The sequence below is a fragment of the Primulina tabacum genome, chromosome 17 (assembly GCF_025594145.1).
Source record: "Primulina tabacum isolate GXHZ01 chromosome 17, ASM2559414v2, whole genome shotgun sequence".
In the NCBI taxonomy this organism is placed as follows: Eukaryota; Viridiplantae; Streptophyta; class Magnoliopsida; order Lamiales; family Gesneriaceae; genus Primulina; species Primulina tabacum.
The window spans coordinates 29,575,341-29,646,836 of NC_134566.1; the positions used below are offsets into that span (position 1 = coordinate 29,575,341).

The following is a 71,496-nucleotide window of genomic DNA, read 5'->3' on the forward strand; positions in this document are numbered from 1 at the left end:
TTCCATGTGATGTGAAATATGCCCCTTTCAGGTTTCAATCATCCAATATATCATTAAACCTTTTTTATAATATGCTTTCATCGTTGTACACAGACAAGATTCTTAGTAGCCAACTGGCGCTTAGATCACATCATTACATCTTTTTTATATCTTTAAAAGTCAATGATTTATTTAGAAATCTACTGATTTAAATTCCACCAAGTACAATAGCATTAGCTCCTCCCTAAACCTCAATCTCCTTCCTTCTCTACTCAGTTCCCTTCAAACTGTATAGCTGAACAAAAAATGGTTCGTCTTTTAACCATAATATCGCTCTTTATATGTATTATTTTGTGCTCGAGCTCGACTTCTGCACAGCTGAGAAGAAATTACTACGCAAACATATGTCCTAATGTCGAAAAGATTGTTCTAGAAGCCGTCACCCTAAAATTCCAACAAACTTTTGTTACCGTCCCTTCTGTCATTCGTCTCTTCCTCCACGATTGCTTCGTTCAAGTACGTACATTTTTCATCAATGTATATATGTTTTATTTCTTCTTTTTAAATTTATTTTTAAAAAAATATATATAATTGTGAAATGAAATAATTTAGGGTTGCGATGCGTCGGTGATAGTGGCGTCGACGTCCCGGAACAAAGCTGAAAAGGATCATCCAGACAATTTGTCATTGGCCGGAGATGGATTTGATACTGTGATCAAAGCCAAAGCAGCAGTGGATAAGATTCCAAGTTGCAGAAATAGGGTTTCTTGTGCTGATATTCTCGCTATGGCAACTCGAGATGTCATTGCTCTGGTTTGTATATTATGAAAATCTTCGAAATTAACATATTGTATTTTATAAGTATAATTTGTAATAAAAAAAATGGTGGGTTCAGGCTGGTGGGCCTCCGTATACAGTGGAATTGGGTAGATTTGATGGGCTAAGGTCCAATGCTGCCGATGTAAATGGGAACCTACCGCAGCCCACTTTCAACTTGAACCAACTTAATGCCATGTTTGGTCGTAATAATCTCACTCAGGATGACATGATTGCTCTCTCAGGTACATTTATTTATTACTAGTTACTCTGCACACGTGATGCGTATGTGTACAATTTTTTTTATCATTATCGATGGACTAAAGTGAAATTTGACAAATTATGGAGGTACTAAATTGATATTTGAATTGTTGAAATAAAAAAAATAAAAGTGTACGTTGAAATTTAAAAAAAAAAACAAAAAACAAAAGTGTAATATTAGTATCATATAAGGGTAAAATTGAAAAAAAAAAGTTGGTGTCCTCTTTAGATAGTTATTATCATGTCCTCAAACTTAATGATATAGTATAGAAGTATATATTTAGTTTTTTTTGGGGGTGGAAATAAGCATTTCATTAACTTTGAAACAAGTCAATTATTTAAAAAAAATTCAAAAACATTGGAAAAATATTCGATAATTAACAAAAAATTTCCTATGATGGATTCCCTTCTTGGAATCGGGAAAATTATGTTTAGTACCCATATGAAAATTCAAAATATATATAAAATTTTATACTTTTAAAAATCAAGTGCAAAACCTTTCGCAAATAGAGCAAACACGTCTTATTTTTCAATAACATCGATTTTTTAAAAAAGATTATTAATTTTCTATAAGGGGTTATATGTTTTTTTAATTTATTTTCACAAGGGTATTAAGTGTCAATTTTCCTCTCTTAATCATTAGTTTTTATTAAAATAGATTCATTAGTTTAATGAGCTTAAATTTATATAGTTTTAGAAATCTCCCATATAATATTTAAATATTTTTTCTATTTGAAAACAACACTGAGTTACTCAGGAAAAACATTATTATAATTTAACATTTTATAATAATATTGAATTAAATACCATCTTATAAATTTAAAAATAAAATCATAAGCTGAAAAGTTCTTAATCCCATTTTCTTGATCGCCTGCAGCATGCCACACCGTAGGCTTCTCCCACTGCAGCAAATTTTCGAACAGGATATACAGTTTCAGCCGTCAAAATCCAGTGGACCCAACTCTCGATAAAGAATATGTGGCCCAATTACAGTCTATGTGCCCAAAAAAAGTGGACCCAACCATCGCCATTGATATGGACCCAACCACACCAAGAATTTTTGACAATGCCTACTTCAAAAACCTTAAAAATGGAAAGGGCCTCTTCACATCGGACCAGGTTTTGTTCACGGATAGAAGGTCTAGGCCCACTGTTAATACTTGGGCCAAAAAGCCACTCACTTTCAACAACGCTTTCATTCAGGCTATAACTAAATTGGGTCGGGTCGGAGTGAAGACCGCGAAGAACGGAAATATCCGCTTCGATTGTGGAAGATTTAATTAACCATAATAGAATACTTGTATTCTTAGTATTCTGTTTGAAATAAAATTACAAATTGGTTTAAGATAAGTTTGTAATTCATCTACATAAGTACAAGAACTAAAATATTATTCGAATTTTTATCTCTGAGACGGGTCAACCCTACCGATATTAACAATAAAAAGTAATACTCTTAGCATAAAGAGTAATACTTTTTCATGGATGACTCAAATAAGATATCTGTCTTACAAAATACGATCATTGAGACCCTATCACACAAGTTTTTGTCAATAATTTGTCATCATATTTATTTATATAATTCAAAATCTAATAAGTACAAATGAATACGAATCACATTATTTTTTTTATGTTTTATTTTATTTATTTGATCATTTTATAGCATCATATTGCAATAAATATGACATTTTAATTGTAAAAAATTTGTTGTATGATTTTAATTATTGGACTACAACTTGAAAAAATACAAATGGAAAATGACCAAGTAACATACAAAAATAGTAATTTTTCCTAGAAATGCTATTTATTATTTTAAAGAAGATGTTAAAATATGTAATTTATGAAAAGTGGAAGATATAAATTGTAACGTATATATTATTCAATATATTAAGTAAATGAAATCAGAACTCAACCAACAAGTAATCAAGCTTAAGTTGAAGCTTACTTGTAGTTCAATCACCATAACTCCAAAGCCATGTTACTCAAATGATTTTCTATCCATTACTAAGAATGAAAATCAAGCATATCGAGAAGATCTAGGAAGAAAATATTGTAATAAAATTCTTCAAACAATATATTGGAGACCGTCAAACAGGCAACCAAGCAGTAGCAAAAACCACATTGTGTCCTTTCCATGTAAGCACAACATCTTCTTCTTCTTTCTTTAGTCCCCAACCAGCTGTATGCTCGTCCAACATACTCTTCACCTCTAAAATCGCATCGTCGCTGAATCCAACACCTCGAAAACACGCCTCTCGCATTCTTTGTACCCATTTGCTCTTCGGTTCGAGCCTCTCAACTCTCTGAGGCCCCTCGTTTGAAATTACGTTCTCTATCTTCCAACAAATGTCCGCTTCATACCATTGTCTCTGCTTGCTTCCCCGTGGAAGAAAAGTGTCCATTGTATCATAGGGTATCCATAGATAATTGTAAGCTGATCTTAATCTGTTCACTAGGCTGCTTGATGTGAAATCTGCATCTTCGTCGACTAATATGACGATTGTCGGATCCAAACCTCTTATGGACTCGAGAAACATGGTTCGAAGAGACGGCATGGACGAGGTTCGGATCGAAATTTGAGGTGTATTTGGAATATTTGACGAGGTTTCTTCTGGGATGTAATGGAGCATCATGTGACAATTTATTACTAGTGCCTCGCCATTTTCGGCACGTACGAAATGTTGCAGTTTGAGTTCCTCGATCAAAGAAGAGAATCCATCTTTAGAACTCGAAGGAATGACTCTAAAATCCATTATAATATCGCGGGATCTTGCGAAATTAACTAATTTCAGGCCTAGTTCCTCGTAAGAGAGATCTAACATCGGTGGGAAATCTTCCATGGTGCCGGCTACCGTTAGCTTGATCAGTGGCGGTGGGTCGAGCCGAGTGGACATGGCATCAATAAGGGTCGGAATTTGCATGCAGTGTGTTAAACTCAAGTCAACTATATGAACCACCGAGTACCCTTCGACAGCTTCCAGAACCGCTGCATTAGAGGCCGTAAAACCGAACCTGTGCCACGGAGTCAAGTCCACGAAGCCCGCCAGCTCGAGAATAGAGAATTTATGATTGTTCATGGCTAGATCATTTGCTTGGACATCAGCCATGGCGGTGAGCAATTTGCAGGTTCCAATCTTGGCGGCGCGTGCTATGAGCGCTCGGAGGAAGCCGCAAGTCAGCCGCTGATTCGAGTCCCCGTCCGGAGGAGCAATATTGTTGAGAACCCACAAGATTTGTTGAGCAAGAGTCGCGTCATTGTTTTCCAGGGCGTTTGCGCAGTGAATCAGCAACTGTTCCATGCAATTCGAGTCCCCGAAATTCCCCACAGATTTCGGCGTCGGGAATCCCGGCCATGGCCGGGCCCGGAAAAGCTGGTTCTTGTTCATTGGCGGAGATGGAAATGGAGGGATTTGATTCAACAGGGGTAATGTTTCAGTGAATTGCACCATTGGGGATAGATTAAAACCAGTAAATAATTATTATGACAGGAAAAGAAAGGTTTATATACGCTGAAAAAGAATTCGGAGAAACAAAAAAGAGAATTCAGAAAACCGAAAGGGGGACAGAACGAGAGAAAGGGACTAGACTGGAAGTGGTACCTGACAGTTGGGTATTGCGAAACGATCCATTATCTCTTATTTTGAAGGGAAAAATTCTGTGAATGAATCAAAGGGAAATCGACTGTTCAACTTTTCCAAAAAGGGGTTAAAATTATTACCTTTTTGTGGGTACAAGGGATCTAATGAAGGGAAATTGAAGATCTCTCGTGTCCAAGAAATCTTGGTTTAGAGTAAATTTAGGGAAAATCACCATATATGTAATTAAGTGACAGATTCAAGAAAACAAAGAAAAAAAGAGGGGACTTTCTTTCAAAGCTGGTACGTGCAAAACAGAGTAAAGGGGGAGATTGAACTTAGAAAAGGGTGTAATATAGAGGAGAAAAGCTGGCCTGGTGGGTGCACGACGGAGAAAGGAGGAGGAGCGGCCAAGAAAATGCGACTTTTTTAAAATATAAATTTTGTTTTTTTTTCTAATTATTAGAATTAAATACTTTCATTTATGGTTTAATCAAGTCATTATCAATTTACACAAATGTTGTTATAAGGAGAGTTTTGTTTCTTTGCAACATTTTTAAATCCTATAATGAATGAATGGGAAGATAAGTACTAAATGTATTTTGAAAATGTATGTTTAGTAATTTTTTTATTTGGGCGATGATTGGTACAATTAAGGATGCACAATTATTTCACCCCGCAACTCAAAGAACACAGTAGCATGAAAATTACACATATCAGGTAAAATCATATTGGACAAGTCATGCGTAACAGAAGCAAAGTTGAGATGACAAAAACAACGATAGATCGAATATATGACGTCTTGATAAAAATCCACCATATCTTACCATCCCAACTATACCCCTTGAGCCACTAGACATGGGTTTTTGGGAACACGTGAGGTGGCCGGCCAGGCATGAGTTTTTGTCAACATATGGGACTTGTAATTTGTCACGTAACAGTAAAGCTGAACGCTGTAAAGCTTTGGCTTACTCACGGGCTATACACACAGACTCATCATACACAAATCATTTCTATCAAATTATATAAGAAAATTCCCATTTATGCTGCTGACTTCACCCACTTCAAGAATTCCTACTCTTCTCCTCTATATTTGTGTCATATATTCTTCGGGTGAAGTGGGGACAAATGGTTAATAAACACTTAAATATACATTATTTATACTCTTTTGATGTGGCTATGATTTTTAAGTAATTGGACTTGTTTATTTGATCTCATACAACCTTTTTTGTGTGTGTAATATTTATTCATTCACTACATGAAAAAAACACAATCAACAACGCACATACAACAACGGTTTTTTTTCATTAAAACCGTTGTCGTATGCCGTTTTTGTTGTAGTGATTATTTGACCTGTTTGTTTCACTCATGCATCCTGTGTATAGTGTTAGATTCTAATTATGGACTGGTTGGCCACATTAATATAAATCATATGTCAGAAATATTCAAACATAGATGGTGTTATCAAGGGGTGGACACAATTTTTTCCTTTTTTAGTGTGAGAATAGAGATTATGTGTTGAACTGTCCATAGTTGGATCACCCGTTAATGTCTCAACGCTCCAGTTGTTCATTCCAAAGCGTGAGGGGTGTGTGTTAAAATGTCTCACATCGGTTTGATAAAGTTCGACATGTGAGTTGCATATATAAACTTGGACAAAATCACTCCTTTTGAACTAGTTTTTGGGATTGAGTTAGGTTCAAGTCTCAATCTTAACATGATCTAAGTACAAATATACAAAAATGTGAATAAAAAACTTATCCCAGTGATATCCACCAGACAGGGGGAAGAAATTCCTGGCATGCAAGCGACGGAAGAGAATTTCAAATGTGGAGTAACATGTGAAGATCACACTGTATATATGCAATATATCAAACGGGTCCATCCACATCCTTTTTTATCATTCTCTGTTTGGATCTTAATGCACCTCCACATGTGACACTATCGCCTTTCTCTTTATAATTTTTTTTCTATATTTATTTTGTTCCATCTACTGATACCTAAGTTTTATATTAAAAATGTGGTTTCCCCCTCACCCCCACTTCCGAAATAGACAACTCGATCGATCGATCGGTCAAATATCGGAGTAGCTCAAAACCCTAAGTTAGTATCTAACAAAATGATATATATATGTCGTAACGATTATATATATTTATTTTTTTCGAATCAGAAGTTTGAGATATTATGTGAAGTCGTGATAAATTAGCTTATTTTATGTTTAAGTTCTTTAAATAGTCAAAATTTGGTGTAATTGCAAAATATAATTTGTGGTTTCTTTAAATATATTTTTAGTTTTCACAGGAATCCTTACACGACGCTGAATATATCAGTAATGTCTAGTATCATGTTATTAATACATGCATGCGGCCACTTCAACATTATGACGAAAACAATGCAAATAGATAAATTAACTTATTGTATTAAGACCACGATTTGAATACGTTAAAAATCTAAAATAGACCAACTTGTGGGACGATTTTAAAATTTTACATAAAAATATGCAAGCACTTGGGGTTACCTTTACCGGGCCAACTTAATTGGGTACCAAATTCACTTCAAGTTGCGAAAAAAGAACAAGTATTTAAGATAGTGAAAATTTTGCCATAAATTTCACGTCAGTAAAACTCAACTCTATATCAATAATGCGATGTCCAGCATATAAATTTAAAATTTAAAAAGAATGAGATATAGAAGTAGCTCTAGGGATATATTTATAGAATTTTTTTTAATTAAAAATAAGGAATTTTTTTAAAGGTAAATCCATATTTCGAGTAAAGATTACATTAAAAATTATAGTAATTTATTTTATGACTCCAAATTACTGGAGTCTATCAGCTTCCTTAGAAAAAAGTCCTGACACATCTTGTCCTTAATGTAAATGGTCCAAATTTATAAAGTATTAGAATCTAATTATTAAATTCTTGGGTATGTAATGAATATTTATTAGAAGAATCTTGAAGTAAGCATATAAGGTGAATCAAGTGAAGACAGGAGAGTGAAATTTTAATTTAGTATTCTAAAGCGATGATTATGAGGAATTCAAATGAAAGAGGACACATTTTTTTGGAATAAACAAAAACAAATGGGTAGATCTCTTGTGAGACGGTCTCAATAATCTTTATCTGTGAAACGGTTCAATCGTACTGATATTTACAATAAAAAATAATATTCTTAGCATAAAAAATAATATTTTTTCATGGATGACCCAAATAAGATATATGTCTCACAAAAATACGACCCGTTAGACCGTCTCACACAAATTTTTGCCAAAACATGACATTCTTGATTATTTTGGAATTTGGAATTTTTTGTTTAGGGAAATTTTCGACCATATCCAATAATATTCGGGCATATGGCAAAATTATTTAGTTTGTGATAATTTGATTCCTCAAAATACACAAAAACGAAGAGTATCAACAACGGACATGAACAGGTAATCACGTGCTTAAGATACTAAATTTTAGAGAGCAATATTTTATTTTAATTCTTTGATGCAAAGAGTGAGTCTGCCACTCTATTTAATCATGTCCCAATACCGAGGACTATTTAATTAAAAAATTTAAAACTAAAATTGTTATTTTTTGTCTAAAATTATTTGTTTATAATAAACAATGAATTAGTTTCGATGAAATTATCTTTTCTAACTAATAATAATAAATCCTTTTTTAAGAGAAAATAATTAATATATCTCTACAAAACGAAAAACGAAAGTTTTGTTAAACTCGCTTGAAATTATGTGTCGTCAGCATGTTTGACAAAATTTGCCAACTTTTATGAAACTTCTAAAGGTAGGAGGATGGGATTCGGGGCTCTTCAAATTTCAATCTTATTTACATCAATTTTTGTTACTCACACTATATTTTAGGTACAAAATAAAAATATCTACTTTTATTGAGTAATGGTAGATGTATACCTTAGGGCGTGTTTGGTAGGTGAGATTCATTAGGACTGTGGTCATTTTTTCATGTTAATCTATTGTTTGGTGTATTTTTTAATAAACCCATGTAATTTCTCCATTGGACTAGGCTGTACTAAATAGGTTAAAATAAACCCACGCCTGAGTCCAACATTATTAATCCTTGTGTCTATCAAGGCAGCATTTTCCTCAATTACCCTCAACAAGCCCAACAATAAATCTTCCTCCATCTTCACGACAACGTACGAAGAGAGGCGATGTCGTAGGTTTTCGTTGTGTGCGCCGAAAGCTACAGAAATCAGGTCAACAGTCTTCGAGCGACTTGTTTCAAGCGATTTCTTTTCGTAAGCCGTTGTCGAACTTAAGTTTTGGTAGGGTAAAGTTTTATGCTGTCACCTGCGAAAGATTGAGGATTGTGAGGAGGCTATCACAGTGTCGTTAAATGACCTTTCTTTACTTATCATTCTTCCTGAAATATGTTGTTTGTTCTATTTTCTTGGGTTGCCATCGTTGAATTGAATTTTTTGTTCTTCTCTTTGTGTAGTGTGTTTATTTGCAGCAACACTCCTTTTTTTGTTTTGTAAGGTTAATCTTCTGCCGATCATTTTCTCCATGTCATTTTCGTAACTTCATCACAATTGAAGCCCATATGAGACTAAACATCTGTCAATTTGTTAGTTCATACAATGTCGAAGTGCAAAAGTATTGGCATTGTTTTTAATATTGTGATGATTTTGTTGTAGACATTAAACTACTGCATTTTGTATTTCAATTTACACACTATATTACAAGAATGTGTTTACGTATTTTTAACCAACCATTGGTAAACAATGTCATGCCTACATTAGTATCTTCATTTCCAGTAATTTTAATTCTTTTGTGTTTGGCAAATGTCATTATTAACCCCATTTTCAATTTTATTCATTTCTGAAGTATCTTCGCTGCCCATTATGCATAGACACATTACTCTTTTTGTGTTGCTGCACCAAATCATGTGTCGATCATTGTTGGTTATGTTATTCTTGATACATGTACTGAAGTTACGTGCAAAACGACGTTGCAACAAGTGTAAAAGAACAATGTCCTATAGCATGACCGAAAGAATAAATGTGCAAATGAACCATTTGCACAGGATTATTGACATAGGAGACGTTCAATGTGTGGTGAACTTGCGAATGAATAGGAATACATTTGTACGCTTGTGTTACTTGTTAACTCATGTTGGAGGACTAGTCGAGTCTAGATATGTCTGTATTGAAGAGAAGGTGAGCATGTTTCTGTCTGTATTGGCTCATCACAAGAAGAATAGAGTTGTTGGACATGACTATGTACGTAGTGGCCATACAATCAGCACCCATTTCCATCAAGTGCTCCAATCAATTCTCATGTTACATCCTTTACTACTGGTTAAACCAACTCCTGTCGATGATTCTTGCACCAACGAAACTTGGAAATGGTTCAAGGTAATGTGAAATCATTGTCAACAAAATGTACAAAATAAACATTTTAACTATGCACGGTCGTTTTTTTAATACATACATTGATTTGAAGTTATTAATTGTAAATTGAACAGGGATGTCTTGGTGCATTAGACGGAACGTATGTAAATGTACATGTACCTACCATGGACAAGGCACGATATAGAACAAGAAAAGGTACTATCGCAGTCAATGTTCTTGGGGTTTGCGACCGTGAAATGAAGTTCATATATGCACTTACGGGGTGAGAGAGATCTGCAGCAGATGCCAGGGTTCTTAAAGATACAGTGACTCGTGACGACACACTGAAAATTCCGCGAGGTTTTGATATTCTTATTATTAATTATTAATTGTGAATTGATGAGCCTTGTTTTAAAAATATTAACAACAAAACTTTGTTCCTTCTTTTCCTCAAGAATTTAGTGCGTACATAATGTTAATTCTTTCATCAAGACTAATAACTATTTTCTTATTTTTAGGCTGTTATTACCTATGTGACAATGGATATGGCAATGTAGAGGGATTCTTGACTCCTTACAGGCGAGTACGTTATCATAGGGATGCTTGGGGAAAACGTGCAAATGGGCCACAGAATTATAAGGAGTTATTTAACTGGAGACACTCTCAAGCCCGAAACATAATCGAAATAGCATTCGGTTTGTTGAAAAAAATATAGGGACATACTTCGAAGTCCGTTGTTCTATCCACTAAAAACACAAAACAGAATCATAATGGCATGTATGTTGCTGCATAACTTCATCAGGTCTGAGATGCCCGACGATCCAATTGAGGAAGTGATCGATGATGTAGTCAGTCCGGACAATGAGATGCAAGATGATTTCATCACTAGCTTGGAAGCGTCGGATGATTGGGATACTTGGAGGGAGAACCTTGCTATGTCTATGTGGATGAATCTAACTTAAATCATTATTTTTTTTAAATCTGGCGTTACAACTTTGTCATTCATGTACTTGTGACATTTGATGTTATTTATATTTTAAATCTATGTAACTTGATTGCATTTGATGTTATGTTGTTTGAATTTAGTCCACTCAATTATATCTTTCTTGTGTAATACACAATGTGATGTTAAGTAATTGAACTAATTTCACATGGCTAACTAGTGTGCTGTATTACTACCAGGAAAAGGACACGACAGTGGCAACATCGTAATTATGGATAGTTTTGCAACTTCCGAGTGTTTTGTTGACAAAGCCAAAAAAGGTGATAAGACAAGACATAGTTGGAGTGAACGTGAAGAAGAGATTCTCATACAAGCACTGAAAGAGGCGTCCGTAGAAGGTTGGAAAAGCGGCAATGGATTTCGGCCAGGCTATTTAGCTTTTCTTGAAAATCGAATGAAAGTTGCATTCCCTGACACAAACATACGTGGTAATCCACATATTAACTCTAAAGTTCATGTGTGGAAGAAATTGTACGGATCTTTGGTGATTTTACTAAGTAAAAGTGGAGTAGGATGGAACGACACAGAGAAGACCATTGAAGCTTCAAACGACATATGGGATGCACTAATCAAGGTATTCTTTTGTTTGACAACTGCCTGTCTTTTCTTATCGAAGAAAATTGATGATTTAAACTCGTAGGTAGACAACAGCGCACGGTCAATGAGACACAAAAGGTGGACCTATTACCATGATTGGTGTGAAATCTTTGGTAATGATCGGGCAACCGGAGACAAAGCTGAACATTTCACTGCCGCTGTTCAAGAGGTTCTTACCATGACACCTGAATTGCCTAACAATATAGGTATGAACCTGGACGCATTGTTTTCTGTTCATGAGGGAGCTGATGAGTCAATCTCTGTATCTGTCACACCATCCTCGCGACCGACAGCTGCTGCGAATGCAAAGGGTAAGAAACGAAAACATGTAGACGATGCTGACGATGCGATAGTAGAAGCCATAAATAATTTCGCCACCATCACAAAACACACAATGAATGACCTTATCAAACAACTAGCAACACAAAAAGAAGCAGCTGATGAGAAGATGCGCAATGCCCAAGACAATGTGTTAAAGGTCATGGAAACAATTACTGAGTTGACCGAAGACGAGAAAGTTATGGTTATTGAAGAATTGGTGGAGAACCATGCGAAATTGTCATTGTTCTTGCGCTTGGGTCATGGCGGAAGATTGAGCTTAGCGAGACGGTTGCTTAGAGGAGGTTGATGTTATGCCTTCTCATGCCGCACTTTAGGGATAATGGTAAGTTTTGTTGTAATTATTTTGACAAAATGTTGCATTTGTGTGTATCTCAAACTTTGAAGCGACCTTTGCTGCATCAAACTCGTGTGTTTGATTTGATTTGTGGGAATTTCATGTTTTTGGAAAGGTTTGGTTTTGCAGACCAAAGGTGTAACAATTGTTTTGACATTTGATTGATATTTTGCTTCAACGGCTTCTTGTCGAAGAAGTCTTGGTTATGGAGAACAAAGCTTCATGCTGTAATTGATTCTACACCACATGTGAATTCACCTTTCTTAAACAACAAGAAGAATATTATCTTGCTGTACTACACAACCATTTTCTTGGCTAAGAACAAAGATGCATACACATCCACATATTCACCACCAGAGATTTGTCCTTAGCAGATTTCAAGAAACTGTGGAGCTATGCATTGGCCCTCTCCCCTTCTAAGCCATTCGTGAAATCTTTAAGCCAACCATTTAAGAAAGTAAACTACAGCATTGGAACAAGTTTTTAAGGAACCTTTCTTAAATGAACGCACCATTCATCTAATACCAATAATATCTCCTTCATTTCAAAATCACTTCCGAACGCATTGTTGGGCATGCATATAAAATGGCTAGCTAAATGCTGAAAGCCTTCAAAGTAAGATCACCAGCAGAAGGCATGAATGAGGGTATAAGCACTGATGAAGATTTGCAAACATTGCAGCTGGGATGGATATTCGGAATCTGGTATCTATTAAACATATACTTCAACATCTACAACTACGAAGCCCATTTTATTTCTTGTGTTTGTATGTTTACGGAAATTAAATTTCTAATATTAGTGTTGGATCATACAAAACATGAAATGGGTTAAACACAATAATATATTTATATGTACAGCTACATAGCATCATTTCATTACAGTGCCTTATCAAAGTAGCAAAGTAGTCTTGACCACCAAACCGTCGACAACATATACGACTATACTACACTGCAAAAGAAACAAAAGGGTGGTTTGAAGACCAAATCACTTGCTGAAGGAAGTAACTAGATTACCCACTAGAGTCGCTTGACGTATTGATGATAACAACCGGTACACAATTATCTTCTGCAGCACGCTTCTTCATCGCACCAGCCTCGGCAATTAATCCACGCTTCTTCGTTGTTAAATGCTTCATTAGTTCTTTGTAGTACATGTGTGCCACATGGTCAAAAGGCTTTTTGGTTGCTGCTATTTCCTTCAACGAAGGTGAAGGAGACAAACCCACAATTTTTTGTGCCTTCGATGGTGCTGGAGGTTGATCAAGACCATCGCCTTCTTCCTCTGATAACAGTGATATCAGCGGTACTACATACTTGCTGGTTACAGATTCTTGAGACCGAGTAGGGAAAGACACAGACATCTTCGTAACTGAGAACAAAAAAGGTCTCTGTTTAGTGAAACAAATTGCACAAATAAATTCAGAGTCAACAATGGCCTTAAGTAGAAGATAAAACGTTTTAAATGCTCCCACATCTACCAACATTAATGCCATATCCTGTAAGATACAGATAATTAAGTGATTTGCTATAGTAGGCAGTGTAGGTCAACCACTAGACATAGACATGAATTTTTATTCAATATATTGCACAAAAAAATTAGTAAATATATGACTGTGACCGAAAATAACACTTATTAGTCAGAGATGAGATTAAAGCCAATCCCACCAAGCTAACCACTTGTTCTCAATTACCAGGGACAAATGCGCAGACAACAAATTAAAGTGTTTGTACATGTTCATATCTCCATAACCGAACATAATAAGTAAAAGATGTTCAAGAATATTAACCTAAATCCCCTTCGGATGCAACAATAAAGATTGTTCACTTAACTTTGCATCCCAAGAAAGAAGCAGTTCTGAAAAAGCTTGATGCACCTTAAACCCTCGGCATTATTTTTCTTCTTCCCTATGGACATTCCATTTCAAACAAAGTTGTTCAACTCACTGTACAATGCATATTAAAACAAAATATATACATCTGTAAATGTGAGAACGGGGTTCTTACTCTGATCTCGGCATTGCTTCACTGCATCGTGTCTCATGGGGTTACAAATGAAATTACATTGACTTATGCAGCTATGTACATAAATTTAATGCTTAAAATACATTCTAAATTATATTGAACATTAACATCTACAATAACAAAAGAGTAAAGTACAATAACAAAAGAGTAAAGTACTACAACTACTAGAAGAAGCCAATCATTACAATTCCAAGTCTTTTTCTAGCTTGTCACAAAATAAAAACAAAGAGTCAACCACATATACGATATCAAGCACCATCGTCGACAACATTTCGCACGACAATATTACTACATAACGAACATACACACAACATTTTACTTACTTCAAAATTAAAATAACAAGGATGAAAAACAACATTAAACACAATATTGAGCAAATGCAACCAAAGCAACAACAAACTTGTTCGATAGATAGAGGTGTTTGCTCCATTGGATCATTTGGTGGAGCTGATGTGGTGGATGCCGTAACTGACTTGGTTTGAACGTGTTGTTGACGACTGTCCCCATTAGACAAAAAATCTCTTTTTAGCGTGTTTATGTCCTCACATATACCCTGAGAAACTTCGTAGAGTGTGTCACTCATCCAGAGTTGCCTCACATCAAGCACATTTAACTCTGAAGTTTCTAAATGACGAGTTTCCGAAAAGAAGATGCATCTTGATTATACGAGTAATACCTATCAAACCTTTGTCAACTGCATAGTCTCATACTTGAACAGTTTTAGAAACCCTCTCATTCCCGTGTGAAATTGATTCATTAATGTTTCTTTCGCTTAGAAGCCTGGCATGAGAAGCTTATTGTCTGTGCAATCTCATGCCGGCGATCACCCCCACCCTCTTCGACATTGGGTGTCACATGCCCACTAGCTTCCACTTGATTCATCCTCAAACCACACCGTACTAGTAGAAGTCGGCTTTGATACCATTCTGTAACACTCCTGATTTGACGAGTGACCTCATTGTACCAATGATTGTTTTTTTTAGCGAGCTTATGTCTTCATTCACACACACCATGAGAAATTTTCTAGTCACTATCCAAAAATTGTCTTTTGTCAAACACGCTTAACTTAAAGTTATTAAGTGACGAGCTTCCGAAAAGAAAATGCACCTTAATGATATGAGTATTACATATAAAATCTTTTAAGCTCATATCTGATTAGTTTTGAAATCCCTCTCATTCCGATGTGAGATCGATTCATTAATGTTTCCTTCGCCTAGCAGCCTGTCAGGAGCTATTCATTGTCTATGCAACCTCATGGAACCAGCGATCACCCCCACCCTATTAGGCATCACAATGTCTCTTTTTTACGGCCCATCTAGCCAACCAGATCAAGCGGCATAACATCAGCAGCTTGGTACACGAGAACTTCTCAAGAAGTCACTCTCTCATACAACTCTCACTCATGTACACTTAAATTTAAAAAATCTATATCTTAAACTTACAAATATCCTTATCATTTATACACCAAAAAGTTTAATTTACCATAAAGTGGGATCGATAATTTATTGATATACTAGATGAAATATAGTAACAATTAAGAAAGAGCTTGCCCCTAAATCAAATGAAAGTCAAAGATAAAGACACATTTTATTCAATCTTGAGCTACACAAATAGTGGGGCATTTGTCTTTTGGTTTATAATTCGTGTAATTTTGACTAATGTGTTCTACTTAATATATATATATATATATCTATATATATATATATATGTATATATATATATATATATATATATGTATGTGTGTGTGTGTGTCCATTTGTGGGTTGATCATATTTCGTAAGCACGAGTTTTATATCAAATAATTGCTATTTAATTAATACCAGCGGTCTACTTTACGTTCTTGATAAGCAGCCATCATTAAATAATTATAGTTAGGTAATAAATTACAACCAAGTTTGTGGAAAGCTTTCAATCAACTATTTTTTGTTTCTTGCGCTCTAAATTCCTTTTAATCCAAAACACGTCTCATTCCATAATATTTGTATGCTAATAAATAAGCAACTCCAACTAAGGGTGGGCGTTTGTGATCGTGTATCGGGTACCCGACCTTACCCGATCGGGTCGATTATTTATCACAAAATTATGATCGAGTAGAAACCCAAAACCGAGATATAATTTTTCGGTTAGTCTCGGGAAGTATTTTACTACCCGAAAAAAATATTGGATACCCGTTTTCTATATATTTCTATATATATATATTATAAATATACATATATAAATAATGTTTTGTATCAACTTATTATTATTTAAAATTGATGGATTTTTTGTTGTGCTGAATTACTGCTGTTTTGATTGTCATATGTTTTATTTAGATTGATGGTTTTCTTATAATTTTTTATTGTTGTTGTGTTATTTTGTACAGAATATGTATTTATAATATATATTGAGAGATAAAGAAGACATAATTTTTGACATAAGTTTTGGGTACCCGAAGCATCGGGTAGCACCGATTAAAGTTCGGTTTCGGATAGTAAATGTGCTACCCGAAAATTTCGGGTTTCCGACCTGAACTACCTGAGTTGACTCCCACCCTCAAGTCCAACCTGTTGAAAGGAGTTTATATATATATATATATGTATATGCTTGGATGCAAACTTGATTCGAGCTCGGTTTAACCATAATTTGAATTGAATTAGAATACTGATCGGTATGATCTTGTAATCACATCGGAATCGAAGAGGTGCGATAGGCTTTGGAGCAAGAAATCGAACGTTAGGGTCCGGGTGGAGATGAGTTCCATCGCACCTCATTACATTTATAATAATATTAATAGACATAAAATTATTATTATTATTTGTTTTAGATGGAGATTATTATAGCAACATGATTGATGTGTATCAAGTTTATGTTCTCCCGCCGTTTTCTTTTTTGAATTAAAAAAGAAAAAATATCTTAGAAAAGCCTCCATGCCAATTGGACAGAGGACCCAATAAATAAATGACAAAAACTACTGTGAGACGATCTTACGGGTCATATTTTATGAGACGTATATTTTATTTGGGTCATCCATGAAAAATAATTTTTTTTATGCTAATAGTGTTACTTTTTATTGTGAATATCTGTAGGGTTGACTCGTTTCACGGATAAAGATCCGTAAGACCATCTCACAAGATACCTACTCTAATTAAATAAAGAATAAGTGGAAAGACCATGCTTTCCCGAGGAATATGATCTCCCAAATTGAGGACTTTCCTGAGCTTTCCAAAGGGACAATGAGATTTATCGAGATTTGTAGCTCATTTGGATTTTAAACATGAGACGAGATCATTATAATATTAGCTTCTTTCGGCCCAAAAAAATGGGATTCCCTTTTATATTTTTGAGTAAATCTCTTGTGAGACGATCTCACGAATCTTTATCTGTGAGACGGGTCAACCATACCGATATTCACAATAAAAAGTAATATTTTTTCATGGATGACCCAAATAAGAGATTTGTCTCACAAAATACGATAAGTAAGATAGTCTCATACAAGTTTTTGTCTATATTTTTTTTGTTAAAGAAGGACACATTTAATATTTTTTTTGAAAGGTTTGGATATAACTTATAAGACTAGTGTGTAAGTACATGTATAAACAATTGTTACTTTGTTAAATATAATTTGTCAAATGACCCATTGAATAAGCCCAGTCACAATGGGCCCAAACCTTATCAACTCGAAATACGTCGCCGCATCGCTCTCTCTGATTTTGGGGGAAGGAAAGAGGGTTCCAACTTCCAATTGGGAGGGGTCCCTATAGGAAACAGCTAAAGAATATATTTATAGGAACCCTTGTTTCATTTCATGGCCGTAAGGCCTTTGCAATTCATCGCCTCTCGTCACCACCATTACCGCTGCTCCTCCCTCTTAGCTCATCCGGCCGCTCTCTTCCGCCGCATCGCTTTCCAATCCACCTCAATTTCTCAGATACAACGGCAGCAACAAGAAAAGCCATCGCCGCCGCCGCCGCAGAACCAAAAGCAGCAGCTCTCCTCTATCAGTCGACGCTCCGGGGTGTCCGTTCCTGAGACCATGGCTCAAAAGATAGGAAAATCTATTCGCCGGCCTGGAGCCCCATCCAAGGCGCGGGTTTACCCCGACGTCAATGTCATCCGCCCTAAGGAGTATTGGGATTACGAGTCCCTCGCTGTTCAATGGGGGTAACGGATTCTATTACGTGTTATTGGTTCTTGGAATTGACATTTTTTGTTATCTGCGATGTTTTAGGGTTTTGATTGGGCTTGACAGGGAACAGGATGATTATGAGGTGGTGAGGAAGGTGGGGAGGGGGAAATATAGTGAGGTTTTTGAGGGTGTGCATGCCACCAACAATGAGAAATGCGTCATTAAAATCCTTAAACCTGTCAAGAAGAAGAAGGTTTTTTTACCTTCTGCGCATTTGTCTAATTTCAATTAATTCTTGTCAAGTTATTTTCTGTTGATTTTTTTATGCTGATAATTGAGGTCCAAATTTAATGAACGGATACATTGAAATTTATGGCAGATTTTTTGATGCGGATCGGTTATTGAGTTTTCACTATATAGAGCTTTAATGTTGCAGAATCACCCTTATTTTACCATAAATATGAAAAGCTTCTTTTTAAATCAAAGAGTGTAATACCTTCATCCCTAGCATAGGCACTGATATATGAAATAGTCGTGAATATCATATATTTTTCCTAGAAACTGTAGTATTTATCAAGTGAATAGATTGCATGAAGATCTAAACAGGTGACCAAATTTTATCTGGAAGGGGTTGGTGATCATCAATTGAGAAATTAGTATTCTGAAGACCATTTGTTTTAGCGGGTGTGGCAGAAATATGCACCCGTTCTCTCTTTTCTTACTTTTTGGTCTGTATGTGTGCTGGACCCTATCTTTGAGGCTTTTAGATCCTAGAAAGCTAAGCATATCTTGCCAGGTTAGTTTATGTCATATCTTGCCAAGTTAGTTTAAGTCTCTTTGAAAGTGTGAGCCATTTCGATGTAAAATGAGTTGCCCTTGTCTTAACCTCTCCAACTGTTTTTTAGCTGTCAGTTATTAGTTTCTCAGACCTGCTGCACTTAATTATGGTTATGTTTGATTTTTATGGATGTAAGTTCACCAAGATTGTGGCATTCTGCTTCAACTTAGAAAAGTGTTGGTTGCTAGCCTTATGAATGAGATTTTGTGAATTATTCTACGCAAGCCATAGTTATTTGTAAAAATTGCAGGTTATAATGTTTTCAACTTTCAACCCATATGTTCATTTTGGTTTTAGATTTGTTACTTCATTCTTTTCTTGTTTTTTTTTTGGGAAAGGGATTGATGCTGCTTTTGGACCATGAAGATGAATATATTGGAGGACTTACAATCATATTTACATGTGCAGATCAAGAGGGAGATAAAAATATTACAGAATCTTTGTGGAGGGCCTAATATTGTAAAGTTGCTTGATATTGTAAGAGACCAGCAATCAAAGACACCAAGTCTTATATTTGAATACGTGAACAACACAGACTTTAAAATGCTGTACCCCACACTTTCAGACATCGATGTTAGATACTACATATATGAGCTATTAAAGGTCAGTTTTTTCCTTTCTCGTGGTTTGAACCCATGGACACTCATGTGTCTGTCTCAATTTCCATCTTTACTGTCATAATGAGTGAATCGTAGATGGAACAATCATTTGTTTTTCTGAGCTGTTTCAAGTTACTTTACTGTGTCAGCATATTCTCAGGTGTCCATGTTATTACTAGAATGGATGAAAGCTCATTTAGTTTAGTAATTTGCTCTTCTGGAATTCTGTTGGATTCATTTTTATATTGCTAATAGTGTAAAAAAATTATTGGATCAGCTCACACTGTTTGCTTAGAAAAGAAATTAAACGCCCACAGCATCTCAGTTATGGGTAACAATTGTAAATTAGCTGTAGTTGGCATTTCTTGTCGTAAAACCAGCTGATAGGTAGTGTGGCTCTGGAGTCATGATTCTGGGTTCTCAAAGAGTCACATAACAAGTCACTTGCTAGATTTGGCTTCAACTTCAGTAACCTGTTCAATAACATCTTGTGTTTTTCTAGTCTTGCTCGTAGTTATTAAATGTTGCTGTTAATACCAAAATTTAATACCATTGTGGTATTATCATACTTTCTTTAATTTTTCATGATGAATCACTGCCCTACCCCCTTCCCCTCAAAAGAATGGCATTCTATTACTCTTCCATAATATGATATGTTATTGTTTCATTTTGATTACAGAGATTTATTTATCCAGTACTGTATGTAGGCTTTAGATTACTGCCATTCTCAAGGTATCATGCATCGTGATGTCAAGCCTCATAATGTCATGATAGATCACGAGCAGCACAAACTTCGTCTTATAGATTGGGGACTAGCAGAGTTCTATCATCCTGGGAAAGAGTATAATGTTCGTGTAGCTTCAAGGTTTACCATCTCATGATCTTAACCTCCATCTTAATGTTAACAACATCCCTTATGGCTTCTGTGTCTGAGACACTGAGTGGCTGTAGTTACTTTTGACTTACTGGATTTTTATATCGAAAATTGGTTCTATATATTAAGCAGTACATTTTAATTTATTACAGAAGTTGATAGTGATGCTTACAAATATTAATATTGTTGTAGCCTTATCTTGCCCATGTTGTTTGTATTTCTCTTATTGGGCTGATATACACCTATTTTATTTCATGGGCTGCATTTTCTAGATATTTTAAGGGGCCAGAACTCCTTGTTGATTTGCAAGACTATGACTACTCCTTGGACTTATGGAGTCTTGGCTGTATGTTTGCAGGAATGGTATGCATTTATTTTGACTCCCTTCCCTGGAACAAAACTTTGTGCTTAACATGCCAGAACTTTTACAAGTCTTGTTATATTTTAGGGACATATGATTATAAATTGACCTGACATATCATTTGATGAGACTCCTCTCTGATGAAGCAGCACTTCAAGTGTCATTCTGTTGGATGATTTTGAAATCCTAAACATTGGCATACAAAAGATTACTGGTTGTGATTGTATAGGCATTTCACTTTATGAATTATCTGATACATGATTGACGTATCATGTGTTGGGCCTCCGCTCAAATCAAGTTGCACTTAAAGTGTCATTTGGTTGGATGAATTTAAAATTCTGAAGTTTGGCTTCATTTTGAGTACAAAAGAATTTAGTGCAATCGTGTAAGCTTTTCAGTTTATGAATTTTTCCCAAAATGCCCTAAATGAGTGATTTTTATCTGCTTGCATGTCATCCATGGGTGGCAGTGATGAGGAGGTTGAACAATTGATTTTCCAAGATATTCCTAAGTTTACCCTGAAAATGAGACTGATATTGATAGCATCTGTGTACAGATATTTCGCAAGGAACCTTTCTTTTATGGGCACGACAATTATGATCAACTTGTCAAGATTGCGAAGGTATCTTGATTTTTGTACCGGGAATGCCTCTGTCTAATATCTGTTGTATGGTGCACACACTCAGGTGCTTCTTCATGAATAATTTTGCCCAGTTATGTTGGAGTTTTTGTGTGCTAGGAAGATAAGGTGTCAGACTACTTCTCTCTTTCTTGCTTTTTGTGGCTAAATAATATATTCGAAGTATATGCAGATCTTCTTTTTCTTCCTATCGATGATTGCATGTCTGCATAAACTGAGTCAAAAACGTGATATCGGGCATGGCAAAAATTATTCAGTTTTTATATCATGACAGGTGTTGGGGACAGATGAGTTGAATGCATATTTGAGTAAGTACCGGTTGGAATTGGACCCAACTCTTGCTGCCCTTGTTGGAAGGTAGCTATATAACTGAAATTTATTCACTTCATAGGCATGGTTATTGCAAGTTGAGAATCTCTATGCTTTGTCAATCTAGACATAGCAGAAAGCCGTGGACTAAGTTCATCAACTCTGATAATCAACACTTGGCTGTTCCCGATGTAAGCATTATATTCTATTTATAATCTGATACTTCCACTATTTCACTTTTCAGTGATTCTTAACATTATTTTTTTCTTTTATTCCTCTTTCCTTTTTTAAGGCTATCGATTTTGTTGACAAACTGTTAAGATATGATCATCAAGAAAGGCTAACCGCAAAGGAAGCAATGGTAAAAGTCTCCAGCTATCACCACTCGCTCCACATGGAAATAGTTTTTCTTGGCTTCTGAAATGTGATAGATGCTATTTAATACCATTTGATTATGGAATCAATGGGTTGGGTTACTGACTTGTGGTGTCATCTTTTGACAAAGTTTATTGAAAAAAATATTTATTTTTTATTTATAGATAAAGCTTACCTGTTGGCTTATATAGTTGGTACCTATTCCACACTAAATTAGACAATCATTCCTCTCCAAATTTCATTTATTAATGATTGTAGTTTTTTTGCAGGCCCATCCTTATTTCTATCCTATAAGGAATGCAGAAAGCAGCCGGAGTCGTGCTCAATGAGACCAAGTGCCAGATACAGGGTTTATGATCATTCTTGCACCTGTTATTTGATTGTACGGATCATTTAGACGTTTGATTGTGTTTCACAAGTTGAGTGTGATGCCATTGGCTGATCCATTCACAAGCATTTGCTTTTAGACTTCAATATGAACACTCAAGTAGTCAAGTGCTTCATCATTCTCCGATTGTGTGGTGAGGCGAGAGGAGGGAACGAGTTCGTCTTTCCTCGTCATAAATCTTGGTCTTTTATTGTGTTGATTTCCCCCCTTTGATATCTAAGATTTGATTAATTTGTACTGTACAATCTTGAGATGCAAGAACGAAATTTTCAATTATGATTGACAGAATCGTTGAAAGACGAACCAAACTCCAAGAGAATGATGGAAGTTGAAATTTTGACATTATAGGATATCGAGAAAGCTTGTTAGAAAAGCATCGAAAATTGATGCAACTCAGTGATCGATTAAGAGGTTTGAAATGAATGGAACAAAGTGATGAGCTTTGCCTATGACTTTATCAACGGACGACCGGAACCACATACTCAACCCTGAGGATATCCTACTCTTGAAGAGAATGGCCACTGCCAGCCAAGATAGTTCACCTCTTTGCGATAAAACGTTCGATTCGTCGTGAAAGTTCCCCTTAGTCGTAGGCCGGGCTGACTGCCTAATATCTCCACAGGTGGGATTACGCAATTATGCATGGTGCTCTCGAACCGAAGGAAGAAAAAAATGATAGATTTCAAATAAATATAGCAATTCCATTATAGAGAACAAGTAATCAAACACGATAAATTCAAGAGAGCACAAATAAACACAGAAATAGATTGAATATATTATCAACGATTCAAAATATAGTTTTCATCAAGCTACGTCTTCCTCTAGATAATTAAGAAAGCATTTTTTTCAACATCAAATTAATCGAATAAGAAACTAAGAAGGAAGAATGATTGAATCCGAATGAGCGATTCCGTCCCCGGAAGATGCGTTCTTCATCTTCGATCTTTGTGTTCTTCGCTCTCTATATATCTTTACTTCTCTCTCTCTTTTTTTCTGCGGGCTGCGGTACTCCTCCCTCAAAAGACTAGGGTTCAACCACCTACCTCTTGGACATCGGCTCATCGTTTCCATTCCATTTCACTCTCTTTAGGTCGCAAGTTTTGTTTTAAGACTTGATTCCTGCAAATGACATAAAAAGACTACCAAAACGCATAAATTCTCTCAACAACTAGCATAATTTATAATGTTAATTCCAAGGATAATTTAAGCGCAATACTTGCACTTATCATTACCCAAATGCTTCCTCATGCACTTCTATTGGTTGTATTCCCTCGAGCATGTCTTGAAGGCGGTTTCTACACAACATCACGTAGTAAATTCTAACCAAAAACTGGATTGTTTAATAAAGTGGAAATTCAGAAGTCATTATAAAAAATTTAATCATGTGACGATGAGGCAATTTATCATCAACTGGAGCACCCACCTCTCCTTTCCTTCTGCTCCGTCGACTCGATTTTTGTATTTCAACACGAGTCGGTTTTCTACCATTCTCTTGAAACTAATAGGGTAACAAATACCTCAAATAACTCACGCATGATAACTTCCATTGCTAATCTACAAGTTCCAATACTGTAAAAAGAAATATATAAATGTATATATAATGACATCAATTTTCCAATTAATATTATTAAAAGCTATCTATATTATTATATACACTACGTATCAATGGCAAGAAATATTTGAAAGGCCGTAAAAATGTGGTACTTCATTATACTACTACAGCATTAAAGTGCAAATACAATAAATAGTTAATCAGGAAAAAAAATTGATGCTTACAAATTTATCAACTAAAGATGGAATGTTCCACGAGCTCTTCTAGTGGAGTGTTGGGATCATAAGATGTAGCCTAGTGATATTTAGATATAAAATGAATATTCAATCCTCTGGCGGGTATGAGGAGAATGATGAAATTGAATACTCGATGAAGATGGTGATGAATATAATAAATGATGATGGAGACATGATGCATACTATATGATTAAGGGCCGGTCTAATTACATGATTTTATGAAAACTGTAGATTTTACCCGAATATTCGATAATAGGAGGGGAAAAGAGACCGAAGACGACTAAGATAAAATAAATATTTTTCAATAAATATTTTCAAGACTTATTAATATGATTAATTTTTTCTAAAAATGGTAGATTTCAAATTATTATACGAGACGAGGCTTGATTTTATCCGGGAAGCCGGTTTTGGGCAAACAATGAAATTTTAAAAGATCAAAATTATTATTTTTTAAACTACTTTTTATAAAATTTTATTTCAAAATTAAATAGATATTATTGGGCCTAATTTAACTAAGATTAGAAAGCCCAATTATCCCTAAATAAAAATCCCAAAAAACCTTAAACCATTATGCATGCAATTTTTTAAAATAATAAAAAGGAAATACTAGGGTTCTAGCACTCCATAGCAGCCGAAATTTCACACATTTCACACGCAAAAGTCGAAAATTTAAAGAGCAAAGATCCAAGGTCGTTCATCGCCCGTTCGTTTTCCTTCGCAACTCACGCAACAATCAAATATTCGAGCGTTTTAAATACAAAGACACATTTCTAAATTTCTTTGACGCATCAAAGGATTTACATGACTAGAATAGAGAGATATATGTTAAATGTACTTATAATGGTGTTCTATTATCAGAAACATAATTATGATATTATGCTTGTTTTATTTATTTTTGCATAAAAATATTCATGAACGATTCGTTTAACGATAAAACAAATATTTTCAAAGTTTCGATGATTTTACTCTTATTGGAAAAATGTTTTGATTTCTAATGACACATTGTCAATAGGAGATGTTTAAGAGACTGGAAAAGAGTCGTTAGGGTATAAAATACATGCTGGAACCGAGCTTGGCAAGGGAGACAACCAACCTAGGGCTTCTTAGGGAGGGAGGCCATGAGTTGGTGCATGGATGCGTGCGGCTGGGCCGGGGCTTGGGCAAGGGCTTGTGCTAGACGTGGTTCAGAGTTGGGAAAAGTCCTAGCATGGGTAGGACTCAAGAGCAGCCGGTAGACAAGAGTCCTTTCGGTGAAGGACTCTTCCCATGCACGCATAGATGCGATTCAAAGGGAACGGTTCGTGGCTTGGTTGGGGTGGTCTAGGCTGGTCCAGTAGGGTCTATGGAGGATGGCCTGGGGTCAGGGCTTGGGCTGGGGCAGCTTGGTCCATGATGGCTCGATGATAGTAGGAGAGAACTCGCGCGGCTAGGGAGTTGATCGCGCATGGGCTCTTGCGTGCATGGGCTGAGGCTGGGGCTGGTGCTGGGTGTGCTCGTCCAAGAGGGTTTGACGAGGGTCTAGGAGGGCTAGGGCAAGGTCTGGTCATGGGTGGCTCGGTGGTGGCTCGTGGTTTGGGTGAGGCCGAGAGTCTTAGAGAGTATTGGGGTTCGGTTTTAGGCTAGGAAGGAAAAAGTGGTTCAAACCATGGTCCATGGGGGGTCGGTTCATGGTTCACGATGGTAGTTTAGGCATAAAAATTTGATGTTTAAAGTTTGGGAAGAAAATATTAAAGTTGATTAATTCGGGATTTAAACACTTCACAGTTTAGAAATTAAGTACTTAAATCAAAAAGCTCGAGTTTACGTTAAATAAAAATATTAGAGTCAAATTTAAGCTTAAATAAATATTTGAGATAATCTCAAGTCAATAAAAATGAGAAAAAATAAAAATCGCAAATTTCATGGTCCAAGGACAAAACGATCATTTTACACATGTGTAGTACAAAAAAGGTTGGCATTGTCCCGAAGAATCATAACGCATGATTTATGATAAAATTGTGCAATATTTACTGTTAAAATGCTATTTTTCGAATGTGGAAATGACACAATATTTTATGATCAAAAAGAAAAATATTTTGAAGGATGTGAATTGACTGTGATATAAAGGATATGATATATGATTTTTGAGATCGTGATGGAGAAGGCACCAGAGGGATCCCGTTTACGAGAGAAGGCCCCAGAGAGAGCTCAACGATCGTATTTTCATTTTACGTTGATGTCTAGTGCCTGTCCCCATGCGCAATGGAGAGCTAAGACTGATCAGTCGACCAGAAGATACATCTAGTCACTTTCAAGGATCAAACTTCACCTAAAATGATAAATGATTGAAAGTTTTACGATTTATGAGTAAATTATGCTTATTAATTTATGCTAGTTTATTTTGAATAAAAGTATGATTTTAATGCATGTGCTTGTATATGTATTATTTGTTACTCATGTTTAGAACATGATGAGTCATTAGACTCACTAGGTTTGAATGTTGTAGGTGCGGATGGGGTTGAGGGAGGTGCTGACACTTGAGTGGATTGAGGCCGACAGTAGACTCACGAGGGACACTTATTTTCCGAATTAGCTTGATAATCGAACTTTTGAAATAAAGATTTTGATAATGATTTATTAAAGATTTTTATGCTTTATTTTGAAGTTAGTTTTGATTATGTTAAAAGGTGGAAGTTGGATTTTTGTTAATTGACGATTTAGGGATTTATGCACTTAATATTTTAAATGTTAAATTAAGTTTTTGGTTATGAAAATGTTGAGTTAATTTAAATGTGAAGTTCAAATTTATGCTTTGAAAAAATCAGTAGGATTTTAAAGTTAAAAAATAGTTTACGTTTCACAAATTGAAACCAAAAAACATGCAAGATTTCTCAACAAGTCAAGCATGTATGAGGCAAACACAACAAAACCAAAAACCATGCAAGATTTCTACCATAAACATGCACATGTACATATGATAAAATGTGAAAATTTATAGTTGTAATCTTGTATTTTTTCCTTCAAAAATATACTCCATTTATATTTAAAAACAAGAACACCTTCCAAATATAGATACCTTCCAAATAAAGACGCCTAGAATAATATCAATTACCATGTAAGATTGGACGTACATTCCAAATTCAAATTGTATTATTTAAGGATGCAATATTTTAAAAAGTTCGAAACTTCTTGCATAGATTTCACTTTATTTCTGGAATATATAGTTTCCCAGAATCGAGAACAGTGCAATCTTTGTAACATGAATCACTAGAAAAAACTTCGAGAATCAAGTTTCGTCTTGCAGTAGTAAACTCGAATCAATGGGTAAAGTTGGAGAAGAGCCGCCGGTGATAAAGGGAGGCGTAACAGCTGCAGTTTTGGTTAGAGAATACGATGAGAAAAGGGACAAACGGGAAGTGGAGCAAGTGGAGAATCGGTGTGAAGTTGGGCCCAGCGGCAAACTATCTTTATACACAGATCTTTTAGGAGATCCCATTTGCAGAGTCCGTCATTCTCCTGCTTATCGCATGCTGGTTAGTTTTATGGCCCTTAAATTTAGTTTTCTAATGAACGCGTTGATCATTAATTGGCATGTAACTTTAATTTGGTAACATTATCAAGTTGGTGTCATTCATCAGTACTCACTTCGTTCTCTATATATGGTTCTTGTTTCGATATCAGGTGGCGGAGATTGCGGCGGTGGGCGCCGGCGGAGTAGATGAAGAAAGAAGAGAGATAGTGGGGATGATAAGGGGTTGCATCAAAACAGTCACTTGCGGAAACAGAGAATCCAGAAATGACAAAAACATATATTTCAGAATTTTCAGTAAACCTCCTCAACTTTTCCCTGTGTACACAAAGCTCGCATACATTTCAGGACTCCGTGTGTCGCCTTTGCATCGGTATTTTCACGTGCCTCCCGTATCGTATTTTCATGGCTGTGATTCTTGTAATCTTTCACTGAATTGTTAGTTTGAAATATTGTCTACATATGATAAAAGATTGTTAATTTCGAAAAAAATCAGTATGAATAAGAAGATTTTTTATTGAAGCAAGATAACTTTCTTGTAATTTTATTAACTTTGTTTAAGGTTTGTCTTTATAGGAGAATGGGCATTGGGTTGAAGCTAGTGAACAAAATGGAAGAATGGTTTGCCGAAAATGGAGCCGAATATTCATACATGGCTACTGAAAACGACAACCAAGCTTCTGTTAACCTTTTCACCAACAAATGTGGGTATTCCAAGTTCCGGACTCCATCTATATTAGTGCAACCCGTCTTCGCTCAACCGGCCACATTGGGGAAGCGGGTCACAATCTTACGAATAGACGTCTCCGATGCCGAGTACCTCTACCGCCGCCGCTTCTCCACCATGGAGTTCTTCCCCCGTGACATCGATTCGGTGTTGAATAATAAGCTCAATCTGGGCACTTTCCTGGCTGTTCCATACGGTTGTTGCACCGCTGAGCGTTGGCCGGGTGTGCAGGGGTTCCTGGAGGCGCCGCCGCATTCGTGGGCGGTGCTGAGTCTCTGGAACTGTAACGACGTTTTCAGGCTTGAGGTACGTGGCGCGTCTCGGTTGAGGAAAGCGTTTGCGAAGACTACTCGTTTAGTGGATCGGGCCTTGCCATGGCTGAAACTGCCATCAGTTCCAGATATTTTTGGGCCTTTTGGATTTTATTTCGCATATGGACTAGGAGGAGAAGGCCCAAATTCAGTTAAATTGCTCAAATCTTTATGTGGACTGGCCCATAATCTGGCAAAGGAGAAGGGGTGTAGGGTGGTTGCTACGGAAGTAGCAAGTCACGAGCCACTTAGGTCAGGAATTCCCCACTGGAAGAGCCTATCGTGCACTGAGGATTTGTGGTGCATTAAGCGAATGGGGGAAGACTACAGCGACGGGTGCGTGGGGGACTGGACTAAGTCACCACCGGGCACATCTATATTCGTTGATCCTCGAGAACTCTGAATTAACATGTAATCCTAAAAATTGATATTATTCAGACATTGTTTATCTCGTAAATTCAAAAATTTACACATTATTTTCTATTGTTTCACAAATTAATATATGTATTTTTAAAATTCACTCATTATCTACTCCAAACTAAATATTAATTTAATATATGTGATCTAAATAATAATTAAGATATAATAAAATAATCAAAAATCTCATATAAAACAACAATTATACAAGCGCGTGACGCGTATACATAGACAATAATCTTTGTAAATTATAAACAAAAACAAACTTTATTGAAGAAAAATAACGAATTTGAAATATCTATCTAAAATTTTGATATCAAGAGAGAAATTTATAAAATAGTATTGATTAACTATTTTTTTTAAAGAAAATAATCAATATAAAAAATATATATATACCCAATAATGCCAGTAGAGAAAGGTTAGGAGTCAAATGTAAATAAAGGTATAATTGAGGGGTGACATGCAACTATCCACTACGCTGCCATTGCCCCCGTTTTCCAAGCCACCCCGCATTTCATATATCTGCAACTGTAACCAACGAAAAAAATCCCCCAAAATCCCCACTATCTTTCAATCTCGAGCTCTGGTGCTCTGAATTCGACAAAGCAAATACAAAATTAGGCCGGAACGATGAGCAAAGGACCCGGTCTATTCTCGGATTTCGGCAAGAAAGCGAAAGGTTTGATTTATCCTTTTCAACTTTATTTTTTCTATTTTTTCCTCTCTTTGGTAGATTTAACGTTGTATTTACTCGTTTTGTATAGATCTGCTTACCAAGGACTATATTACGGATCATAAATTATCTGTTTCCACGTACAGCGAATCCGGAGTGGTATGAATTATTAGAATCAACGAATATAATATGTTTGTGTATGCGTATGAGCGTGTTTCTTTTTAATGCTTCGTGTTTGTTAAAATTTCGTGATCATTTCTTTCTCAGATTTTTATGGATTTAAACGGTTTTCGATAAGCACATTTATCGTTGTATTTTCATTTACTATGGTGTCCTGCCATTTTGATTTGGATGTCACTGATTTTTTTTTTTTACATTGACAATACTTGCTTTTCATCAGCTTGTTATTGCACTTCATTGGTAATGGAATTTGTATGCAAAGAAAAAGTTGTATGGCGTGAATTTATTCTTAACTTATTATGGATGACCTCGCCGGATTCTTAATTCTTATGGAATGTGTTTCTGCATTTGTTAGCTCCTTTTTCTGTCTGGTTGTTATTGGTAGTTGTTGTTGGTAGTTGTACGTTTGTTAAGGTGAATAACAAAAAAGGCTTTTTTTGTATTTCAGCAATGGGGCCAACTTATTTTCAAATCTACTTTGGTCACAAACTCTGATCATCAATTTTTGGCTCTCTTGTTTAACGAATAATTGAACATCTTGTGGTCATTTTCTGTCATCAAATGCTAGGATTTTTCAAATTGTATATTCCGTTGGCCTGTTACAATTCTCTCCATGGCATTTATGCCTTTCCATTAACTCCCCTTCCTTTCCATTTTCTCTATTCTTATTTTTGTTTGGTAGGTAGGGAGTAGGAAGGGGAGTTAGATGGTTTTCCTTTTATTTATTTCTTTATATATTTTGTTGATAGGTATGTTTTGTTTATTTTACTTGGATTACTTGGTACCTACTCGGTGCTAAGTCTATTTATTAGAAAGACTGAAGACACTAATCGAAAATGTTCATTTGAAAATGAAATGGTACGGAAATTACTCCTGCATTAAGGGATCTTTCTCTTGCTTTTAGTGTTATTTTTGCTATTCTATGCAGTTATCTCAAACGTCGATCAGCTGGGGCTTTCATGCTTCATGTTGCATTGTATTCTCTTCTGTCATTTGATGTGTATTGCTAAATGAAATGAACACTTACTTTCTACTTTTCCATTCCCAATGTAGGCCCTTACAACATCCACTGTGAAAAAAGGAGGCTACTCATTCGGTGATGTCGCAGCCCAGTACATATACAAGAATACCTCTGCAGATGTCAAAATTGATACAGAATCGAATGTGAGAGTACCCACTAATTCTCAATTAATCCGTACTTGTTCCACCATCATTTCTGATCCCAATTTTCCGTTTGGTAGATCTCAGTAAATTTAATCGTCGCTGATATCATCACCTCATCAAAGACTATTGCCAATCTGAAATATCCGAATTATGATTCTGGCAAGGTGTTTGCTTGCTGCACTCTTTTTTCAACTTCACGCGAGTTTAAGTATCCTTGTTTGTTCTCTAACTTGCTACTGCATTTGCTAGTGCAGCTGGAGTTTCAGTACTTCCACCCTCATGCATCTATTGCTGCTGCTGTGGGTCTTAACCAAGCCCCTCCAATTGACTTTTCAGTTACCCTTGGTACTCCCACTTTTGCTTTGGGGATAGAAGCTGGCTATGAGACCTCGTCTAGAAAACTGGTGAAGTATACTGCTGGCATTACTGTGACACAACCTGATTCCTGTTCGTCGATAATTTTGTAAGTCCTTAATGCTCTTACTGAATATGATTATTGTAAATTTCTAAAAAATACGAATGAAGTTCCATCCTATTCTCTTTGATGTCTTATTAAAAGAAAATTTTAGTTTCTTAATTCTTGCGGCGTAGGGGTGACAAAGGGGACACCATAAAGACCTCATACATACGCTACTTAGATCAGTTGAAGAAGGGTGCTGCTGTGGCCGAGTTCACCCGAAAGTTGTCTACGAATGAGAACACTTTTACCGTGGGAGGATCTTACGCTCTTGACCACCTGACACTCGTAAAAGTGAAGCTTAACAATCATGGCACTCTAGGTACTGTTTTGCAGCACGAGGTTATGCGGAAATCAGTGGTGACTATATCCAGCGAGTTCGATACCAAAGCCTTGGATAACATTCCCAGATTTGGAGTGTCCCTTGCTCTAGGCCTTGAGAACATCTTTTCAAAACATTTTGCAGTTTGATACATTAATATATCATTCTTTTAGGTGGCCTTGGAATGGAAGCCACATCGGCTTAATAAGATGTAAGAAATACACTTTGTTTTTCGCCTTTTGATCGTCGGAGATTAAGCCAGATTAAGCAGGCTTATAGTTCTTCCAGCCTTTTTTCTTTATTTTGAAGGGTGTTTGCTCGAATTTTAGAACTCTTGTTTTGCAGTTTCATTCAAATTGTTGGAGAATACCAAATGTTTTGATGCCATGACGTTTTCCATGCATAGAAAGGTCTGTTCTCATATAAATAATATCATATGACCGTATGCTCAGTAGGGAAATAAGGATATTAATTTATCGTTAAGGTAGAACAAGTCCGTAACTAACTTTGAAAGGGAAGATGCTTATTGTTGCAACCACCAACTTTTGGTATGTAATGTGATACGTTATTAATGACCTCGAGTTCTTCATAATTATATTTATTAATCATCGTATTATAAATCATTTGTCATCATATCGACGTTTCTATTACATTACACGATGATTTGAAAATACGCCTGCATACTACTATTAGAGATGCAGTTGGACATGTACTCGCTCTTATCCACGTTTCTATTACATTACACGATGATTTGGTGCAGCCATGTTGCTTGCTGATACCACTCAGAGTCATTCCATTACTGGTTCTAGGAAACATGATAGATAAGCCTCATTGCCTCAAGCTCTCCTATCAAAACAAAACTCAAGAAATCAAATGTTAAGATTTTAAAATCTATTTCCGATATGGAAATTTGCTGCTTTATGATCTCGAAAATGAAATCTATCGACTACCATTATTGATTCTGGAGTAAGAATTCATCAGGTGTGTGGTTCTGGCAGAGGAGCTAGACCAAAAACAATTTAGGTCCAAAAGCTGAGGTAAACAACTTGGTAGTCTGTTTTATGACTTATTTCGAGAGGTGAGTTTATATTACATTATACATGCTATATTTTATATCATAAAAGGAAGAATCAAGAAATCCTGCAAGATGAAAATTTTAAAAATGATCTTAACTGGACAATGAAAATTACCTGAAATCATGTGAAAGAATTATTGAGAGGAATGCCACTTGTATCAGGGTGAATATTCTTCATGTAATACTTGGATCGACGAGATATATTGATCTTGTTTCTCCTCTGCTCCGGTAATGATTCAATGGAACATTCGAAGAACCCACGTCTAACAAACCTAATACAAATAAATACAAATAAAACTTTCAAGTCCTAGAATTTTTACTTATTCATTATTTATGATTTTGGTTTCATTCAAGAACTAAAATTCTTGACAGTACTTTTTTTTTTTAATATATTCATGAGTCACATACCAATCTGCTGTTCGTGTTGTTAGCAGGAAAAGCATTTGCAACCCCCGAGAGTATGCCTTTTTCTCAATATAATCTGTGGAACAACAAAATCATTGAAACGTGTGACACAACTCTAAATAGATAGGAAATAAATGGCGCGCCACTTTCCCGAATTGGGGTTAGCCTGAGACTGATGCATGAACAAAAAGCATGACAATGAGAGTCTTACATATCTAATCATAATTTCCAAAAAATAAAAAAAAAAGACTCAAGAAATTGAATAAAAAATGTTTATATCATATACCGAGCAATTTGTCTCCTTGTCCTTGGCCGCGACATTCAGGAGAAACAGCTATAGCGGCTACCTCTCCGCACTTGTCTTCAGAGAAAGGGAAAAGAGCTGCACATGCTATAATATGGCCTTCTCTTTCCACAACAGTAAATGAATTCAATGCTTCGAGTAGCTAAAGTTGAAGGAAATGATAAGCAGATAGACTGATGATCATAAACATAATTCAGGCCAAACGAACGTGCGAGTCAAAGTTATTAACCTCTTCCCGAGTTCTCTTTATCAATGTGCCAGACTCCTCTAACGGTAGCAAAAGCTGTTTGATTCCTTCGAGGTCCGTAATCCTAGCCGTTCTCATCCCTTCATACAGATCGCTGATAAATAAATGCAACAGTAATAATATGTTAGTAGAAAAATCTTAGTTTAACAATACCAAATAGTCATTATTTGTGAGAAAACCCCAGCAAATATGTAGTTATGCGCCACTTCAAGCTCAAGTTCAAGCCATAAGACGAACCCCTTAAGCCAGAATTTGCAACCCTACACGCACTTAAGGGGTAAATTGCATAGAGGATCTCTGTGTGGTGCTGAACAGGCTTAAAATTTTACATACACAGCTCATCGAATTGGGAATCTGGTTTCCAGCTTTGATGTGTGAAAAATGAGCATTTGGTAAAGCACAAACATAGCACATGAGAATGATTTGCATTCATCTGCTAAAGACACATACATACCTAGCCACCATTGTACCCACTCCATCTCTTTGAAACAGTTCTTTTAGTAAAACACCACCAATAGTACCATCCAGTAGATGAACCCTCTGGACACCACCCTAATAATATATAGAAGCACAGATATAGAATAATATTATTAGAGATGAGTAAAAGAAGATTGTCATAAAATCATGAAGTCTTGATAATTACTCTGCAAACAAAAGCTGCAGCAGCTAATTCTGAAAGGTAACCATTTAATCGACTCAGTCTTTCTTGACCTCCAATAGCGAAACCTTGTTCACTTGACCAAAAACCACTCCCGTTGTCGAAGCCAACACCATTTTGAAATTTGGGAGTAGGACTAAAAGCCTTCCCTTTCGGAAAAAGGAATGAGTAATTTGAATTCTCATATGTAACAGAAGGAAGATCTTCTTGAGCAACAGCTTTTACATATTTAGCAGCTATCTCACTTTGTTTAGCTCTTTCCCGAATCAATACATCCGCATCTTCAAGAGATAAAAACCGAACAAGTCTTCCAGACTCGTCCAAGATTGGCCCATCAATGACGCAAATGAGTTTCTCCGCAACAAGAGCCAAGGCACATGCTGTAGCAACCTCGTAAGTGCTGCATTATAGGGAAAACAGAATATATGTATTTGCAGGGAAAACAGAATATATTTATTTGCACATGTAGTTCCAGAAGAGATGGGTAAAAACAAATTAAGTTAGAACTACTTTTCTCGAAAATTCTAGCTCGTTTGAGATGGTAGAACAATAGTCATGTACTTTAAAACACATCCTGACATATTGGGGACCAGGTTATATATGCCTTGAATTAATATCCAAGGTATAAACATACGGTCGGAGATACATCGGAAAATAAAGATCTAGAAATTAATCACCTGAGATCAACTTGAATTTTAAATCCTTGCTTTGATTTCCTAGCTTTTATTCCATATAAGAAACAATGTCTCGCAAAAGCTCAAACACTCATGAAGTGGCTAAGCAAAAGCCTTACTTTAACGTTTCACGAGCAACAATAACTCATTCATGCATTATGGTGAAAAGAACTTGATGAAGATATATATATAGTTCATCTTCCATGAAGATAAAATTCATAAATTTCATAACCAAAAATATTTCGAGATTGGAACCATAATATCATGTTCATCGATATTTGCTTTAATTTTTGAAAAACTCATACAAAGAATGTTAGGGAGTATACACATCCTGCAAGTAGTAACAAAAATACCTATCAAAATCCATATACCATACTTGCAATTTAATACTTCACCAGAACTCGAATAACCGAGATTACTTAAAATTACAATACAATCCTGATCAAGCCTCTCCTGTATGCGAGCAACGTCTATTTTCTTAACTTCTCCAGTCGACATGTAATCAATACCCTCAACCACTCCCCTTCTCTGCAAAATGAAGAATGATTACTTAAGAAGCTAAACAACAAATGTGTCCATTAAAATAAGATATTCAATCATATGCATTCGGAAGAAAATATAAGCGATACTTCGGAATGCCAGAATTCTAACCTTAGCTGCAAGAAAATTACCACTGGCAACGCAGAAACCATTGTGCCACCGACGATTATCTCCATGCCGTCGAACGTCACTTAATGAAGGTCCACGAGACAGCTTCACTTCAATCAGAATACGAATCCTCCCTGCGGCATCCATTGCTGCTCTAAGAGAATCAGGATCGGTAACTCTATAGCTACCAACGTACTTTGGTTCAGACCCTGGCACAAAGTGCACGGCGATTAACACTATACGAAAGAATAAAAAAACCATAGAGGCAAATTAAAACACATCTGATGACAAATGGAATCACCAAGATTCTCATATATAAAGGTATATCAAGACACAGCAGCTCACAAATACAGAATTCCAATTATCTGCACGTAAAGCGAAGCATGACAAAAATGTGATAACTTTGATACCTCTTTCGGCCAGAAGCCTGTCGATTTGAACATGCGTCCCTGGAACAAGAACAAATTTGATTCCAAGCCCATGAAGGAGTGAGATATCCTACATAACACCGAGCAACTCATAATTTGTAAGCATAGCTGCAATTCCGGAATCATTAAAACAAACAAAAAACGCCACAAAAAAAACAAAATCAATTTCTTGATTCAATCTGCTGCTGATAGACAAAAATAAACAAAGCACGAATATCTGTTCAAAGCAAGTGATCTAATCGAAGAAAGACATAAAAAAACGCACCATGAGAATATGATCCAAATGAGGGCTATCGACAATTTCAGCAGAAACCAAAACGACGAAAGTGCTGCCTCTATGAGCCAAAAAATACGGCCACGCCTCGCGAAAGAACCCAACAAAAAGTTCATCTTTAACAGAGCTACTTTTATCTGCTTCTTCCAACACATTGTTCTTCTTCCCACAATCAATACCCTGCAATGAACGTGTATTTACCGATTGAATCCCAAAATACTTTCTTGTTAGCTGATTTTTGTCGCCTCTTTGCCACCCAATCGAGGTTGTAGAGAAATTTGATTCCTGGCCGTGGCGTTGGTTCTGGATCGGAGTCCAAGATGTTGGAGATGAAGCAGCCATTAATTTAAAGAACCCTTTGGAGGTTAGCAACTTACTAGCGGCGGTGGACGCGGAGGCGGAGACTCGTTGAGGTCTGTTAAGCCATTTGTATCAATCACCAACTCCTACACAGCCACAGGGATTACTCTCATACAAAATACAAATTTATTACATTCAGCATCTACTATCTTATTTTGTATCGCGTACTTTACTATTAATAGAAAGAAAGCTCAGATTTTTAAATTATTTTGTTTAAAAATTTGACAAATTTACAAAAGTTAGTTACGTGTCTCAAATTTAATAATATATATATATATATATATATATACTAGTGCATCGTCACTTGCCTTTCGTACTTATACAATATTTTTTATAATTCATTTGGTTTATATTTAAATGATGATCAAAATATAATTATAAAAAATAACAATGGAATATGAATTAATAACTAAATAGAAAAAAAAAGAAAAATACAAAAATAGAAATCTAATGTACAACTTGATGTATATGAAACATCATACTCATTCTGCTGAGCTACGTATTATTTGCATTAAATTGTTAATATTTTATTAATATATATCATTATTAAAAAAGATAATGACATCAAAAACTAGCTAGATCTCAAACTTAGGAGGATAGTATATATTATAGATTTAAAGTTCATGATTTTGTTTTTTTAAAACGACCAAAATAAATTTAAAATCAATAGATTTAAAATCTACCGATCCAAGATCAACCTTATCGATTGGTCGGATTTCAAATACACCATTACTAATATACTAATTATTATGAATTTGACTCGATATAAATATCATTTCAAATTCATATTTCAAATATTGCGTCAAATCTAAATCAAAATATTTTGGACATTTACAATAATTTATCAAAAACGAAGAAAACGTTAAAATAAGGCGTCATAACGACAACAATTTTGGTCCTTCGCGACTCTTTAAACCACACATTTAAAATACATTTTTTTAATACTTTCCCAGTGTCATATGACCTTTTTGGTCTCAATCACTCCCGAACTGTTTCATTCTTGCTCTAAATTGTTTTTTCCTGTCCCTCTCTCTTACGTTAGAATACTGCAATTCCTAACCTCACGATCAAGCCTCTGTGCGAGGGGCTCTGGTACCAATTTGTAAAACTAAAATTTCAACCATCGAGACAATAGAGTAGTGCTTTGTAATACCAGATTACGTTAAATAATTGAATATCTGGAGCAGTGATTGGATAAAGATTTAAACTTCCATGAAGCACTTGGAAAAAGTTGCAATCTTGCATTAATTTTTTTGAATATGACGGTGAATCGTGTCCAAAGGTGAAAATTTGAGATTATATATATGCATATTGATTTTAATGAACTGGGTTTAGTTGCAATTTGGAGTCTGGAAAGGGTACCGTTCCTTTCGGTTTCAGCTTTCATTTCGAGGCATCTTCTTTTCTCTCTCTGCTTCTTTTTTTTTTCATCGGCAGCTTTTTATTAATTTTTCTATTCACTGAAGAAAATTAGAAACAGATGGAGCTGAAAATTTGTAATGCATCTATTGTTCATCCAGTATTTTTAACGGCTTGATTTTGTCCCCAGTTACTTTCCTATTGTTTACAATATTATTGATTGCTATTTAATGCTTTTATTGTGTTTGGATTGTTGGGTTTATTCAAGAAATGGGCAAGAATCAAGCAAATTTTGAAGAGGTAAAATCTTGTGGTGAATTAAATGAAAATCAAAGGGTTATTTCTTCTCACCCGAGGAAGGTAAAGGAACTAGATTGTGGAAGAAAGTGGAGTATCATTTGGTGGAGTACCATGCACTGCCTGGATATTTGAAGGACAATTATATAATTAATGAAGTGTTAAAAACTTTAATACAGGTCTGAATGGCCTTTGAGGCAGTTCTTGCTCAGTGTTTTTACTATTCGCAATGAGGGCCCTTAATGTTTGGACGTAAGTAGAACACTAGCTTCTGTTCTTACCTCTGGTATTAGATTACTCTGAAAGTATGGCTTTGTTGTGTTGATACTTCTGTATCTGTGGTTATGCTAGTTTGCTACTTTTTAAAGATGTTCTTAAAATTTATCAAGAACTTTCTAGGATATGGATCAGTTTCTTGTTCAATTTTTACGTTCTTTTATTGCTTCATGTTTGATTGTTCGCTTATTAGTTTATTCGTGTTTCTAATGGCGGCTTTAATATCATAATAAGTGAAAAGGGGTAGAGAAAAGTGAGTGTGGGTCATTGAGGTGGTCTAGAAAGCACTTTCTTTCTGAATCTTGAATTTGTAGCACTTTGCTCATTTTGACATTAGCACTTCCCCAGAAAATGATGCAAGAGATCCTCATTTGATGCATTGGGTGCAGATGCTTTTTTTGAGATCTGAGGATTGGCCTTTTAGCATCATGTTGTTCGTAGATTTTGAGGTTGATGATAGTAAACAAGGGTCCTGAAGAGATTTCTTGCTAAAATGTGCTATTTTTCTGTTGTAGCTGTTTTTGCAATTTTTTGGCATATTGAGCTGATCCATGATGCCGTTTCTTCAAATTTTAGACCACAAACCCATGGCTTGAAGTTATGAATGATTTGTATGCCACAGACTATGGCTCAAGGCGATAAGCAATCTTAGGATTTGGACCATCTTTCAAGTGACGTGTTTGAGAGACAGGCACAATCATATAACAATATGGCATCATAATTATATTGATCCATATTGTGTGTGTTGTTTCTTGACTATGTTATACCATGGGATCATTACATCGTTACAAGGTTTCTTTTTGTGAATCACCCGTATCTTCTTTTCTCCAGATGCTTGTATTGTGTTGTCCTTGTATCATATCATATAATATGGAATGGCATTTGATAGGGCTTCTTCTTGTTCCTTCCTCTGACCATTTATACAGCTATGAAGGTTCTCGCTGTGGTAGACATTCTCGTGCTGCAAAATTTGCCGAGCGTGCTGCGAAAAGCAGATTTCCAAAAATTGGGAACAGAACTTACAACTTGTCTTCCGTCTTTGAGACACATGTGTGATTGGCATATTATGGAAGTACTCTCCAACTGTTTACCTGACCCTTTTTCACTCATCAACCATACCAATGTTTGTGTTTGGGTAGTTTTCGTTTCTTTCATTTGGATTGAAGTATTTATTATGCATTTAACTTTGATTACAATGCGAAGTTTCTTGAGAAGACGAAAACAAAGGATTCTCGTGATAATATGAGGTTTTAAAACTCTTGCTTTTGGTTCCATAAAGCAAATATGTGCGATAAAAATTGGTGATTACAAACTATCTAATTTTCTCCTTATTTTGTGTCATGGTATACAGCAGTGCATGTACCTGTAGATTATCATTTACCAAAAAGTTTCAAATGCCGTTAATTTTCATTTTGGCAACAGATCATTTCTGTCATTTGTTATGCGTTTTTCCCTGGTTTGACTTTTTTGCAGGTGTAGCATGAAGGAAGAGGTGGCGAACATAATAGCTCCATTGATGGTCCGGCCAATCACACGTTGGCCGTTTTTTGCTTTCTTGGGTGGAGCCATGTTTTGCTTGTTAGCTAGCAGCACTTGCCACTTACTTTCTTGCCACTCAAAGCGCATATCCTACATTATGCTCAGACTCGATTATGCAGTAATCGCTACCCTCATTTTACCCCCCTGTCTACTACTCTTTTATGTGTTATCCACTCTTCTGCAATCTCTATATGGGATTCATTACCTGCTAGGAATCGGTATTATCTTAGTATCTTTCCTGCCAGTGTTCCAAATTCCCGAAAACCGTATCTTCCGAGCCTTGTTATTCCTTTTTTAACGAATTGAACATTCATTAAAAGAAGGGGTAAAAAGTGTGAATACAAATGTAATGCCCGAGATTTTGATTCTGTTAATCTAAGATTATTGATTTTGAACTGATATGATTATAGACAGATCATTCCGAGACCAGATTGGGCCAAGCATATGAATGACACAATTTTTGGGGCAGAACTATTGGCGCCTGAGCGGTAGTTTTTGACCGTCCGAGCACCAATGTTCAATAGGAACATGTTTCGGGCAGAAGATGCGGGGCCCGGGCGGTAGTTTGTGACCGCCCGAGCGCCAAGGTGCAATTCGAAAGTGCTTGGACAGAGAATGCCGCGCCCGAGCGGTAGTTTAGCACTGCTCGAGCGCCGACTCAACTTCAAGAAGAAATAGCCAAGTGTCCAAGGCATGCAGTTGAGATATATATATATATACATATATCCTTCAGAATTCAGTACTGTGTTCCTATCGACGCAGGCTACAACTGGACGTAAGTTTTACCAAGTTTTGATATATCTTGAAATTATGATATTGTTAGAATCGAATATAATTCATATATGATGTTCTTGACATGTTAGACATCATAGAATCAAAGTCGGATTGAGAAACAGATTGATTAGGGAATTGTTATGATTTTTTCGAATATATCGATTGATATTGAACAGACTTGAATTATGAATTGATTACAGATTGTATTGGATATCCGTTATGGATTGTAATTATTATCTGCTGATGTTGTATTGACCGGGATATCGAGATTGTTCCGTTATGCCGTTGGTTTTGAGTTAAATCCATATTGATCAGATTGGAATTGATTTGAGTAGTATATTGATATGGTACTATTGATATTGTCATTGCCAGATTGAGTGTTGAAAGACTTTGAATTCCAGACAGGAACATCGTCAGAACTGCAATAAAAGAAAGGTATAAGTCAATGTGGTATTGGGAGAACGACTCGAGTAGGATATACTTATTGTTATTATTTACAATGATTTGAATTGATATGCTTGTTCTATTGATTTATAGAAGCATGTATTAGATGAATATTAGACGAGTGATCTTGTGACATAAGTGCCGATAGTGATGGAATCGTCACTGGCACATTGCACATTGTCACAAGATAGTGAATTGGCGATAGTGCCACAGTCTGTGACGGATAGGTCAAGACACCGGATGTTTGGTTATATCGATTGAATAGAATTGGAGTTTCTTCTATTACTGAATTCGATATAGGAATGCCAACGTCTGGAAACCGGGATCCCTAGACTAGGATTGAGTCTAGTCTAAGCCGTGGAGTCACGAGTCTGATTGACAGTTTTATACTGATTATGGTTTCAGATTTTGATACATATTACGGATATCTGCTTCATGCTCTATATTGATTATATGATTGCATGTTTCATTGATCTATACTGGGATTTTATTCTCACCGGAGTTATCCGGCTGTGGTCGTGTTTGTATGTGTGCATGGCAACAGGTGGGACAGGATCGGGGTCGAGGAGATGAAGAGAGATCTTGATTAGAGTGGAGACTACGGACCATGATTAGAGATAGGGTTTGGACACTTGATATATAGTTGTTAAACCTTAGTTTAATGATTGCATATAGTACAAGACTTGTACTTTAATACTGACATGTATATTATAATGTATTCATTACGTTTCGCATTTAATAATGTATTTTAAAAAAAATTAGACTCTGTTTATTATAATTGATTAAATTGTCCCAAATGATGATTAAGAGAATGATTAGCGTCCGGGTCCCCACAACAGGTGGTATCAGAGCGATAGATCCTTGAGATTGAGATAGGAGCTAGTGAGCGGGGTAGATTGAGTTTTCTTTCCTGCTTTTGATTGCTAGCATGATTTACTGCTTTATAACGCATGTTTATCTGTTTATCTGATTTTATTTGAAAACATGTGTTATTGAGAATGAATCAGAACCGATTCTTGATCAGCAGTAAGATGATCGGAGGAAGACTGAAACAGATTTATGGTATTTGTTGCTAACCCTTTTGATAATCAGATATGCCTCCTCGAAGAATACCAGAACAGCGTAGCACTTCGAATCCTCCCATGGATGTGTTAGCAACACCGATGGAAACATTGCTGAAGAGATTTCAGTCATTCCATCCACCGACTCTGAAGGGTACTGAGACTTCAGTTGATTGCGAGAGTTGGTTAGACGAATTGAGATGCTGTTTGAGTCCTTGGATTACACTGATGAGAGGAGAGTGAAACTGATAGGGCACCAGTTGCATGATGTGGCAAAGAACTGGTGGATTACAACCAAGCGAGCCTTGGAGCATCGAGGTACGACTATTACCTGGAATGTCTTTAGAACTGAATTTTATCAGAGATTCTTTCCAGTGTCGTACAGGAAGGATAAGGGAGCAGAATTTGCAAACTTGAGACAGGGTCAGTTGAACATCGAGGAATATGTGGCCAAGTTCTCTACACTGCTACGATTTGCTCCACATGTGGCCGAGAATGACGAAGCTGTTGTTGATCAGTTCATTAATGGCCTGAATCCTGAAATCTTTACCTTGGTGAATACCGAGAGACCGAACAATTTTACTGATGCCTTGAACAGGGCCAAGGGAGCCGAAGCCGGTCTGATGAGAACAGAGAGGAGCTTCGTTTGTACCTCTAGCACCGAGACCACAGCAACCACCTCCCCGGTTTGAGAGTGGCAGCAGCAGTGGTGGAAAGAAAGACTTCCTGAAAGCTAGAGGGAAGCAGTTTAAGAGATCTGGAAGTAGTTCATCCAGTTCTAGCGGTTCGAGACAGACTGGTCAGGGCCAGAGTTATACAGGACCTTATTGCAGCACTTGTGGAGGGAAGCATTCCACAGAGCAGTGCCGAGGAGTGTTCGGCAGTTGCCGTATTTGGCAGTTGCTGTATTTGTAGGCAACAGGGACATTTTGTCAGAGTCTGCCCACAGAGAGATTCTCATAGATCACAGGGTGCCGAATCATCTGGATCAGCGGCACAGACTGATAGACGATCAGTTGCTGTCCATTCGTTCCAGCCAGCACCATCTCAACCACAGCAAAGGACAGGAGGTAGCCAGACAGTGAGCCAACCTCCTAGACAGCAGGCCCGAGTATTTGCTTTGACAGAGGAGCAGGCTCAGGAGGCACCTGACGATGTTGTTGCAGGTAACTGTGTTATTTCTGATTATCCTACTTATGTATTGATAGATACTGGTGCATCGCATACATTCATATCTGAGCGATTTGCATTGATGCATTCCTTGCCTATTGAGTCATTATCTGCTGTAGTGTCTGTCTCTTCTCCGTTGGGGACATGTTTGATATCAGTGAAGTCTGTAAAACATTGTATACTGTAGTATGATGGGCATGAAATTGAGTTAGATTGTATTGTGCTTGGGTTGTCTGATTTCGACTGCATTATCGGTATCGATATGTTGACCAAGTACAGAGCTACTGTCGATTGTTTCCACAAGATTGTGAGATTCAGACCGGATATGGCTGATGAGTGGAAATTCTACGGTAAGGGTTCTCGATCTAGAATTCCTTTGATATCCGTATTGTCTATGACTCGATTGTTACATAAAGGAGCGGAGGGATTCCTTGTCTATTCAGTTGATTTACTGAAATCGAGTCCATCATTGGCGGATTTGCCAGTGGTGTGTGAGTTTGCTGATGTCTTCCCAGATGAGATTCCTGGATTGCCTCCGATTCGAGAGATAGACTTCAGTATTGAGTTGGTGCCAGGTACAGTTCCGATTTCGAGGGCTCCGTACAGAATGACACCGATTGAGTTGAAAGAATTGAAAGAACAATTGGAGGATTTATTGGCCAAGGGGTATATCAGACCGAGTGTGTCTCCTTGGGGTGCTCCAGTACTGTTTGTGAGGAAGAAAGACGGTTCGATGAGACTCTGTATCGATTACCGGCAACTGAACAAAGCAATGGTAAAGAATAAATATCCCTTGCCTCGCATTGATGATTTGTTTGATCAGTTGCAGGGTTATCTGTATATTCCAAGATCGATCTGAGATCTGGATACCATCAGCTGAGAGTCAGAGATTCTGATATCTCGAAAACAGCATTTAGAACCAAGTATGGACACTAAGAATTTATTGTCATGCCATTTGGTTTGACGAATGCACCGGCTGTATTTATGGGATTGATGAACCGTGTTTTTCAGAGATACCTCGATGAGTTTGTAATTATATTCATTGATGGCATTTTGATATATTCGAAGAATAAGATTGAGCATGCTGAGCATTTAAGAACTGTGTTGAGAATTCTGAGGGCTGAGAAATTGTATGATAAACTGTCAAAATGCGAGTTTTGGTTGAGACAGGTTGTATTTCTGGGGCATATTATATCCGGAGACGGTATATCAGTTGATCCCAGTAAGGTTGAGGCAGTGATTTCTTGGCCGAGACCGACATCAGTGCCCGAGATTCGCAATTTTATGGGTTTGGCAGGATATTATCGTCGATTTATTAAAGATTTTTCCAGCATTGCCAAACCGATTACTCAGTTGACGCAGAAGAATGTTCCGTTTATTTGGTCAGAAGACTGTGAGACCAGCTTTCTTGAATTGAAGAAAAGACTGACCAGTGCACCGATACTGACTATCCCATCAGGTACGGATGATTTTGTGGTTTATTGTGATGCATCTCACCGAGGATTGGGTTGTGTTTTGATGCAGCGATGGCATGTTATCGCTTATGCCTCAAGACAGCTGAAGCCCCATGAGACTCGTTACCCAATTCATGATCTTGAATTGACAGCCATCGTCTTTGCTTTAAAGATATGGAGACACTACCTATATGGTGAGAAGTTCGAAATCTATTCTGATCACAAAAGCCTGAAGTATCTGTTTTCACAGTCCGAGCTGAATATGAGACAGCGAAGATGGCTTGATTTATTAAAAGACTTTGATTGTGAAATCAAGTACTATCCGAGAAAATCCAATGCAGCAGCAGATGCACTAAGTCGAAAGGTATGTTCGTTATCCTTATCGATGATTGGCTGTTTCGAATTTGATAGAAGATTGATGCTTGTCTGGATTAGCTTTTGAAACAGATCGTCAGCCTCTGAGATTATGGACTATTCGAGCTGAACCAGAATTGATATTGAGAATCAAAGAGGCACAGAAAGTTGATTAGAATGTGCAGAATTCGATTGCTATGGTCAGAACTGGACAACAATCGGAGTATCAGGTTCGTGAAGGTGTTTTGTATGTGAATAATCATATTGTTGTGCCGAATGTTTCAGATTTGAGACAGCGGATATTAGCAGAAGCGCACAGCAGTCGTTTTAGCATTCATCCTGGTGGCAGAAAAATGTATAATGATTTGAAGACACAGTATTGGTGGAAACAGATGAAATCTGATGTTACTGAATTTGTAGCCAAGTGTCTGAATTGCCAACAGGTTAAGGCTGAAAGAAAGAAACCAAGAGGATTGTTACAGAGTTTGTCTATTCTGAATGGAAATGGGATAACATTTCCATGGAATTTGTGACGTAGTTACCGAGATCCTCCAGAGGTTGTGATGCGATTTGGGTCGTGATTGATCGATTGACCAAATCTGCATGCTTTATTCCATACAAAATGACATACAGATATGACCAGATGGCCGATATTTATGTCAGAGAAGTTGTTAGATTACACGGAGTGCCAAAGTCGATTGTTTCAGACCGTAATCCTCGGTTTACTTCGCACTTCTGGCAGAGTTTACAGCAGGCTCTAGGTACAAAATTACATCTGAGTACCGCATATCATCCACAAACTGATGGACAGTCAGAGCGGATGATCCAGACGTTGGAAGATATGCTGAGAGCTATAGTGCTTGATTTTAGCACTAATTGGCAAGATGCATTGCCTCGTTGTGAGTTTTCGTACAACAATAGCTATCAGACGAGTATTGAGATGGCTCCTTTCGAAGCGTTGTACGGAAAGAAGTGTCGATCCCCTCTTTATTGGGATGATATCTCTGAAGTTCCTGAGACTGGACCTGATATGATCAGAGATATGACGGAGAAAGTAAAGCTGATTCAGAAAAGAATGAAGGCAGCTCAAGATAGACAATCCAAATATGCCAACATCAGAAGACGACCGTTAGTATTTGAGGCAGGAGACCGAGTATTTTTGAAGATTTCACCTTTCCGAGGAGTTGTCAGATTTGGCAAGAAAGGAAAATTGTCTCCACGATACATTGGGTCGTATGAGATTCTCGAGAAGATAGGAGATCGTGCCTATCGACTCGCATTGCCGCCTTCGTTATCAGGAATACATGATGTTTTTCATGTATCGTTGTTGAGGAAATACCTCCTGATGCTTCACACATTATGCAGCCAGACGAGGCCGAGCTTGATGAGATATTGAGCTACTACGAAAAGCCGATTCAGATTCTTGATCGGAAGGAAAAGCAGCTCAGAACGAAGACAATTCCGCTTGTGAAAGTTCAGTGGAGTCGTCACGGCACTGAAGAAGCTACGTAAGAAACAGAGTCTGATATGAGGCAGAGATTCCCAGAGTTATTTCACTGATGTGAGTTTCTACTTAGCTTCGTTTACATTTCTTTCTGATATGATTTGATTGCCTGAGATTTCGGGGACGAAATCAGATCTTAGGGGAGGATAAATGTAATGCCCGAGATTTTGATTCTGTTAATCTAAGATTATTGATTTTGAACTGATATGATTATAGACGGATCATTCCGAGATCAGATTGGGCCAAGCATATGAATGACACAATTTTTGGGGCAGAACTATTGGCGTCCGAGCCGTAGTTTTTGACCGCCTGAGCGCCAATGTTCAATAAGAACATGTTTCGGGCAGAAGATGCAGCGCCCGGGCCGTAGTTTGTGACCGCCCGAACGCCAAGTTGCAATTCGAAAGTGCTTGGACAGAGAATGCCGAGCCCGAGCGGTAGTTTAGCACCGCCCGAGCGCCGACTCAACTTCAAGAAGAAATAGCCAAGTGTCCAAGGCATGCAGTTGAGATATATATATATACATATATCCTTCAGAATTCAGTTTAAAAGAAGAAAGGAAATCGAGAAAATCCTCCAGAAATCCTTACGCCTTTACACTTCGATCCGTCCGTCTGATTTTGAATCCGACTTCAGTACTGTGTTCCTATCGACGCAGGCTACAACTGGACGTAAGTTTTACCAAGTTTTGATATATCTTGAAATTATGATATTGTTAGAATCGAATATAATTCATATATGATGTTCTTGACATGTTAGACATCGTAGAATCAAAGTCAGATTGAGAAACAGATTGATTAGGAATTGTTATGCTTTTTCCGAATATATCGATTGATATTGAACAGACTTGAATTATGAATTGATTACAGATTGTATTGGATATCCGTTATGGATTGTAATTATTATCTGCTGATGTTGTATTGACTGGGATATCGAGATTGTTCCGTTATGCCGTTGGTTTTGAGTTAAATCCAGATTGATCAGATTGGAATTGATTTGAGTAGTATATTGATATGGTACTATTGATATTGTCATTGCCAGATTGAGTGTTGAAAGACTTTGAATTCCAGACAGAAACATCGTCAGAACTGCAATAAAAGAAAGGTATAAGTCAATGTGGTATTGGGAGAACGACTCGAGTAGGATATACTTGAGTTTCCCTAAATCACATACTTATTGTTATTATTTACAATGATTTGAATTGATATGCTTGTTCTATTGATTTATAGAAGCATGTATTAGATGAGTATTAGACGAGTGATCTTGTGACATAAGTACCGATAGTGATAGAATCGTCACTGGCACATTGCACATTGTCACAAGATAGTGAATTGGCGATAGTGCCACAGTCTGTGACAGATAGGTCAAGACACCGGATGTTTGGTTATATCGATTGAATAGAATTGGAGTTTCTTCTATTACTGAATTCGATATAGGAATGCCAACGTCTGGAAACCGGGATCCCTAGACTAGGATTGAGTCTAGTCTGAGCCGTGGAGTCACGAGTCTGATTGACAGTTTTATACTGATTATGGTTCAGATTTTGATACATATTACGGATATCTGCTTCATGCTCTATATTGATTATATGATTGCATGTTTCATTGATTTATAATGGGATTTTATTCTCACCGGAGTTATCCGGCTGTTGTCGTGTTTGTATGTGTGCATGGCAACAGATGGGACAGGATCGGGGTCGAGGAGATGAAGAGAGATCGTGATTAGAGTGGAGACTACGAACCATGATTAGAGATAAGGTTTGGACACTTGATATTTAGTTGTTAAACCTTAGTTTGAATGATTGCATATAGTACAAGACTTGTACTTTAATACTGACATATATATTATAATGTATACCATTACGTTCCTCATTTAATAATGTATTTTAAAAAAAATTAGACCCTGTTTATTATAATTGATTAAATTGTCCCAAATGATGATTAAAAGAATGATTAGCGTCCGGGTCCCCACAACAAATATACTGGACATCCCAGGAGATAATAAAATTTTAACCAAGCAAACTTCAAATTTACATCAATACATCAAGCACATGGCTAGAATTAGTGATGCAACGAAAAGTAATAATATGTATCTTCTTGATTGTCTCGTCCACCCTTGGTTTTTCATTCTCGAATATGGCTTGATTCTGGATGTTCAAAACATGATCGATCGTAGCTGCAAGTGCCATCAGTCTCATCTTAGATAAGATAGAATTTCTCCCATAGTTGTTCTAAAAGCCTTCAAGATCGTCGTATGACAACCCATGTTCTTCACCATCCCGAGCCATCTACGTATTTCTTTCCAAATGCACAGCGAGATTGGGCACTGAAAAAAGAGGTATTCATCCTCAATGTTACAAAGAATACACAATCTATCTGTCAAATGCGGAAGTCTGTCTCTTGTTAGAAGCTCCTTATGGGCAAACAATCATAGTATAAATATGTGCTTAGGAAAAAAAATAATACCTACTCAAGATAGGCTTTCACGGCCATCTCCCTATTGAATGGGCGAAAAAATCGTAGGCTGGAGTCAGTCATGCGCTGGTGCGAAACCAATTATCCAGCGTATGTGTGGCAGCATCCACTGATCCTATGCAACAAACCATCTCATCACGAATGTTTAAAATCTGTTTGATAAGCGGTGATTCATCTTTATGCCAACCTCAATTCCAAACACACCCAAACCTGCTATTGATGTGGTTAACCTATCAAATCCAAAGGCTCTCTTTCCTGAAATGGATTTTCCAAAAGGTTTTAGCAATCAGAGTCTTGTTTCATGCTTTCAAATTTTTGAGTCTCAAGCCTCCATCAATCAACAGTTTGCACAACATGTTCCATGCAATGGGAGGGTGTTTAGTTGGCCAAACAAACTTCCGACACAATGAGTAGATCATATCATATCAATTACGCAATTCGGAATTGGTAGTATAGACAACCAAAAACATTTGATCCCTTGAATAACCGATCTGATCAGTTCAATCTTCCCAGCATAAGATAAAGAATGTATGGGCCAGGAATTAATCTTCTTAGCAACGGCTTCAACCAACAGACTATAATCAGAAGATCTCAATTGTCTAGAAGCTAATGGGACCCCTAGATAACGAAATGGTAGAACTCCCTGACTGAATCTAGTGATGTCTAGGATTTCCTGTCTCATGCTTGCATCAACACTGGCCAGATAGATGCTTGATTTCAACAAGTTAACTCTCAAACCAGTCGTATCCACAAAATTATTCAAGCATTGCATAACCAACGAGATACTAGCAGTGTCCACCCGAGAGAATATTAGTAGGTCATCCGCATAAGCCAAATGAGTTAATCATAAGTTACGACATTTCGGGTGAAATCCATAATTGGGGGACCGTGACATGCGCTTAAGTGAACGAGAGAGAGCTTCAAAACACAAAGTAAACAAGAAAGGTGATAGAAGGTCACCTTGTCTAAATCCTCTCTTCCCTAGAAAATGTCCATGGAATTGCCCATTAAGAATAAGGGAATATGAAGTAAAGGAAACACATTCCATAATCCAATTGATAAACCTACACGGGAAATTCAAGCATGTTAGGACTTCCCTCAAAAACCTTCAATCAACTGTGTCATAATCTTTTTGAATATCCACTTTTAATAAGCATCTAGGAGACCCTCGCTTACGGGAGTACTTCCTAACTAACTCTTGTTGTAAGTGGATATTATCAACAATTGATCGACTGTGTATAAACGCAGCTTGAGCTCCATCAACCAAGTCTCTCACAACGTTGCTCAATCTGTTCAAAAGGATTTTTGAAATGATTTTATAGATAACAGAGCAGCAAGAAATAGGTCTATAATCAGAGACAGATGAGGCATCCACATATTTCGGCACAAGGGCAATAACAACATGATTCCATTGCTTCAACGATCTGCCCGATGAGAGGAATTCAAGTACAGCTTCAAACACATCTTCCTTGATAATGCTCCATGATTTCTTGAAGAAAAGTGATCCAAATCCATCTGAACCCGGGGCTTTGTCATTATCTGTATCAAAAAGAGACTTCGAACTTCATCAAACGACACATTAGCTATTAATGCATTCCAGTGGTCAACTTGGACTATTGGTCCCTCCACGAGAGTGTCTATATCCACTGGTATTCTATCCACTTGACAACACAAGAGACCCTTGTAGTACTCAACAAATTGATTGGCCATCTCATTCGAATCTGTGGTGGTAACTCCATTCTGATTCTTTATTGCAACAATGGCATTCCTTTTATTATTTCTTTTGATGAGATCATGAAAGAATTTGGTGCACCGTCGCCTTGCTGCAAGTAATTAATATTCGCTTTTTGTGCGATGAATGACTTCTCCGCTTCCAATAACACCTCAGTACGTTTCTTGATCTCTATATAATCATCTGTCATTAATCATCCGTCTGGTGTGGCACCATTTCTGCACAAACTCATCTTGTTCTGGAACCACCCGGTGGCGGTCCACCCTACAGGATATGAAATTTTGATGGGATCCCTTTACGGTCTCGGAGCTCTCGTTTATGCAACAAGAGTTCCAGAGAGACAGATGCCTGGAAAATTTGATATTGCTGGGGACATAGCCATCAGCTGTCTCATGTACTCGTCGTCGCGGGAGCTTATACACATTATGGGGCTGGGCTCGGTGACTTGCATGGATGCTAAAAATTATGTAGTGTTGGGAATGTATAGACTAGAAAAGTGTACGCAAGAAACATACATGTAACACATATTATAATATGGCATCCCAGCGTACTGGATTGAATCTTGCTTTTGTGAATTCGGGAGTTGTGTTCTTGTTTTCATTTACGTAAAGGAATAGGTCTCTTTGTGACATGATCTCACGAATCTTTATCTGTGGGACAGGTCAATCCTACCGATATTCACGATAAAAAGTAAAACTCTTATTATAAAAAAGTAATATTTTTTCATGGATGACCCAAATAAGAAATCCGTCTCACAAAATACGACCCATGAGATCGTTTCACACAAATTTTTGTTTTATTTGTCAAATAATAAAAATCAATTGTCCATTACAATACCATGTATGTTTTTACGTTAAATTTCGCTATATTTCCAAAAAATATGTGCCTGAAAATGTGTGGCATAAACATCATTATTATTTTGAATCGATAACGTTTTAATTATTTTATTTTTCTCGCTAAGTCTTATTTTATATTTAAATATATTTACGGTTCCATTTCGTTTGATAAAGACATTGCGAGTGGTAGCAGCGATGTCTCGAGCAAGAATTGCCTTTTTCGAGAGGTTAAATTAAATATTTTAATGAGCAAATAAAAATATAATGTGTACGAATGATATTTGGTAATTTCCCATAGTTGGTGGACCGACTGCCATTAACTTCTTTGGACAGGTTGAGATTTAGGTAGTTTGACATGTGCATTATTTTGTTTTGCAGAGTTATCTTGTAGAACGGTCTTACGAATCTTTATCTGTGATACGAGTTCAACCCTTCCGATATTCACAATAAAAAATAATACTCTTAGCATAAAAAAATAATATATTTTTTCATGGATGACTCAAATAAGAGATCTGTCTCATAAAATACAACTCGTGAAACCGTCTCTCACACAAGTTTGTCTTTTTTCCATTAAAAAAAATTTAGACTTTTTATAAATTTTGTTACCGTATTTTGGTAGGTAAATCGCGAAATTAGTAAACATTTTTTTCTTATTTTAGGTTAATTAGGTCTACCTCCTATTATATATATCATATTAACAAAAATATTCGATTATCATGACATATATCTCCCTCGAATTTACAAAAAAAAATAGCAAATATTTAAGTTTCTAATTACATACATCCCTCATATTTGTATTAATTTTATATTTAACCTTTGAAATGTAAATAAATACAAACACCTTTAAAAAAATTTAGATTTAATTTATATTTTTCGTGAAACTCGAGAGAATTGAAGTATATTAATATTTAAATATAATTTGATTGTTTTTAATTATGAGTGAATGTAATTGTCCTTAGCTTTTAATATAATTAATTGATTTGACGACAGACAAAGATTAACCTAACTATAAGTTGGAAAGAAACGAAATTTCTTGAAACTTTTTGTCAATTGAGAAGTTGTTCGGTCTTATCCAAACAGCAATAAATAATTTGACGTGCATCTGTAAAACTTAGCTTCATTTCTGACCAATCATCTAAGTTGATTATTAACTTCCTCTCAGTTATATGTTGACGACCGGATATTTTGTGAGACGATATCACGAATCTTTATCGATAAAATAGATTAATCCTACAGATATTCACAATAAAAAGTAATACTCTTATCATAAAAAGCAATATTTTTTTATGAATAACTCAAATAAGATATATGTCTCACAAAATATGACCCTTGAGACCGTCTCACACAAGTTTTTGTCTTTTTCGATTATCTCAAATATATAATTTATTTTTTATATTTAATAAATTATTTTACTATATATATCTATTTAAAGAGTATACAAAAAATAACAATATAATTGAGACGAATGACATTGGTATAAGCAAAAAATGTATTTCATGTTGTGCTAATCCGGATAACTTTTGAGACCTAAAGTTTCAGAAATTTAACATTGCGTTGGTACATAACGTCTGCATTCTTCTTCCATATAGCAAATTGAGTACGTATATGATTTCACGAATTTTTATCTGTGGAACGGGTCAATCCTATCGATGTTCACAATAAAAAATAACAATCTTATTATAAAAAATAATTTTTTTTAATGGATGACCCAAATAAAAGATATATCTCACAAAATAATCTCATGATATTGTCTCACATAAGTTTTTGATTAACAAATTCTTTCATAGTTCATAGTTTAGATCAACGTTTTATATTCGAAATTCGATTATAATTAAAATTTTCCAATAACAGATAACTTCTTTTGCAATTAACTACAAGATTATAGTCATCGTAGTAGTTCGATTTTTGAAACAGTAAACAAAGACAGTACTTTTTTTTTCACACGACGTGAAATTACGATACTGACCCGGTGAGTTTAGATCATCGGGCTCTTCGGATTCTTCTGCAATGCACAAATTTCGGGCCCGAAACCACCAAGTTCACCTCAGTTTACCTCTTTCCCCACCAGCCTGCATAAGTTTTACTCCTCGGAACGGAATCCACCTCGCTAACCCCGAATTCGCATGGCTTGTCCTCGTCGATCCTCCCGATAGTAACCGTGTGGCTCCTGGGCACAACCGCCACGCCTCCGCCGACAACACGAAGCGGCGACGTCCTCTTCACCCGGAGAAGCTCCGAGTCGATCTTCCCGCTGAGGCTGCGCGTGGAGGCGGCCCGAATGAGCTCCCTGAAATCCTCCTCCGAGGTGGTTGAATACGATGAGTTAACGCTGAAGCTTCTGGGCAGGGTGGAGAATTGCGGGGCGGAGCAGCCAATGGCGCTGCTCTGTCCCACGTGACCGGCGCAGCGCATCATTCTGTTGACGTAGAAATCTCGGGCTCGGGCAAGAATCCTGGCTGGCGCCTTCATGTATCTGATGATCTTGCTCCCTTTGCGAACTGTTTTTGTGCTCATCGGTTCTTCCAATAATTTACGTTTTCTAGCTTACGCACAACGCACTGGATATGGACGAAGAAAATAATGGAGGAAATGAAGAAAATGATTGCTATGAATATGAAGCTTTGTGGGGGGCGAATGCTCATTTTATATAGGTTTTTAAATTTCGCCATTAGATTATATATCTGGTAATAATAAACATTTGTGTTTATTAATTTATTTTTTTATAAATGATCGATATAAATTACAAAACTGAACATACATATATTTAACTCGTTAATCAATATTTTTAATGGATTCTAACAACTTTAATATAATACATTCTATACACGAGGAAATAGCGTTCCGACATTAGGGGTGGCAAAATACAACACGATCCGTCAACCCGACACGATTCAACATGAAAAAAATCAGGTTCGGGTTGGGTGGTTTCTGGTTCGGGTTGGGTGAATTCGGGTTAATGCTATGTAAGACGGGTTTCGGGTTGGGTCGCGGGTTGACCCGATTTTTTTTTAAAAAATATTATCTATATTTTTATATACTGTATGTTTGAACAAAATTTATTGTATATTTATTTAATAAATTTTCATCATTTAATATTTATTTGTATATTTTTTTATTTTTTTAACAATTGTTTATTTGATTTAGTAAATATACATTTAATTTTCTACGATTAAACTTTCAAATTTAAATCGAAAATTTTGTTATTATGTGTTTAAATTAAAATATTATTATTTTTTTTCGAATTTTTTTCATTAATTTTTTTAAAAAAAAATAAATAAAATTCGGATTCGGCGGTTAGACGGGTTCATGATAGAGTTGGGTGTTTTCGGATTATTTCGTGTTCGGGTTGGAAAAAAATTGTGCGGGTTGACCCGAAACCCAACCCACCGACTCGATTGACACCCCTATCCGTCATCAGGTTGATTCCATCCTACATGTAGGGGCATTATCCACATGATAGAATCAAGGGCCCAAATTTAGCCACATATACATGGGGTCCACTAATTTTTTTAAAATCACATATGTGTGTGAATCTTGTCCATCCAATCATGTGGAGGCAGTGCCCCCTTAGGTAGCATGAACTTAACCCCGGCATCATCGCATTTCCCCTTCTCTACGTCAATTATTTAGACTCTATAATTTTGACATGATGTTTATTAATCATGTTCTTCTCGTCAAAGGGTTTGCCCTTATATAATGTACCATTAAAAATTGTAGGTTTTCAATTATTTCTGTGTTTATTTTTGTGTTCATCGTTCAGGTAACACTCACTTAATGGACATGATGATCTTATCAAAATTGTGCATCCATTAGATAAATGAAACCTCAGTGGTGGGAACGGTTGATAAACAACATATCAAAATTGTAACTATATCAGTTGAGATATGTTGTACATCAATTATACACACAATTTTGATATATGTTGTCCATCAAATATTCACATATATGTGTCTGTTTATGAGGTGATACTCGTTTATTGGATGTGATAAATCGTGTCAGTATCTCTCTAACTCGGTTTCAAATGTGGAGGAAAATTAGCTAGATATATGTAAGAACCTTCATGTTTTTAAAATATTTCCCCTAAATATCATTTAACTTACTTACATTTCTCTACCAATTCCAATCATGTCTCGATAATTCGGTAAAATAACTTAAATAAACTTATTACTTTAAAATAAATATTCATTAAATATATAATTTTTATTTACAGGGACGCAAGGTGTAGTCGGTCATTAGTTTGAGAGCACGGACTGAATTTACCCTGGAAGGAGAGGAATTAGTTTTGCTTTTGGTTTCATAATCATATACAAATTAAAAAATATTTTAAAATCAAAATGAAAATAGTATAAACTTTTTTCTTTGCCAAAAAAACTTTGAAACATCCAATAAATTCACAAAATAAAATCCCAAAATTTAGAAATATTATTTTTTGTTCATTCCAATTATTAGCTCATATGATCAGTTACAAAGCCTTAAAATTATATTATTCAATTTCAACAATGTGAAAAGTTTAAACTGAACAAAGAGCTCCAAATTTCAATTGTTTAATACAAAAAGACCTGTATAAATTTTATCGTGCATTTTTCAATCATTCACCACACGGAAAATATTCACACCAAAATAAAACTCTTTTTAAACCAACCGATTTAATCATATTCAAGATAAAGAAAGGTACAAAATCAAATATCATCTGTCAAGATCAAATTCAAATTTGCAAAAAGTATATTATTTAAAACATGCATGTAAGGACCGTGTATCGTATTATCGTAAATCCTATATGATTATCGATAATTCATGAATTTGATATGTGATTATACATTTGATGTATATTATGGCAATGGAATTGAGAAAATGAATATGGAATACGAGTTGACGTTGTAAGAGCTCGAGTGGAGAAACCGGACGCCAATATAGTACAAACATAAATATTTGTACATAAGATGTGGCGCCAGGACGGTAGAAAGTGACCGCCCAAGCGCCAAGGTAGAAATTTTAGTGTTCGGACAGAACACACCGCGCCCGAGCGGTAATAGCGCGGCACAAGTAAAATCCGGGGGCAGAATGTCTCGCGCTCGGGCGCGAGAATTCTACCGCCCGAGCGCGAGAGAGATGAGGATAAGAGTAACTTTTCTTCTCTTTCTTTCTTCATTTGCAATTCAGAGGTTTCGAGAAAGAGAAAAGAAACTCGATTTTCTTCCGTCCAAATCGACTTCGAAACGCTATCTAAACGCGAAACAAATTATATATTTGTGATCGTCGCGTCGAGGGCTTCTGACTGAGGTAATTTTCTTCTAGTTCTAGCAGCTCTAAATATCAAAGTGCTGGAATAGTATGTATTTGAAGTTGAATTTCTGATATGTAGTAGAATAACCGACAAGAAACTTGTATTCGAAGTCGAAATTGAATTATGATATGATTTGGATTTGATATGAATTTTTGAAGTTTCAATGATATTTGAAACTCATATTAATGATTTTGGAGTATGTTATTGATTGGAATGAGTATGTTATTGATGTAGATAAAGTGTAATATCAATATCTTCAGGCTACATCAACTGGAAACGAAGAATTGAGGTATGTTGTGACCGAGTAACATACGACAGGTATCTGTATTATATGATATATGTCGGATTGATTTGATTGATTGGAATGAGATTATGTGTCTATATGCCTTATTTGTTGATTGATGTAGCATACATGACATTGAGATTGAAATATCGGTGTATAAAATAAATGTTTTGTTAACACACATCATTTTATGCATACATCGATACATGACATGCACGTTGAGCTATGATCCTTGGATACCTTGATATGATTGGATTGGATTCCGGGGTTTGTGAACACAATCGCTATGCCGGTATTATATGACCCGTAAAGCATAGACAATTGTGGCCCCATATGATTGGATATGAGATTTGGGATTTGATGGCGCTTTGCCGACGCTATCATACGAGTATCCCATATTGGCCGGTGTGCCAGCTCGAGCATTGATTTGATAGCGATTCGATTGATTCTGACATGTGCTCAGTGGATGGGCATTTGACCTGATACCTCCACGACATACATGCATTGCATACCATATATCATTGTTTAGATACTTGTGGTATATATGATTGGTTGTTCCATACGGAGCTTTGCTCACCCCCAAGGGGGGCTGTTGTTGTCTTTGTGTGTGGACAATGGCAGGTACTCATGGATATCAGGAGACCGGAGAGGGTGCTTCTGGAGGGAGCCACAGCTTGGGCTGAGGTTTTATGTTTATGTCTTGTTCCCAGTATATATGTATATGTATCTATATACCGGGGCATGTCCCGAGGATATGAGTTGTTTGTATGTGATTGGTTTTGATTACGTGTGGGCATGTTTTATGATTTGAGATTAAATACTATTTTCAGTATTTAAGTTATAGAAGAGATATTTTGGGCTCATTGTAAAGAAATTTTAAACTCGTTTTCCGCTGTAATTAGTTAACCCTAATCAGATTGTATTGTAATAACGATTATGAGCTAAGGGCCCCCCACACAGAGTGGTATCATAACATAGCTGGGAATGCTCGATTGAGTTTTGTGTACACTTGAATAGGCACAAATGAATTGTGCGCTTGTGTTTGATTTATTTGTATTACTTGCTCCTACTTGATTTGATTCGAGTAAGTATCTGATGAGATTGATAATTAAGTATCTGATGAGATTGATAATATGAGATGATGAGATTATGAAATTGATATTGATTTGTGATATTCATCATTTGATTTGTAGATGGATCCCACAAATGAAACTGCGAGTAGCAGTACTGAGAGGATTGTTGGGCAATTTGAAGAATTGTCCATGGATGTGGTGATGGCTCGATTCCAGGATTTGAAACCACCGAGGTTCTTTGGCACTGAGAGTGCTGAAAGAGCTGAGGCCTGGCTGAAGGATATCGAGCACTTGTTTAATATTGTTGAGTATTCCAAGGCTCGGAGACTGAAACTTGCTTTGTATCAGCTGAAAGACCGAGCTAAATCTTGGTGGGAAGCCGCTGAGATTGGATTGAAGCCGGGATTGAAGTCACCTGGGATGTCTTCAAGGCCCAGTTTTTGGAGCAGTATTCCCCTCCATCCTATTATATTGCTCAGGAGAATGAATTCAATAGATTGCAGCATGGAACGATGACTGTTGCAGAATATGCTTCGAAATTTTCTACTCTGTTGAAGTATGCACCTCACGTAGCTGGGAATGCGAAGGCAAAATATAACAGGTTTGTGAATGGATTGCATCCTGCTATATATACTTATGTTGTTTCTGGATTGCCTAACAGCTACGCAGAGGCAGTGGAACGAGCCAAGGCAGCCGAGGCTGGACTTAGGAGAGAAGGTGCACAGTATACTCCTCCACCTCCGGTGTCAGCTCAGTAGCCTGCTTTGCGGCCGAGAGGAAAGAAGTTCAAGAAGACTGGTTTTATTTCTTCGTCTTCTTCGAGTTCGAGTGGATCACAGCGAGGGAGTCCTGTGATTGCTCCCTACTGTAGTCATTGTGGAGGCAAACATACTATCGAGCAGTGTCGAGGTATGTTTGGTACTTGTTATCAATGTGGGCAGGAAGGCCATTTCTCTCGAGTATGTCCGAACAGGGGTACGACTTCTGCTCAACCCCAGCCAGGATTTAGAGGTGGCCCTAGTACTATGATGAGACCTGCTGTTCCTGTTCCATCTTTTCAGCAGTCAAGTGTCCCACGATATCGAGGACCGGGTGGTCAGAGTGCCCAAGTTCCTCCCCAAGTGAGAGTGTACGCCATGACTGAGGATCAGGCGAGAGAAGCTCCTGGAGGCGTGATTGCAGGTATTTGCACGCTTTGCAATTATCCTGCACGTGTTTTATTTGATACAGGAGCATCTCATTCATTCATATCTCATGTATTTGTTGCATCTCACGATATTGAGTGTACCCCGTTGTATGATACTTTGTCGATAGCCACGCCAGTAGGGAAGATTATTTTGTCTGAAAGAGTTGTGCATAATTGTGTATTGATATATGAGGATAATGTGGTATTTCTGAATTTGATTGTCCTCCCAATGCACGACTTTGATTGTATTGTTGGCATGGATATCTTGACAACAAATCGAGCTACTGTTGATTGTTGTCATGGAGTGGTTCGATTTCGACCGATTGATGGACCCAAGTGGAATTTTTATGGCAAGGGTTCCCAAGCCAAAATTCCATTGGTATCTTCCTTGGAAATGTCCCGATTGTTGACTAGCGAAGATGAAGGTTATCTTATCTACGCTATTGATATTTCGAAGAAGGAGTCTTCTTTATCTGAGATTCCAGTTGCGAAAGAATTCCCGGATGTATTTTCCGATGAGATTCCTGATTTTCCTTCCTCATCGAGAAGTTGAGTTTAGTATTGATCTTGTGCCGGGGACTGCGCCTATTTCTAAAGCTCCCTATCGCATGGCACATTTGGAATTGAAAGAACAATTGCAGGATCTTCTCGATAAGGGGTATATTCGACCGAGTGTATCACCTTGGGGAGCTCCAGTTTTATTTGTTCGAAAGAAAGATAGTACTATGCGAATGTGTATCAATTATAGGCAACTGAATCGGGCTACTGTAAAAAACAAGTACCCACTTTCTCGTATTGATGATTTATTTGATCAGCTTCAGGGTACTTCTGTATACTCGAAGATTGATCTTCGTTCTGGGTATCATCAAGTACGAGTTCGAGACGAAGATGTGCCCAAAACTGCTTTTCGTACGAGGTATGGCCACTATGAATTCTTGGTTATGCCTTTTGGTCTTACGAATGCTCCTGCTATCTTTATGGATTTAATGAATCGGGTCTTCCGAGATTATCTAAACCGATTCGTTATTGTTTTTATTGATGATATTCTTGTCTATTCGAAATCGAAAAAGGAGCATGCTGAACATTTGAGACTGGTACTTCAAACTCTTCGTACTAGTCATTTATATGCTAAATTGTCCAAATGTGAATTCTGGATGGACAAGGTGGTATTTTTGGGCCACGTCATTTCGAGACATGGCATATCTGTTGATCCTGCTAAGGTCGAAGCTGTATTGAATTGGCCAAGACCTACGAATGTTCCTGAGATCCGTAGCTTCATGGGTTTAGCGGGATATTATCGACGTTTTATTGAAGGATTTTCGAAAATAGCTAAACCTATTACTCAACTGACACAGAAGAATCAGCGATTCATTTGGTCAGATGAATGTGAAGCTAGTTTTCTTGAATTGAAGACGAGATTGACCACAGCACCTGTGCTTACTATTCCCTCAGGTACCGGAGGATTTGTGGTATGTACAGATGCGTCTGATAAAGGTTTGGGCTGTGTTCTGATGCAACATGGCAAAGTGGTTGCTTATGCATCTCGTCAATTGAAATCTCATGAAACACGTTATCTTGTTCATGATCTCAAATTGGCTGTCATTGTGTTTGCTTTGAAGATTTGGCGTCATTACTTGTACGGAGAAAAGTTTGTTATATATTCGGACCATAAGAGTCTGAAATATCTCTTTTCTCAATCTGATTTGAATATGAGGCAACGCAGGTGGATGGATCTCCTGAAGGATTTTGATTGTGAGATTCAATATCACCCTGGATCAGGTGAATGTTACTGCGGATGCCCTTAATCGGAAAGTTTATGATTCTGTTTTAGCTTCTGTTTCTGTCGCCAAAGTACACGAGGATATATGTACTTCTGGTTGGACTTTTCACTCGAATTGGAATTCTGTCACTGTCTCAGCATTGCAAATTGAGCCGAATTTGATATCGAAGATACGAAAGGCCCAACGAAGCGATGCTCAGATCCAAAAGTCGAAAGAACTGGTATCGGCAGGACATCAATCTGGATTCCAGATTTCTTCTGATGGTTCTTTACGACTTAATGGTTGGCTGGTAGTCCCTAATGATTCTGATTTGAAATCTGCCCTTCTTCGAGAAGCACATTGTAGCAAATACAGTATTCACCCTGGAGGTCGAAAGATGTATTTGACATTGAGACCTCAATTCTGGTGGAAACGTATGAAGAAGGACATTGCTGAGTTTATTTCGAAATGTCTTGTCTGTCAGCAAGTAAAAGCCGAGAGAATGAAACCGGGAGGATTGCTCCATAGTCTTGAAATCCCAAAATGGAACTGGGAACATATCGCTATGGATTTTGTGACTCATTTACCTCGTTCGCCCAAGGACTGTGATGCTATTTGGGTGATTATTGATCGGCTTTCGAAATCTGCGCATTTTATTCCGTATGAACGGACTTATCCTTATAAGAGAATGGCCCGTTTATACATTGAGAATGTTGTGAGACTGCATGGTGTGCCAGTCTCGATTGTATCTGATCGTGATCCCAGATTTGCTTCTAAATTCTGAGGTAGTTTTCAGGAGGCGATGGGTACGCGTTTGGCTATGAGTACTGCTTATCATCCTCAAACTGATGGCCAGACTGAGCGTACGATTCAGACTCTAGAGGATATGTTGCGTGCGATTGTGATGGACTTCAGAATGGGATGGCAAGATGCCTTACCATTGGTTGAATTTTCTTATAATAATAGCTTTCAGACGAGTATCGGTATGGCACCGTTTGAAGCTCTATATGGGAGACGATGTAGATCACCGTTATTCTGGGATGAGATTGGTGAGAGACAATTGACTGGACCTGAAATGATATAGGAAATGAACGATAAGGTTCAGTTGATTCGGCAGCGGATGAAAGCTGCTCAGGATCGTCAAACAAGTTATGCGAATAAACGAAGGCGACCCTTGGAATTCCAGAAAGGTGACAGAGTGTTTTTGAAAATATCTCCCTTTAGAGGCACTGTTCGATTTGGCATGCGAGGGAAATTATCTCCTCGTTATGTTGGTTCATACGAGATTCTGGATCGAGTTGGTGATCTTGCGTATCGATAGGCATTACCACCAGCTTTATCTGCCATTCATGATGTATTTCATGTTTCTATGTTGAGGAAATATGAACCATATCCATCACATGTGCTTGCACCTGACGAGGTTGAACTTGATCCTTCTCTTTCCTATGTCGAACAACATGTTCGAATTATGGATCGAAAGGAAAAGATATTGAGAAATAAGTCGATTTCTCTAGTACGAGTGCAATGGACACGACATGGTGTTGAAGAATCAACGTGGGAATTGGAGAGCAAGATGCGAGATTCGTATCCGCATTTGTTTGATTCTATGACATCTGTTCCATTGTATTCGATGTATTCTGATCCTTTTACTGATTTTAGTTTTGATATGTACTATAACTGGTGACATATGTATGTTTGCCAATGTTATGTATATAGAAATGTTTGAGATTTCGAGGACGAAATCTTTTAAGTGGGGGAGAAATATAAGGACCGTGTATCGTATTATCGTAAATCCTATATGATTATCGATAATTCATGAATTTGATATGTGATTATACATTTGATGTATATTATGGCAATGGAATTGAGAAAATGAATATTGAATACGAGATAAGAGTAACTTTTCTTCTCTTTCTTTCTTCATTTGCAATTCAGAGGTTTCGAGAAAGAGAAAAGAAACTCGATTTTCTTCCGTCCAAATCGACTTCGAAACGCTATCTAAACGCGAAACAAATTATATATTTGTGATCGTCGCGTCGAGGGCTTCTGACTGAGGTAATTTTCTTCTAGTTCCAGCAGCTCTAAATATCAAAGTGCTGGAATAGTATGTATTTGAAGTTGAATTTCTGATATGTAGTAGAATAACCGACAAGAAACTTGTATTCGAAGTCGAAATTAAATTATGATATGATTTGAATTTGATATAAATTTTTGAAGTTTCAAATGATATTTGAAACTCATATTAATTATTTTAGAGTATGTTATTGATGTAGATAAAGTGTAATATCAATATCTTCAGGCTACATCAACTGGAAATGAAGAATTGAGGTATGTTGCGACCGGGTAACATACGACAGGTATCTGTATTATATGATATATGTCGGATTGATTTGATTGATTGGAATGAGATTATGTGTCTATATGCTTTATTTGTTGATTGATGTAGCATACATGACATTGAGATTGAAATATCGGTGTATAAAATAAATGTTTTGTTAACACACATCATTTTATGCATACATCGATACATGACATGCACGTTGAGCTATGATCCTTGGATACCTTGATATGATTGGATTGGATTCCGGGGTTTGTGAACACAATCGCTATGCCGGTATTATATGACCCGTAAAGCATAGACAATTGTGGCCCCATATGATTGGATATGAGATTTGGGATTTGATGGCGCTTTGCCGACGCTATCATACGAGTATCCCATATTGGCCGGTGTGCCAGCTCGAGCATTGATTTGATAGCGATTCGATTGATTCTGACATGTGCTCAGTGGATGGGCATTTGACCTGATACCTCCACGACATACATGCATTGCATACCATATATCATTGTTTAGATACTTGTGGTATATATGATTGGTTGTTCCATACGGAGCTTTGCTCATCCCCAAGGGGGGCTGTTGTTGTCTTTGTGTGTGGACAATGGCAGATACTCATGGATATCAGGAGACCGGAGAGGGTGCTTCTGGAGGGAGCCACAGCTTGGGCTGAGGTTTTATGTTTATGTCTTGTTCCCAGTATATATGTATATGTATCTATATACCGGGGCATGTCCCGAGGATATGAGTTGTTTGTATGTGATTGGTTTTGATTACGTGTGGGCATGTTTTATGATTTGAAATTAAATACTATTTTCAGTATTTAAGTTATAGAAGAGATATTTTGGGCTCATTGTAAAGAAATTTTAAACTCGTTTTCCGCTGTAATTAGTTAACCCTAATCAGATTGCATTGTAATAACGATTAGGAGCTAAGGGCCCTACAATGCATGAAATGAAATGCATCACCAAGCAAAGGAGGGAACACAGCTTGAAAATTGAAAACTAATTAAAAATACTAACATGTTTGCTATTAAATTAAAATTTGGTAGTATATATTTTTATTGGAAACATTTTGGCCAAAATTCTGCATGGCAATTGCTCACCTTTGCCCATACTTATCCTCCGCCCCTGCTTTGACAAATGTAAGTTACACCCATGGTGTTTCATAATCTGCATGTTACACATAAAATGAAGTGTAAATAACAAATATATATATATATATATATATATATATATATATATATATATAAACATAATTTCTGTCAAAAATAGTAGTTTTTTCGCCAAAATATCATTTATAAAAAAGAAAAGATATATCATGAATATTGAAATATGTGTACTGCAATAAATGATAATTTCGTTTATTGTTTTCAATTATTATATCAATTCATTTAATTCAAATTCGAATTTTAATTCATTTTTATATTAATTCAAATATAATTATGTATTATATGTCTTTTATTATTTTTTATTCAAAATGAAAATAAACTCTATTAAAAACATAAACTACATTAAAACTTTTGCATTGATTATATCAATCAATTTAATTTGTGATATGATTTGGAAAAAATATTTCTCATTAGTTTTATTAAATTTGATTTAAAAATATTTATTTATCACATGTTAAAAAATAATAATATATATAGTTTCTCAGAAATTAAAGAATTAAATATGTATTTAGGTTGGTGGTCGACATTAATATTTTAAACACGATAAGAACCATGTCATTGCCTTAGGGTAACACAATTAATCGACTTACATTTATATTTAAGAATTTTTTTCAAAATTAGCGAAAAAATAGTTTCTTATTTTTATTTTTTTATAATTATATTACTTTTTTACAATTTAAATATCTATTAATTTTTATAATAATTAATTTTTAATAATATCATCCCGTGCATCGCACGAGTTAAATACTAGTTGAGTGTAAATGTCAACTTCTTATTGTTGAGTAGGTCTCTTGTGAGACGGTCTCACGAATCTTTATTTGTGAGACGGGTCAAACGTACTGATATTCACAATAAAAAGTAATAATATATTCTTAGCATAAAATATAATACTTTTTTCATGGATGACCCAAATAAGATATATGCCTCAAAAAATACGACCTGTGAGACCATCTCACACAAGTTTTTTCTTGTTATAATATATACTACTATTAAATTATCTAACATATATGAATTATATATGAATTTATGTCATGACTTATATATAAGAAAAGATTATCAAATAATTTTTATATGTAAATAAAATATACTTAGAGATGTCAATGGGGCGGGTATGAGGCGGGTTTGGCTAAACCAAAGACCTTCCTCATGAAAAAAACTTTGACTCATTATCCGCCCCACCCCGGTTAAATATTTTTCGGACCCACCCCACATCGAATACGAAACGGGGCCGGGTAGACCCGTGAGACCCGAATTTTTTTAAAATAAAAAAGTAATATTTCTTCTCACATGACTGAATTATGAAACAGACAAGCCTCTAAATACAACATTGTGGAAAATTAATTCATGTCTTCGACCACACTTAATAATAACAAACAAAGTATTTTCACGACATAAAGAATTACATAAAAAAAGAGTTACTAGCTCTCCAAAAAAATCTTGACATCTCCGAAAATAAGTAATAACATAATTTAAACAAATCAATATAAAATCAGCGAGTAAACAATATTTAATCTACTAAGATGAGGACCAACTATTCTTCCACTATTGCTAAAAGTAGATTCAAATGTAACAGTTGACATAGAAATAGCTAAGATCCTTATGGTTGTTGTGAGCTACTAAAAAATGAATATTAATAAAACTAATAAACCCTAGAATATTTATATCTACATATATATGGAGCGGGTATGGGGCGGGTATTATAGGACCCATGACCCGTCTCATATCCGGACGGGTCTGAAAAATTGGACCCAAGACTCACCCCATGACCCATTTAGTATGCCCAAACCCACCCCATATACGCTGGTCCATTGCGGGTCTGGGTAAAACCCGGACCCATTGACATCTCTAAATATACTCATAATTAAACTTATAGATTTGTTATGTTGCACACTTCCCGTGGTCACTTAACAACTTAACTAAATTAATTAAACTTAAAACAATTTATTCGCCTTTGTAGACCGAGACTTGGAATAACGTGCCGTATGAAAGCCGGAATATAAATTAATGTGAGGACTTTTTCCAGACTATAGCCTATTAAAGATTGTACGTGTCAATAATAATAAGATTTTTAGAATTTGAAAACTTAAGTCCATAACCGCACGCTATTTTTTTTTTATATATCTATTGCAATTTTTAATTTGTTATTATTATCATTATTTAAAAAAAAAACAAATTTTTTGGTTAAATCATTGGGATAATTTAGCCTCATATAAAATTCATAAAAATTCTTATTAAACGATCTCATATATTAATCTTATACGACAGATATTCAGTTTGATATCATGAAAAAATATTACCTTTTTCTTTAAATATTAATCAAATTGACCACTCTAAAAAAATTTCGTAAAATCATCTCATAAGATATCACTTTATATAATTTTAGCCCCTTACGCTAAAATCTATGAAGCAAGGAAAGCCATCGTGTAGAGAGTAGATCTCTTGTGAGATAGTCTCATAAATCTGTATCTGTAAGACGGGTCAATCCTACCGATATTCACAATAAAAAGTAATATTCTTAGTATAAAAAATAATAATTTTTCATGAATGACCCAAATAAGATATATGTCTCACAAAACATGACCCGTGAGACCGTCCCACACAACTTTTTATCCCGTGTAGAATATACCGGCTAAGACAAGGACATCGTTTTATTTATTTCATTTTTTTATTCCCTCTCATTACACATTAATTTTTTAACTTTCAATTGATTTATTTGACCCAACCATATAATCATATCTCAAAGACATTTTTATATTAATTAAATAACGTATATTCTACTCTCTACTTTTTTTGAACGGGGACCAAAAAACCCACACATCGATAATGATTTATAATCGATACCTATACAAATAAATAAGACACGGAGGCCAACTTAATTCGCTCGTATAATAATAATAATAATATATCTGGACGAAAGTATTTGAATTTGAGAAGAAAAAAATATTGATTAAGAAAATCAAATAGATTTGAAAATCTGTCATTTCAAATACCTCAATTTATATACGCCTCAAGTGAAATAATCGTGTTAAAAATTGAACTTTTTATAAAACTTATATTTTGATTGACAAAATGTGTGTGTGTGCGCATAAAAATTATGATCGCTTTTCCTATTTGTTTGCTCTGCTTAGGAATACGATTTAAATATTATTAAACCAAGTCCAAAATATTTGAACAACCGATATTGAGTATTGACAACACGTTTGATAGATAAGATATTGATATATTGTATTAATATTGAGAGTATTTTATTTAGAGTAAGATTTTCGTAAGACAGTCTTATGAATCAATTTTTTTGAGACGGATCAATCTGATTCATACTTAAAGTAAATAATAATAATTTTAACATAAAAGTAATATTTTTAGTAAATATGATCGAATTAGAAACCTGTATCACAAAAATGAAATGTGATATCGTCTCGTAGTTTTTGTTTTTATATTTATGCATCTTTGAAAAAGAGATCCCCACTTATTGTATGTATTTCAAAAGCCAATTTAGGAAATACAATAATGTATATGATAGTTAATTTAATGTGTACTTTAATAATTTGGATGAGAAAGATTGTTTACCAATTATGTTGACAACTTTTTATTTAAGATGAAATATATTGTGTGACGATTTTATAGATTTATAATTGTGAGGTGAGTTGATTTGATTCATAACTATCATTAATAACAATATTTATAACATAAAAAATCAATAATTTTTATGAGTTAAGTCGGATCTGAGACTTGTATCACAAAATTAACTTATAAGACTCTCTCACATGACTTTATATATATGATGGGTATGATGCAGCCACCATAACATTTGAAGTTAATTTTACTATAATCACATCGTATTATAATTTGTCGTTTTATAAACAAATTATAATCGATAATAGCTATAAAGTTCAAAATTGTTAAATAATACCATAATCCAAAAACTATGTTTTAATTGATCTTCCAAGTTGGACAACTATTGATGCTCACTCGTTTATCTTCTAAGAATTACACTATTTATATTTCATGAACATTAAATCTGAAACTAATTGAATGAACAATATCAGTGCTAACTTAAATCTTTTAAATAGACTTAAATGTAATATTTTAATCACTTTGCCAACAATAATTAAAATGAAAGAAATCAAGTTACATGTATGTTTCATTTAAATTAATAAAAAAAATCATATAAACAGACTTACTTGTTATCTATAATTTTATTGAAAATATTTGATTCATTATTCATTAAGGTTAATTTTGGAAATAAAAAATAAATTGACACAATCGATCATATAAAAGGGGTTAATATGAATGAAAAATACAATGGGAAGGGATAAATTAGTCCCATTAATAAAATTACAAGGGGTGGAGTGAGTTTAAACTTTGAAGTGCAATTCAACATGTTAACCAATTACAATAAATTTAGTCAAAATAAAGTATGCACAAAGTTATCTTTCAATCTTTTTTATTTTTAGATTGAACAAATTATCAATAATTTTAACTAGATAATAACATGTTGAATTCTTTATATATATATATATATATAAATAAAATATGCGGATCATTTTCATTATCGTAAGATTTATTTTACTTATTTTACACACACAGACACATATATATAGCTTGTCTACCGTGTTCATATCTGTATCTATCGACCTGACACTCACTTATTGAATGTGATGAAGCCCAAACATGATTTCGAGTTTTTTTCCTCCTAGTTTTATAATCATTTGCAAACAAATTATTGGTATGAATTATAAACATTTTTTCCACAAATTATAATAACAAATTCATTAATAACATGGTCAGTCTACTTAGGTTGTGGTTGCAAAAATTACGATTTTATTCACTTATAAATTATGAAAAAATAGGAAAAATCAAAAGTGAAGTAATGTTTGAAAATAAAAGTGAGAGCTGTAATTTTTTAGATTTAGAATGTTTCATAGATAAGTGATTCTCATACAATTTTTTTAAAATAAAATAACAAAAATATCCTTATTAGAGAACATATAATTCTCTTCATTTATTTCAATGAATGGCTGAATGTAAAGTGTAATTTTTGCTTAGATAAAAATATCGGAGATAAGAATATCCAGGAATTTTTTCATTAATTTGTCAAAATATTATAATCATTTTTGAACAATCATGATACACTAGCTTTAAGATTTCAAAAATCAAGCAGAAACAAAAGCAAAATCTGATCAAAATACCAAAAATTGACTATTTTTTAAGTTAAATGAAAAATTCTTTTTTTTAATGGTAGCAAACATGTAGAACCGAGTGCTTACCGCTTTACCAAAAGCTATAGCTGGTGGTAATGATGCAACTCAAATCTTTTAAACCGCACAGCAGCTCAAGCACCACGGTTCGATCGCTCTACCAAGCAGAGACAATTATTGCACCAAACAATCTCCCTCTCAATAATTGCACTCCTTGGAATCAATGGGAATCGAACCCGTGACCTTGGCTCTGATACCAATTGTAGGACCGAGTGCTTACCGCTTTATCAAAAGCTATAGCTGGTGGTAATGGTGCAACTTAAATCTTTTAAACCGCACAGCAGCTCAAGCACCACGGTTCGATCGCTCTACCAAGCAGGGACAATTATTGCACCTAACAAAACACCCCCTTGAATATTTTTGTTGTGGCATAAATTATCTCGAACTTGATAAATATCGTTTCTCTTTGGCTTATGCTGATATTGATTCTCTCAAGTTTTACCTTAGGTCGGGCCCTGTGGCCTGTACGCTTAAATAAAAAAATTC

General features: G+C 36.1%; 8 protein-coding genes, 1 long non-coding RNA gene and 1 pseudogene across 10 annotated transcripts; 6 read left to right on the plus strand and 4 right to left on the minus strand.

The window, feature by feature from the left end:
* Positions 1-199: 199 nt before the first annotated feature.
* On the plus strand, positions 200-2,406 carry LOC142531208 (peroxidase 73-like). Its single transcript, XM_075637292.1, has 4 exons — positions 200-495; positions 592-792; positions 875-1,040; positions 1,934-2,406. Exons 1-4 carry the CDS (start codon positions 286-288, stop codon positions 2,338-2,340), a joined length of 984 nt encoding a protein of 327 aa, XP_075493407.1. The 5' UTR covers positions 200-285; the 3' UTR covers positions 2,341-2,406.
* A 682-nt stretch (positions 2,407-3,088) lies between these two features.
* On the minus strand, positions 3,089-5,052 carry LOC142531070 (scarecrow-like protein 32). Its single transcript, XM_075637083.1, has one exon. It carries the CDS (start codon positions 4,500-4,502, stop codon positions 3,141-3,143), a length of 1,362 nt encoding a protein of 453 aa, XP_075493198.1. The 5' UTR covers positions 4,503-5,052; the 3' UTR covers positions 3,089-3,140.
* Positions 5,053-9,505: 4,453 nt separating this feature from the next.
* LOC142530671 (uncharacterized) lies at positions 9,506-10,945 on the plus strand (annotated as a pseudogene).
* Positions 10,946-11,187: 242 nt separating this feature from the next.
* On the plus strand, positions 11,188-12,251 carry LOC142531752 (uncharacterized). The gene is made up of 2 exons (XM_075638002.1): positions 11,188-11,560; positions 11,627-12,251. The coding sequence occupies exons 1-2, from the start codon at positions 11,198-11,200 to the stop codon at positions 12,209-12,211; spliced, it is 948 nt and encodes a 315-aa protein (XP_075494117.1). The 5' UTR covers positions 11,188-11,197; the 3' UTR covers positions 12,212-12,251.
* Positions 12,252-17,976: 5,725 nt separating this feature from the next.
* Positions 17,977-23,055, plus strand: LOC142530917 (casein kinase II subunit alpha-like). The gene is made up of 10 exons (XM_075636841.1): positions 17,977-18,420; positions 18,509-18,638; positions 19,632-19,826; positions 20,530-20,687; positions 20,969-21,059; positions 21,614-21,679; positions 21,972-22,054; positions 22,134-22,197; positions 22,299-22,367; positions 22,651-23,055. Exons 1-10 carry the CDS (start codon positions 18,065-18,067, stop codon positions 22,708-22,710), a joined length of 1,272 nt encoding a protein of 423 aa, XP_075492956.1. The 5' UTR covers positions 17,977-18,064; the 3' UTR covers positions 22,711-23,055.
* A 4,801-nt stretch (positions 23,056-27,856) lies between these two features.
* Positions 27,857-29,506, plus strand: LOC142530672 (putative N-acetyltransferase HLS1). Its single transcript, XM_075636490.1, has 3 exons — positions 27,857-28,069; positions 28,218-28,438; positions 28,642-29,506. Exons 1-3 carry the CDS (start codon positions 27,857-27,859, stop codon positions 29,504-29,506), a joined length of 1,299 nt encoding a protein of 432 aa, XP_075492605.1.
* A 445-nt stretch (positions 29,507-29,951) lies between these two features.
* On the plus strand, positions 29,952-32,703 carry LOC142530292 (mitochondrial outer membrane protein porin 2-like). Its single transcript, XM_075636052.1, has 6 exons — positions 29,952-30,199; positions 30,285-30,352; positions 31,427-31,537; positions 31,615-31,701; positions 31,792-32,000; positions 32,129-32,703. The coding sequence occupies exons 1-6, from the start codon at positions 30,151-30,153 to the stop codon at positions 32,463-32,465; spliced, it is 861 nt and encodes a 286-aa protein (XP_075492167.1). The 5' UTR covers positions 29,952-30,150; the 3' UTR covers positions 32,466-32,703.
* A 358-nt stretch (positions 32,704-33,061) lies between these two features.
* Positions 33,062-37,544, minus strand: LOC142530291 (putative amino-acid acetyltransferase NAGS1, chloroplastic). 2 transcript variants are annotated; one of them, XM_075636050.1, is made up of 11 exons: positions 37,021-37,544; positions 36,738-36,825; positions 36,331-36,536; positions 36,056-36,207; positions 34,991-35,405; positions 34,802-34,899; positions 34,330-34,441; positions 34,083-34,242; positions 33,800-33,872; positions 33,507-33,663; positions 33,062-33,162 (listed from the first exon to the last, which is right to left on the minus strand). In XM_075636050.1, the coding sequence occupies exons 1-10, from the start codon at positions 37,369-37,371 to the stop codon at positions 33,513-33,515; spliced, it is 1,806 nt and encodes a 601-aa protein (XP_075492165.1). In that variant the 5' UTR covers positions 37,372-37,544; the 3' UTR covers positions 33,062-33,162; positions 33,507-33,512. The 2 variants fall into 2 exon arrangements, with proteins under 2 accessions (XP_075492165.1, XP_075492166.1); XM_075636051.1 differs by having other exon boundaries at positions 33,062-33,151; positions 33,495-33,663.
* A 1,878-nt stretch (positions 37,545-39,422) lies between these two features.
* On the minus strand, positions 39,423-48,334 carry LOC142531019 (uncharacterized). The gene is made up of 2 exons (XR_012816201.1): positions 48,086-48,334; positions 39,423-41,517 (listed from the first exon to the last, which is right to left on the minus strand). It is a non-coding gene; the product is annotated as an uncharacterized LOC142531019 (long non-coding RNA).
* Positions 48,335-54,712: 6,378 nt separating this feature from the next.
* Positions 54,713-55,177, minus strand: LOC142530673 (uncharacterized). Its single transcript, XM_075636491.1, has one exon. It carries the CDS (start codon positions 55,175-55,177, stop codon positions 54,713-54,715), a length of 465 nt encoding a protein of 154 aa, XP_075492606.1.
* Positions 55,178-71,496: the final 16,319 nt, after the last annotated feature.

Coding starts and splice junctions, on each gene's coding strand:
- LOC142530292 (XM_075636052.1), top strand. CDS start 30,151: ATGAGCAAAGGACCCGGTCTATTCTCGGATTTCGGCAAGAAAGCGAAA. Junction 31,538..31,614: donor AAATTGATACAGAATCGAAT/GTGAGAGTACCC, acceptor TCCGTTTGGTAG/ATCTCAGTAAATTTAATCGT. Junction 31,702..31,791: donor CGAATTATGATTCTGGCAAG/GTGTTTGCTTGC, acceptor TTGCTAGTGCAG/CTGGAGTTTCAGTACTTCCA.
- LOC142531752 (XM_075638002.1), top strand. CDS start 11,198: ATGGATAGTTTTGCAACTTCCGAGTGTTTTGTTGACAAAGCCAAAAAA. Junction 11,561..11,626: donor TATGGGATGCACTAATCAAG/GTATTCTTTTGT, acceptor TTAAACTCGTAG/GTAGACAACAGCGCACGGTC.
- LOC142531208 (XM_075637292.1), top strand. CDS start 286: ATGGTTCGTCTTTTAACCATAATATCGCTCTTTATATGTATTATTTTG. Junction 793..874: donor CTCGAGATGTCATTGCTCTG/GTTTGTATATTA, acceptor TGGTGGGTTCAG/GCTGGTGGGCCTCCGTATAC. Junction 1,041..1,933: donor TGACATGATTGCTCTCTCAG/GTACATTTATTT, acceptor GATCGCCTGCAG/CATGCCACACCGTAGGCTTC.
- LOC142530673 (XM_075636491.1), bottom strand. CDS start 55,177: ATGAGCACAAAAACAGTTCGCAAAGGGAGCAAGATCATCAGATACATG.
- LOC142530291 (XM_075636050.1), bottom strand. CDS start 37,371: ATGGCTGCTTCATCTCCAACATCTTGGACTCCGATCCAGAACCAACGC. Junction 34,900..34,990: donor CTGCAGCTTTTGTTTGCAGA/GTAATTATCAAG, acceptor ATATATTATTAG/GGTGGTGTCCAGAGGGTTCA. Junction 33,664..33,799: donor ACAACACGAACAGCAGATTG/GTATGTGACTCA, acceptor TATTTGTATTAG/GTTTGTTAGACGTGGGTTCT.
- LOC142530672 (XM_075636490.1), top strand. CDS start 27,857: ATGGGTAAAGTTGGAGAAGAGCCGCCGGTGATAAAGGGAGGCGTAACA. Junction 28,070..28,217: donor CTCCTGCTTATCGCATGCTG/GTTAGTTTTATG, acceptor TTTCGATATCAG/GTGGCGGAGATTGCGGCGGT. Junction 28,439..28,641: donor CGTGTGTCGCCTTTGCATCG/GTATTTTCACGT, acceptor TTGTCTTTATAG/GAGAATGGGCATTGGGTTGA.
- LOC142530917 (XM_075636841.1), top strand. CDS start 18,065: ATGGCCGTAAGGCCTTTGCAATTCATCGCCTCTCGTCACCACCATTAC. Junction 21,060..21,613: donor GCTGTATGTTTGCAGGAATG/GTATGCATTTAT, acceptor ATCTGTGTACAG/ATATTTCGCAAGGAACCTTT. Junction 22,055..22,133: donor CTTGCTGCCCTTGTTGGAAG/GTAGCTATATAA, acceptor TTGTCAATCTAG/ACATAGCAGAAAGCCGTGGA.
- LOC142531070 (XM_075637083.1), bottom strand. CDS start 4,502: ATGGTGCAATTCACTGAAACATTACCCCTGTTGAATCAAATCCCTCCA.